This window comes from Myxine glutinosa, chromosome 1 (genome assembly GCF_964187855.1).
Source record: "Myxine glutinosa chromosome 1, kmMyxGlut1.1, whole genome shotgun sequence".
Lineage (NCBI taxonomy): Eukaryota > Metazoa > Chordata > Myxini > Myxiniformes > Myxinidae > Myxine > Myxine glutinosa.
In genome coordinates, this window is record NC_136261.1 from 81,428,489 (window position 1) to 81,500,577 (window position 72,089).

General features: G+C 46.9%; 1 protein-coding gene across 3 annotated transcripts; it reads left to right on the plus strand.

The window, feature by feature from the left end:
- The first annotated feature begins 33,117 nt into the window (after positions 1-33,117).
- LOC137411009 (uncharacterized) lies at positions 33,118-36,106 on the plus strand. Of its 3 annotated transcripts, none has more exons than XM_078773873.1 (4): positions 33,118-33,208; positions 33,415-33,588; positions 34,072-34,193; positions 34,422-36,106. In XM_078773873.1, exons 2-4 carry the CDS (start codon positions 33,562-33,564, stop codon positions 35,572-35,574), a joined length of 1,302 nt encoding a protein of 433 aa, XP_078629999.1. In that variant the 5' UTR covers positions 33,118-33,208; positions 33,415-33,561; the 3' UTR covers positions 35,575-36,106. The 3 variants fall into 3 exon arrangements, with proteins under 3 accessions (XP_078629999.1, XP_078630004.1, XP_078630008.1); XM_078773878.1 differs by having other exon boundaries at positions 34,075-34,193; XM_078773882.1 differs by lacking the exon at positions 33,415-33,588 and having other exon boundaries at positions 33,154-33,369; positions 34,075-34,193.
- Positions 36,107-72,089: the final 35,983 nt, after the last annotated feature.

Consider the following 72,089-nt stretch of genomic DNA (forward strand, 5'->3'; position numbering starts at 1 on the left):
GCATCCAATTTACCTTCTAACCCGATTTTCACCTCCTCTATCTGGTTCCCCATCCATTTGATTTCCCGGGCGGATTGCTCCCCTACTTCCCGCAATTTGTCGTCCATTGTGTTTTCTAACCCCCTTAACCCATTTTTCACCCCCTCTATCTGATTCTCCTGGGCAGCCATTCTATTTTCCACCCCTGTTAACCCATGTTTCACCCCCTCTATCTGATTCTCCTGGGCAGCCATTCTATTTTCCACCCCCGTTAACCCATGTTTCACCCCTTCTATCCCATTGTCTAACCCCTCAAATTTCTTGTCTAACCCCTCAAATTTCTTGTCTAACCCCTCAAATTTCTTGTCTAACCCCTCAAATTTCTTGTCTAACCCCTCGATTTGATTTCCTAGTCGCTCCCCCATTCTGTTTTCCAAACCTCCAATTTGGTTTCCCATACCCATCTGCACAGCTGCTTGCAGCTGCGCAATGAGGGACTACATGTCAATCCCTCCCACTTGTGCAGCGGGCGTGGCCGCCATAGCCATGTGCGAGGCGCCATTTTGCGCGCCCGCAACCTCGTACGCGAGGGCGCCATCTTGCGCGCCTGAAACCTCCTCAACCACCTCATTGCTCTCCTCTATTTCTTCCCTCTGATCCTGGGTTACTTCTAACCCCTCTTCTAGTTCCCCCACCGTCATCCGATCGCCTTGACTAGCCATGGCGCGATTTCAAAATTCAGGTTTTTCTTAAAACAAAACAAATTTCAGCAGCTCGTAATTTTGAGCGCGTTAAGTGCGCTTCGGGTCCGATCCCGCTCCGACACCAATTGTTACGGACCGCGGATAAGATGTTGTTTTGCCGAGCGGATGGCACCGCGGCCCTAACAGTTACCCCGACTAACCCGATTTCTGAACGTTGGCCGAATCGCGCCACAGATATTCAATCGGGAAAAGACTAAAGCGAAGGTTGTGAAGAAGAAGAAAGACAAAGGGTAAGGAATACAAATATAATTTATTTACTATACACAGGACCCAAAAAACCAAGGAGAAGGAAAGATAATAAAATAATATACAGAAGAAATTAGAGACACAGTGCAATGCTAGCTTACCTACAGTCTTAATTAACCCAGGACAGAACAAACAAAAGACAGACTCACGCGGGGAATGATGACAGGAATGGCAGGAGGTGGATGGCTGGAGGGGGAGGAAGGTTCAGCTGGACCCGCAGCCCGGTCGGGTCAGGGATTAGCAGCCGCCGCCCTTTCTCGATCGGCGCGTTTAGCAGCCGCCGTTCCTTCGCGGCTCCGCTCAAAACTGCCGTCAAGGCCCCGATGCTGCTGTGGCTGAAGCTGCTGTGGCTGCTGCTGCTGTGGTTGAAGCTGCTGTGGCTGAAGCTGCGGTGGCTGAAGCTGCTGTTTCAGGGATCCCTTACTCAACTCTTTCAACTCTACTCAACTCTCCTCTCCCTCTCTTGCTTAGTCCAACCACCCACTCGGCTCTTGCGCGCGCGCTTTTATAGCGCCTCAGGCGATCAAGCCTCTAGTGTCCAGGACACGCCCATCGGTCAGCTCGCCTCGGCCCTGATTGGTCGGCATGGCCCTCTGGCTCTGCCCTTGATGACGATGGGCGGGCACGCCCTTCTTCCCCGAGCTGAGCACATGCTTAATGGCGGCAATTGTAGTTGGCAGTAGAAGTTTTGGGCGTGGGAATGGGGAATGAAAGGGGATCTATCTATTTGAATTCGGTGCAATGGAGTATTAAGTTAATGGAAGACAAGGCCTTACCCGAATACACATAATAAGGATATAACTGTCAACAAGGGAGGAAATCTATGATTGGCTAACGTGTGGTGTTTATGAACTAAATACGGGACGCACTTTGACCTTTATACATAACTGGTGCAAGGAGGGCGATATTTTACAACAATTTACTATACAATAACAAAACACAATAAAAAAAACACAATCCTCATATCCACAACAATATATACAGTATATATATATATATATATATACATATATATCGTTGTGGATCTTGGGTTCGGCACTCCCCTTACCGAGCAGGGCTTAATCCCCTCGTCTATCACACTGGCCGCCCTAGTCCTGGAGCTATGACGTCACTTCTGGTGACGGCGCTGAATAGGGTAGTAGGCCAATTATTCCTATGACCTAATTACCAGCGCCTTCCGGTAAGCGAGCAAATGAGCCCCGCCCGAGCCGCGGCTGTAATGGACACGCCGAGCAAAGCGAGCCACGACTCAGGCCGTTAACAAAAGGACTAAACCCGACTATAGCCGTTGGCCAAATCGCGCCACAGGTACTCAATCGGGAAAGGATAAAAGCGATCGGGGGAAGAAGAAACCAAAGTAAAGGAATAACAGGTATTTATTAATTACTTACACGAAATGAAGAGGAAACGAAAGGCAAAGAATATACAGAAGGAGAAGAAGAAGCAGGTACACAGGGCAGCCTTAAAAAGTCTTGTATCATAACCCCAACAGAACAAACAGACTCACACAAATAGGGATTGGCAGGAAGGAATGGCTGGAAGGAGGAGAAGGTCCAGGCAGGTTGGCAGGGCAGGAAGGTCCGGGCAAATGCACAGCGTCGAGGTTGGCTCCAGTCCATGCTCCGGGCTTGAGGCGAAAAACCCCGCGGCAGCTGCACGTATATGTTCACGCGGGCTGACAACGTGAATAGATGGCGTAATGTCAGCGGACCCACTCTTCTGCCTCACGATCCTTCGCACTTATCTCTCCTCTCCTCTGATCGCCTTCTCACCTCATCCGCCGACGCACTCATGCCTCTCACTCATCTCTCGAAGCAGTCCCTCGCAGCCGCTTTTATTGTCCGTTGTTGTATCAAGCCGCCGGCTCCGATGACACGCCTACCGGTCGGCTCACTTCGGCCCTGGTTGGCCGGCAAGGGCTCGCTGGCTACACCTCTGATGGTGAGTTGCCGTGCCACACCTTGTTCCTGTGTCCCGCCCCCTTTTTCCTCGCCTTGAGACCGCATGTTCAATGGCGGTTTGGGGGCCAACAACCGAATCAAGGCAAGGGGCAGCTCTCTCTGCACTTTGAAGAGCGGGAGCGATGATTGGGGAAATTGAAGGGGCCTATATTATTTGATTAATGCAACGCAGATTCAACTATTGGGAACAGATCCTTAACTGAAACACATAATAATGAAATAACTACAGAGAGGTCCTATGGTGCTCTACGTGTTGTACATGGGCTAACTAGGGTGCGATCTTTAATAAAGCCAATTAATGGGGATATTTACAGGGGATCATTTATAAGGGAACATTTACTAAAATTTACAAAGTGAAGGTTCTAAAAACCGTAACACAGCACCCGTCTCTCCTCCAGGGCCGTCCCGGCCCGAAATAACTTTACTTAATGTGACACTCAGGTGTAATAACCCTCTACTATTAACCTTACCCTGAGTGTGGCAGTTTTAAAACAACTAAGTATGTCCCCCTGCTATGTTGCATCCTACCTAACAGATTCACACCCACAGACTAACCGAATTGCGGAATGGTCTTCAAACTATACATTTACGGTGGGGAGCATCATTTACAAGACACTAATTATGTACACTGCAAACCCAGGACCTGTCTTTTGGGAGACAAAAAGATGAACTTTTGAGAAGAGGAAGGATCATGCACTGCACTGCACCGATACACCATACTCACATGCCGGGGATGCACAATTGATATTGCAGTGCACCCCCGAGCACAAGAGAATTACAATTCACCAAAGCACCAAAGCACCAAAAGCACCATCCAGTGCTTATTTCACACATGTCATCACATTTCAATAAGAAACAAACTGATGACCTTGTCCTTGTCAGCTCCTGCTCTGCTGGCCGATGTTTCCTGATGTTGTCATTCTTGATGTTGACTCTTGTTTGCTTGCGGCCTATTTGAGGATAATAAAAGGCACACAACGCGTCCAATTTTATTAATTTATGGCCAACAGGGGCCATCTAAGGGTGGTCCACCTGTATGGCATAGGGGCCACCTCACCGTGGTCCGCAAGCAGACTTTTCTCTGGCCATCATGGCCGGTCCCAGCAGAGGGGCCATGCCCCAACACGTGGGGTCCATAAATGTGTGGTGCTTGGTCACAGAAATGTGTGGTCCATATGGTGGTGCTAGGCCACAAGTCGTGCAGTCCATAAGGTGGTGTACTGGTCCAGGCAGGCTGTGCAGCGACGGTTCAGGCACACAACTGCGGCTACATGCGCACTCCCCCCCGGACCCAAAAGAACAAGCCGTGAGTGGGGAAGGAAGGACACAGCAAGCATCGGGGCAAGGTCGCAAGGGTACACATTAATACGAGGCAATGCAAGGTGAGGTGCGCATGGGAGAGAGTGGAAAAAGTTCGTCCCTACTGTACATCACCCCCCCCCCCCCCCTGTCACCTACCCTACCCTTGCCCTGACCCCATATTTACAAAATTCTACATATTTACCAATTCCGTCTCTATTGTCCTGTCTTCCCCATATCTCCCCTAATACCAAATTCGTCCACAATCCCTCTAACCAAATTTGCCATCAAGCCCAATTTCTCATCAATTCCTCCTAAGGTGGAAGAGATGGAACAACAAGCACAATGTCACCCCCACGTCATGATGCGTCTCACCATTCCAAAACACTTGCACAAACCGGTGGTGTGGAGTCTTGTCACCCTGGTGAGTGGATGTAGATGGTGCGAAGAGATTTTCTCCTAACTACCTTCTAAATGACTTTAACGCACTTACTCTACCCGGGGTCTTTCCCTGCCAAACCATTGGCCATCTTACACTCTGTGGTTCTAGGAACCGAACTCCCATTGACCAAACTGTGGTGCTCACCAATTTGGGGTCTCACTCCCCCGATTCTTCACCCTGTGCCTTCGCACAAGTTCCGGGCTGGGTCGTGTGGTGCTCCCAGCAGGTCCGCTCACCTGCACACCTCCGCCACTGCAGTTGCCTCCGAGCTTACCTGCTCCTTACCCTAACCTATCTGGGGAAGGCCCTCTGGCTCCCTTAACCCCCACCCGGTGCCCTCTCTGGCACTGGGCTACTCGGGTCCACCCTCCGGATATTCGGGCCCCATTGAACAACTCTACTGGCTCCCAGAGCCCACCTGCGGCCTCACCTGGCCGACATACTAACAGTGGCGGAGTGCCCATTTAATCATTCGTACTAACAGGCCACACGCCCAGCCATTCCACTTTACTCATGCACCAATCACAACACTCCTTTACTACTACATGCACCACAGATGTCAATCTCCACCACAATTTACCTACTCCCTCTACCTACTTTTAAACTACCCTCCCCGGGTATTCGTGAAGGGGTCCATCTTCCCCATCCACTCCTTTCACACCAACCACTCCACTCCACGTATTCCACACTACTCACTCCACACCATCCATTCCATACTCCATTCCATCTATTCCATACTCCATTTATTCCATGGTCCATTTATTCCATACTCCATGCATTCCATACCAGCTATTCCACACAACCATTCTCCATTCACCTGTATTCCACTTGCACACCTGGTGCTCTCACACACCCGGTGGCACTAGCACCCGCCTTCCCTCCCAGGCTCATTCATTCAATGCAATACACCCAACTCAATGCACAATCACAATTACTCACATGTCCACAATGCTCTGCTCATTCAGTTTCACACACACACACACATCATTCATGAGCATTGCCTCATTTCATAACCAGCACTACCGTGCACTTTCATACCAATTCCGCATTTCATCACTCTCACTACAAACACAACTGCATCATCTGGCTACCTGGTTTCCCCTCCAACTTAGTGCATCCCCAGTCATCCCTTACACTATTGCACATACCACGTCGTTAACAACCATTCTAACCTCTCTACGTCCCCGACTACCTGTACAAAAAGTCACTACTTAAATCTAACGTTACCTATTGTCATTTTTCTCGAAATTCCTATCACTTTATCCTAACCATCCCAGGCTAATTTACACAGCCAAAACCTCATAAACTAATGCTCATGTGCCCTGGCTATGATGGGAGGGATGGCAGAATTGCCATCCCCCAACATCGGGCATCTCCCATTATCACTCCCCTCATCATCAATTTCCCCATCAAATTTGCCAATCATCCTCGCCAATCAAATTTACCAATCCAATTTGCCAATCATCAATTTCCTACCCCTATTCGTCCATTATTCTGAGCCTCGGTGCATCATTACATCATTAAAACTTGACTTCGCAAAGCCGAGCAATGAATTCGGGTGGTTTGGTCTCCTGCAGGTTGGGTCCGTCCGGCATTCGGTTCAGGGGAGGAGGTTTGGTTGGGCCAAGGTTGAAGGCACCATCCCTACGCAGGGCCTTTCGCTCCCATGCGCGATGGGCCAGCCTTGCCCGGGTGGAACGCCGCCACCACAAGGGGGCGCCGTTCCGACCCCTCCTACCTCCCCTCGAACCGGGCCGGTCGCCTTGCCCGGCAAAGTGCGGACTCGACCGTGCGGGGCGGGGCCCGGCCAGAATCGTGCATGATGCTCCGAACAGGAGCGACGTGACACCGATCCCCGCCGGCTCCCGCAATACACAAAGCCCGGCACGGACCTAGGGCTCGCGTCGGCTGAACGCTGTCCCGTTTAACGTCGATGCTCCCGGTACATGCTCACACCACTCGTTCCGTTAGTTGCTCATACATCCCATACTCTCGGTCAATTCCACCACCGCACTCTGTTACACACCACTCGCTGCCCGCACACTCCATAACACACCTTGGCGCACACTCGTCGTTCACACACTGCTCGTGTGCACTCTCCCCCGTTACGTACTCCGTAACCACCATGGGCATGCACTCTTCCGTTACATCCCCTGTAACACTCCCCATCACGCGCTCCACCACCAACTCAGGTGTGCCTCCTCACACACGCTCAACCATTCCAAGTGTGCAGCCTCGCACCCGCTCCTCATCCATCTCACTCTCCGTATCACTCTCATCACACATACACTCCGACGTGCATTCTCGCTAGCACTCAGTTTCACTCCCACACTTTGTAACACACTCACTCTTCGACGCACACTTTTTCCTCACACGCGTGCCATTTTCTCTCACACAGCGCACCACGGACCTCCCACAAACGCCCGCGGTACGCTGGGATCCCAAGCGCATGAAAATTCTTTTCGCGCCAAACATTCTCCCGCAAAATCTTTTTGCACCATATGCCACCTTACTCACCTTTGGGATCCTCATCTCCACACGCACCTGCAAATCTTTATAAGGATTAGCAAGTACGGCATCAGGATGTGAATTCAGACTTTGTATGCATTCCATCTATCCCTGCCGCGAGTGCTGTTCTAAGTCCGCGGTCTCTTCAATTTCAATTTCCACTACTATTTCTTTGCTTTTAATTGCTTTTTCCTCGACGGCCACCTGTTCTAATAAAATAAAATTCTCTACTTCGGTGGTCGCCGGCTTCCCCATACCCCGAGTCGCGATCTCTATACCCGTCCAGTTACCTGCGCCTTGCTCCAACTCGCTTCTCCCGCGCTCCTCTAGTCGAGCTACCCTGTCGTGTACAAATGTTCACCCCCCGCCCGACTCACGGTTAACCTTCCTTTCCAATTCTTTTGACTCATACGTGGCTTTGTCCCTCGCCAACCCCTCATTAATTGCTTTGGCTTGGCCATTCACGTCCTCCAATTCGCCCCCTAATTTGCCTTGTAGCCCCCCGATTCGGCTCCCATGTCATTTCTTAATTCACCAATTTGGCTTCCCAATTGCTCACCCATTCTATCCATTTTTGCATCCAGTTGGGTCAGGAATAATCTGAGGTCAAACCCGATTTGCACAGTGGCCCCAGCTGCCACCGCGGGCTCGGCCTCCGCGGCGCCACCATTTTGTGCTGCCGCGACTACGTGCGAGGCGCCGCCATCTTGTGCGCCTGCAACCCCCGCTACCGCACCTTCTTCAACCTCCTCCCCTATCTCCCCCATCTCCTCCCTGGGGTCCTGGGTCGCCTCTACCTCCTCATTCTCCCCTACCGGCACCCGATCGCCTTGATCATCCATGGCACGATTTTAATTTGGGATATTAAATAAAATTTCGGCCGCTCAAAAATTTTGACCAAATTTTTTTAGATATGAAAATTTTGTTCGGGTCCAATCCCACACTCCTGACACCAATTGTTGCGGATCTCGGGTTTGGCACTCCCCTTACTGAGGAGGGTTTAATCCCCTCGTCTATCACACTGGCCGTCGGAGTCCTGGAGCTATGACGTCACTTCCGGTCAGCGCTGAATAGGGTAGTAGGCCAATTATTCCTATGACCTAATTACCAGCGCCTTCCGGTAAGCGAGGAAATGAGCCCCGCCCGAGCCGCGGCTGTAATGGACACGCCGAGTGAAGCGAGCCACGACTCAGGCCGTTAACAAAAGGACTAAACCCGACTTTAGCGGTTGGCCAAATCGTGCCACAGGTACTCAATCGGGAAAGGACAAAAGCGATCGGGGGAAGAAGAAACCAAAGTAAAGGAATAACAGGTATTTATTAATTATTTACACGAAATGAAGAGGAAACGAAAGGCAAAGAATATACAGAAGGTGAAGAAGAAGCAGGTACACAGGGCAGGGCAGCCTTAAAACAGTCTTATATTATAACCTCAACAGAACAAACAGACTCACACGAATAGGGATTGGCAGGAAGGAAGGGCTGGAAGGAGGAGAAGGTCCAGGCAGGCTGGCAGGGCAGGAAGGTCCGGGCAAAAGCACAGCGTTGAGGTTGGCTCCAGTCCACCTTCCTGGCCACGCTCCAGGCTTGAGGCGAAAAACCCGGCGGCAGCTGCACGTATATGTTCACGCGGGCTGACAACGTGAATAGATGGCGTAATGTCAGCGGACCCACTCTTCTGCCTCACGATCCTTCGCACTTATCTCTCCTCTCCTCTGATCTCCTTCTCACCTCACCCGCCGACGCACTCATGCCTCTCACTCATCTCTCGAAGCAGTCCCTCACAGCCGCTTTTATTATCAGTTGTTGTATCAAGCCGCCGGCTCTGATGACACGCCTACCGGTCGGCTCACCTCGGCCCTGGTTGGCCGGCAAGGGCTCGCTGGCTCCACCTCTGATGGTGAGTTGACGTGCCACACCTTGTTCCTGTGTCCCGCCCCCTTTTTCCTCGGCTTGAGACCGCATGTTCAATGGCGGTTTGGGGGCCAACAACCGAATCAAGGCAAGGGGCAGCTATCTCTGCACTTTGAAGAGCGGGAGCGATGATTGGGGAAATTGAAGGGGCCTATCTTATTTGATTAATGCAACGCAGATTCAACTATTGGGAACAGATCCTTAACTGAAACACATAATAATGAAATAACTACAGAGAGGTCCTATGGTGCTCTACGTGTTGTACATGGACTAACTAGGGTGCGATCTTTAATAAAGCCAATTAATGGGGATTTTTACAGGGGATCATTTATAAGGGAACATTTACTAAAATTTACAAAGTGAAGGTTCTAAAAACCGTAACAATATATAGATATATATATATATATATCGAACAAACAGTTTCAAATGATCTTCGCCGCCATTAGATCATTTAAATTGCATCAGATATGCAGTGCATTCAGAAAGTATTCAGACCCCTTCACTTTTTTCACATTTTGTTATGTTGCAGCCGTATGCTGAAATCGTTTAAATTCATTTTTCCCCTCATGGAGTTTCCCCTTATGCTGAAACTCAAAGCCTGCTTGGAGTTTGCAAAAAAGCACCTAAAGGACTCTCAGACTGTGAGAAACAAGTTTCTGTGGGCTTTCTTGTGTCTTTCACTGAGGAGAGTCTTCCTTCTGGCCACTCTGCCATAAAGCCCAGATCGGTGGGGTGTTGCAGTGATGGTTGTCCTTCTGGTAGTTTCTCCCATCTCCACACAGGATCTCTAGAGCTCAGCCAGAGTGACAATCGGGTTCTTGGTCACCACTCTTACCAAGGCCCTTCTCCCCCGATTGCTTAGTTTGGCCGGGCGGCGAGCTCTAGGAAGAGTCCTGGTTGTTCCAAACTTCTTCCATTTAAGAATTATGGAGGCCATTGTGCTCTTGGGAACCTTCAATGCAGCGGAATTTTTTTTGTAGGCTTCCCCAGATCTGTGCCTCGACACAATCCTGTCTCTGAGCTCTGCAGGCAGTTCCTTCGACCTCATGGCTTGGTTTTTGCTCTGATATGCATTGTCTGCTGTGAGACCTTATATAGACAGGTGTGTGCCTTTCCAAGTCATGTCCAATCAATTGAATTTACCACAGGTGGACTCCAATCAAGGTGTAGACACATCTCAAAGATGATCAAGATAAATGGGAGGCACCTGAGCAAAATTTCAAGTGTCATAGCAAAGGGTCTGAATACTAATGTCAATGTGATATTTCAGTTTTTTCTTTTTAATAAATTTGCAAAACTTTCTAAAATCCTGTTTTCTCTTTGTCATTATGGGGTATTGAGTGTAGATTGATGAGGGAAAAAATGAATTTAAACGATTTCAGCATGAGGCTGCAACATAACAAAATGTGAAAAAAGTGAAGGGGTCTGAATACTTTCTGAATGCACTGTATATATCACTCTTCCCCAAGATCCATAACAATATCGTCGAATCTGTCATATATACGTTTTTGTCATATAACAATATCATATATATGTCGAACCTTTACGTTTTTCATTCAGTGTGAAATACAAACAAACCGATTGTTAAAATGTCCATGAAATATTTAAAGCATAAATGTTACGGATCTTATAACGACACAGTACGTATAGTCCTTAGGCTTCATACCTAATCTTTGGACCGCTTCGGACACATTCATCCTCGGATTCTTAATACAGTCGTGTATCGTTTCAGTAGTATCGTTTTCGTAATAATAATATTGTAAATATAACCATAATACTTTTATCCCAATGTCGTGAATGGAAAGTTAATGGATTGATGCGGTGTATGGTTCATGAATCAATGATAAGCGGTGTAATCACAGAAGTAAGGAATTAGCCTCGGGTTAATTTTTTTATAGTAATATCATTTTCGTAATAATGATAACATAACGTTAATATTACAGTAAATCTAATCGTAACACTAATCCCTTCATCGTGACTGCAAAGCTACTGGAGGTTAAAACATATCTATATATATAAAACACAGTTTGTGTGTGTGTGTGTGTGTGTGTGTGTGTGTGTGTGTGTGTGTAAGTGTGTAATGTTACCGGTAGACTCCTATACGGAGAGGCTCACGTACTTGATATTTGGCACAGACATGGCCATTGAGCCTGGGACGAACATGGCCGACCTAAAAATTGATTTCATAATATTTTTAAACCATATTTTTACCTCAGCGCATTTCAGCGAGGACTTTATGCACGGAATCTGACCGGTCGCAGAGCAGCGCGCTGATTCGCTCAGAGCGATCACGTGATGTTCCTTGCCGCCATTAACTCAGTTACATGTTCGCACGTATTTCAGAGCGAAAAGCAATTGCCTTTTTTCACATTTCAGTGAGGAACATTGCCATTCACACCACAGAGGTTTTTTTCCCTTTCATCTTTAGATCCATATTTTTTGCCATAACATAGCGCATTATGGCTCTCTCGAGCTCGAGTTAGCCAATCACCTGGGAGCATGAGGCCACGTTGGCCACGCCCACGACAGGACGCAGAGTTGCAATCGATCGCTCAGAGCGATCACGTGATGTTCCTTGCCGCGCGATTGCGTTTTTTCACATTTGAGCGACGAACATTGCCATTCACAGCACATAGGTTTTTTTTTCTTTCATCTTCAGAGCCATATTTTTTGCCATAACGTAGGCGCATTATGGCTCTCTCGAGCTCGAGTTAGCCAATCACCTGGGAGCATGAGGCCACGTTGGCCACGCCCACGACACGACGCAGAGTAGCAATCGTGCGTTTGCGTCGTTTCTTACCACGTGTAAACGTGGTATTTTGTCTACAAGTATTTTGAATTTGGTATTTTGGATTTGTCTATGAGTGAGTGACTGACTGGAAGACTGACTGTGATAAAGGCAATGGCACCGAAGAAAAGAAATTTGTCACGTTCAACCTCCCGAGCAAGCCCTCCCCCTCCCCTCCCCCCTCCCACTCCCCCCTGCCTTTCCCCCCTCCCCCTCCCCTCCCCCCACCCCCCCCTCTCCCCCCCTCCCCCTCCCCCCTCTTCTCCCGTCCCCCCCTCTTCTCCCCTCCCCCTCCTCCCCTCCCCCCCATTCCCCTCCCCTCCCATACCCCCTCCCCCCCCTCCCCCGCCCGGCAATGCCGGGTACTTCTGCTAGTCTTCTATATATTGTTACGGACCGCGGATAAGGTGTTGATTTGCCGAGCGGATGGCGACCGCGGCCCGAACTATTAACAATTACTAAGACCCGATTCCTTAAACGTGGGCCAAATCGTGCCACAGGTTTTCAATGGGGAAATCACTAAGCCGACACAGATGCTAAGAAGAAGACGAAGGTAGGAAGAACAAATATAATTTATTACTATTATTTACAAGACCAAAAAGAACCAAGGAGGAGGAAAGATAAGAAAATAATTTACAGAAGAAGAAGAAGCAGACACAGTGAAAATTCTAGCTTACCTATAGCAATCTTAATGAATACCCAGGGACAGAACAAACAAAGACAGACTCACACGAATGGGGAATGGAGGCAGGAGTGAATGGCTGGACCGGGAGGAAGGTTCAGCTCGGACCAGAGGACGGCCGGGCCGGGAGAGAGCAGCCGCTGCCCTTCCTCAACAGCAACGCTGCCGTCAACGCTCAAGCTGCGGCGGTCAAAGCTGCGATGGTTCAAGCTGCTGCGGTTCAAGCTGCTGTGGTTCAAAGCTGCTGTGGTTCATGCTGCTGTGGTTCAAAGCTCATGGGGCATCCCTCTCTCCTCTCCTGGATCACGCAGCTTGGTGTCTCTCTCTGAAGCTCCTTTTTGTGTAACTCTTAGAACTCAATGGTTCGCTCTCCGTGCTGCCGTGGGGACGTCGTGTGCTTTCTCAGGACTCCTCTCTCAAAGGCTTCCGCGTGCGCTTTTTATAACGCCGCGGGCGATCAAGCCGCCGGCCTCCAGAACACGCCCATCGGTGAGCTCGCCTTGGCCCTGATTGGTCGGCACGGGCTCTCTGGCTCCACCCTTGATGATGATGGGCGGGCACGCCCTTCTTCTCTGAGTGGGAGCACATGAGCAATGGTGGCGAATGCAGTTGGCAATAGAGGCTTTGTGAATGAAAATGAAAGGGGATCTATCTATTTGAATTCGGTGCAATGGAGTGTCAATTAATGGAAGACAAAGCCTTAGCCTAATACACAGAATAAGGAAATAACTACCAACAAGCAGGGAATCTATGATTGGCTAAACGTGATTGTATATGACCTAACTACGGGACGCCCTTTGACCTTTATACACAACTGGAGGACGGAGGGTGATATTTTACAATGTACTATACAATAAAAAAACACAATCCTCATATCCACAACACTGCACCCTCCTCCTCTTAGGCATGTCCCGGGCCTATTACCTTTACTTTTAGTGTGGCACGCAGGTGTAGTTCCCTCTACATGTAACCTGACCCTGAGTGTGACAGTTTTAAAACATAAATAAATATGTCCCGCTGCTCCATTGCACCCTATCTAACAGACTCACGCCCACAGCTAACCGAATTGCGGAATTGTCTTCAATCTATACATTTACGATGGGGGAGTATTATTTAGTTGACGCTACTTTTATTTACAATACGCAACCCAGGACCTGTGATCGTTCTTTTGGGGGGGGAGACAGCTTGCTCTGCATCGACGCACCATGAAGCATCCAACAACACACCAATACACCATCAAGCACCAATCGGTGCACAGTCACCACAGTTCTACAATAGAAATAAACACAACAAGCCCTTGGTGCTGGTTTTCCTCTTCGGCTCCCTCTGCTGGCCATGTTATCTTCCTGTTGTTGTCATCTTCTTTGCTGGCGGCCTATTTGCAATAAAATGAAAGTGCACAACCGTGTCCATTTTTATTTATTTATGGCCCACAGGGCCGACTATTATATTTCACCTGGGGGGCATAGGTGCCCTGTGACCCAGGTCCGCCAGCAAGATCTCGGGCCTTCATGGCCGGTTCCAGCAGAGGGGCCATGCCCCAACCCATGGGGTCCATCAGTAGTGCTCAGCCACAGACATGTGGTCCATAAGGTGGTGCCCCGATGCAGACAGCTGTGGTTGTGAGAGTTTCGGGCGCACAAAGGCGGACTCTCGCACGCTCCCCTCGGTGCCCAGTGGCGCACAGTCCTTGTGTGGGAGACAAGGGGGGGGGGGGAAGACAGGTGAGCGAGGGGTAAGGTCACAAGGGTACACATCAATAAAGGCAATGCAAGGCGAGGTGCGTATGGAGACCGAGCGGAGAAAAGCTCGTCCCTACTGTATGTCACCCCCCCCTGTCACCTACTCTACCCTTGCCCTTACCCCATATTTACAACAATTTACACATTTACAAATTCGTCACTAATGTCTCATCTTCCCCATATTTCGCCTACACCAAATTCGTCTTCACAATCCCTCTAATTCACAATTTGCCATCACCAATTCATCATCAATCCTCATAAGGAGGGAGAGATGGAACAACAGCACAATGTCACACCCATGTCATGATGCATCTCACATTCCAAAACATTTGCACAATAAAAATAAAAACATGGCATGGTGCGGAGTCCTGTCACCTCAGGTGAGTAGATGCAGATGGTGCAAGGAGATTCTTAATCCTAACTACCTTCTAAATGACTTTAACACACTTTACACTACCCGGGGTCTTTCCCTGCCAAACCATTGGCCAACTTACTCTATGCGGTTTTAAGAACCAAATTCCCATTGACCAAACTGTGGTGCTTCTCAATTTGGGGTCTCACTCCCCCGATTCATCTCCCGGTGCCCTTGCACAATTTCCGGGCTGAGTCGTGTAGCTCTCCCAGCAGGTCTACCCACCTGCACACCTCCACCACTGCAGTTGCCACCCGAGCTTACCTAGCTCCTCACCCTAGCCTAGCTAATTGGGGAAGGCCCCTCCTGGCTCTGTCACCCCTCGGTGCCCTCTCGCACTGGGCTACCCGGGTCCGTCCTCCGGATCCTCGGGCCCCATCCACAACTCTAACGGCTCCCAGAGCCCACCTGCGGCCTCACCTGGCCGACATCCTCACAGTGGTGGAGTGCCCAATCAACTACACATACTAACAGGCTACACGCCCAGCCATTTCCATGACACTAATGCACCCATCCAAACTCCATTCTTCCACACGCACCACAGATGCCAATATCCAACCACAATTTACCTGTACCCTCTACCTAACTCTTAGACTACCCTCCCCGGGTATTCATGATGGGGTCCATCCTCCTTTCCCCCATCCACACCTTTGCACCATCCACTCCACTCCACGGTTTCCATCATACTCACTCCACGACCATCCATTCCATACTCCATATATTCCACACTCCATGTATTCCACACAAACATTCTCCATTCACCTGTAGTTGTACACCTGTGCAATCACCTGGTGCCACCTGCACCCTCCTTCCTCCCTGGACCATTTGGTCAACACAGCACACATCACCATCACTCACTCATACACTGCTCCATACACCTGTTCAGTTGCACACCTGTGCAATCTCAATACAACTCACAATCACAATCATTTACTCATACCCTGCTCAATACACTTTCGATCCTCACACACACGGCATCATCTCATCTAACTACTCCCCTCTGGAACTTGCGCTTCCCAGTCGCCCCTTTAAACTATTGCACTCCCTCGTCATTATAATCCAAACTAATCTACCTGCGTCCCCACTACAGGTATCATGGTCACTACCTAACCTTAGCGTTACCTATTGTCAATCTCTAGGTCCCTACACACTATATCCTAACCCTCCAGGGCTAGTTTTCACTGCCGAACCCCATAACTCGTGCTCCTTTGCCCCCGCTGTGAGGGATGGCAGAGTTGCCATCCCACCACATCGGGTATCTCTCACTATAAATTTTGCTCTCCAAATTCCAACCAATCAAAAATTTTCTATCTCAAAATTTCGAATCCAAAAACACTATCACCATCATCACAGTCCGCTATATCCTAGCCTTGGTGCGTCATGACATCATTAAACTCGGCTTCGCAAAGCCGAGCAATGAATTCGGGTGGTTTGGTCTCCTGCAGGTTGAATCCGTCCGGCTTTCGGTTCAAGGGAGGTGGTTTGGTCGGGCCGAGATTCCACGCACCATCTCAGCGCGGTACCTTGCGGTCCCGGGCCCGATGACCGAGGCTCGCCCGGTCGGAACCCCGTCCCCACGAGGGGGCACCGTTCCGCTTCCTCCCACTCGCCCTTGAACCGAATCGGTCGCCTCGCCCAACAAGGCCCGGACTCGACCGTGCGGGGCGGGGCCAGGCCCGAATCGTGCGCGACGCTCCGAAGCGGGGCGACGCAGCATTGATCCACGCGAGGCTTCGCATCCAACAAAGCGCCCCGCGCACCGAGCGCCCGCGTCGGCTATCCGTCGCCCTAAACGCTAACCCGTTCAATGTCGATGCTTCACTTGCATATGCGACCCGTTTCACACTCACAAAACCTGGCGTCCCAACGCCGTCCGTACATTCCACACACTCCGTCCATTCCACCAACGCACTCCCTGTTACACACCACACCTCCCGCGCACCTTCTTGCGCACACTCGCCGTTCGCACATTTCGGTCCACACCTCTCCTCCGTTACGTCCTCCGTAACACTAACCATGGGCATGCACTCTTGCATCCACCCACTACCGCGCTCCGATGTGCTCCCTCGCACTCACGCCACAACCAACTCAGGTGTGCTTTCTCGCACATGCTCACCGTTCATCCCATACGTGCATCCTCGCACCTGCTCCACCACCACCTTACTCTCCGTGTCACACTCACCCTCGCACGTACACTCCGTCGTGCATTCCCGCTCACACTCCATCCACCCCGACGTGCATTCTCGCTCGCACTCGGTTTCACACTCGCGCTTCGTAACACGATCACTCCTTGACGCACACTTTTTTTTCACACGCGCGCCATTTCCACTCACACAGGACCCTTTACCAACGCCCGGGTGCCATATCGATCCCAATCGCGCGACAATTTTCTTCGCGCCAAACATCCTTCTACAAAATCACCCGGCACCATATACAGCCCGGCTCACCTTCGGGGTTCTTCTTCCTCCCTGCACCAACACCTGCAAATCTTTATAAGGATTAATGAGCACAGCATCGTGATGTGAGCACGGACCTTGAGCAATTTCCATTCCTTCCACCAGTTGTTGCTCTTCTAAATCCCCGGTCTCTGCAATTTCAATTCCCACTACTTTTTCTTTATTCACCTCAACGACCGCTGGTTTTAATAAAATTTTCTCTCCTACCTCAGCGGTCGCCGGCTGCCCCAAACCCCGGGTCGCGATCTCTATACCCGTCATTTTACCTGTGCTTTGCTCTACCTCGACTGTCGGCGCCCATAAATTTTCATCTTCCAATTCAACCTTCCCCGGTGCTCCCGACATTTTTTTATCCAATTTGACGGTCGTCGGCTTTTCCACATCTCGCGTCTTGTCCCTTATAGCCCTGGTCAACTTGGCTACCCTTTGCTCCACCTCGCTCAATCTGCGCTCCTCCACCCGCGTTACCTCGTCGTGCACCGATGTGCCTCTCCCACCTCCCATGCCGTCTACGATCTCCCCCATTTTTTTTATGCTGTCATTTATTCGCTCCCGATATCCCTCCGGGTTGTCCGTTGCTTCCTTCCTCCTTTTTTTCATGTCGATTCCCTGGGTAGCCATCATTGCATCCAATCCCTTACTGTCACCCTTCATAGATGCCATCAAATGCATCATAAATAGGCAAAAGTCCATTGGCACCGCGGGCTCGGCTGTCTCCGTCACGTACGGGAGGCCGCCATTTCGTGCGCCTGTAACCCCCACGACCGCACCTTCTTTGTTCTCCTCCTCCATTTCTCCCCTCTGGTCCTGGGTTACCCCTAACCCCTCTTCTATTTCCCCCACCGGAATCCGATCATCTTGACCATCCATGGCACGATTTTCAAATTTAAGATTTTAAATAAAACAAAATTTTGGGCCACTCGTAATTTTGAGCGCGCTATTCGCGCTTCAGGTCCGAATCTCACTCCTAGACACCAATTGTTACGGACCGCGGATAAGGTGTTGATTTGCCGAGCGGATGGCGACCGCGGCCCGAACTATTAACAATTATTACTAAGACCCGATTCCTTAAACGTGGGCCACATCGTGCCACAGGTTTTCAATGGGGAAATCACTAAGACGACACGGATGCTAAGAAGAAGACGAAGGTAGGTAGGAAGAACAAATATAATTTATTACTATTATTTACAAGACCAAAAATAACCAAGGAGGAGGAAAGATAAGAAAATAATTTACAGAAGAAGAAGAAGCGGACACCGTGAAAATTCTAGCTTACCTATAGCAATCTTAATTAATACCCAGGGACAGAACAAACAAAGACAGACTCACACGAATGGGGAATGGGGGCAGGAGTGAATGGCTGGACCGGGAGGAAGGTTCAGCTCGGACCAGAGGACGGCCGGGCCGGGAGGGAGCAGCCGCCGCCCTTCCTCAACAGCAACGCTGCCGTCAACGCTCAAGCTGCAGCTGTCAAATCTGTGATGGTTCAAGCTGCTGCGGTTCAAGCTGCTGTGGTTCAAAGCTGCTGTGGTTCAAGCTGCTGTGGTTCAAAGCTCATGGGGCATCCCTATCTCCTCTCCTGGATCACGCAGCTTGGTGTCTCTCTCTGAAGCTCCTTTTTGTGTAACTCTTAGAACTCAATGGTTTGCTCTCCGTGCTGCCGTGGGGACGTCGTGTGCTTTCTCAGGACTCCTCTCTCAAAGGCTTCCGCGCGCGCTTTTTATAACACCGCGGGCGATCAAGCCGCCGGCCTCCAGAACACGCCCATCGGTGAGCTCGCCTCGGCCCTGATTGGTCGGCACGGGCTCTCTGGCTCCACCCTTGATGACGATAGCCGGCACGCCCTTCTTCTCCGAGTGGGAGCACATGGGCAATGGCGGCGAATGCAGTTGGCAATAGAGGCTTTGTGAATGAAAATGAAAGGGGATCTATCTATTTGAATTCGGTGCAATGGAGTGTCAATTAATGGAAGACAAAGCCTTAGCCTAATACACAGAATAAGGAAATAACTACCAACAAGCAGGGAATCTATGATTGGCTAAACGTGATTGTATATGACCTAACTATGGGACGCCCTTTGACCTTTATACTCAACTGGAGGACAGAGGGTGATATTTTACAATGTACTATACAATAAAAAAACACAATCCTCATATCCACAACAATATTAAAGTAGCGGCAGTTTTGTGTCCGGCCATCACGCTACGTCATTACGTATATCTTCAACTAAAGTATCAAACAAGCCTGGCTACGCCACTGTTAGACTTTCGGTCTTGTTGGGGGGAGGCTAAGATGATGAAGCTCTTACGGAACTGGATTATCTGGTGGACCATGTCGGGGAGGGGAGGGCGGGATCACTATCAAGCGATATTCCCATTTCGGCATTGCTCATACTATTCTAATCCCTGAGGTTGCAAGCCCCCTCCAGTGTTGCCTCGGTGTGCACCACCACCTTCACCTCACGCATGTGTTGACACTATCCGTGTTGATCCTGACACCATCCGACCGATATGAGCGCGAAGTTCACCTCCCTCCATCATGACTCCTGACCTGTTTTTGACCCTAAAATCATCGGTTACAATGGTGCTGTCAGGAACATTCGTGCCATCATCAATATGGGCCCAAGTCATCCCCCACACCTAAAGGGTCGTCTCCCCCAGTATGATTGATCACACTGCGTCGACCTGCAGGCCAAGTTTGATGAGTTGGAAGCTGTCGGCGTGTTCGTTAAACTGGAAAACGTCAATAACTCCGACATCCACGGATTTTAGCCGCTACAGCAAACTGCAACCATCATTAATGCCTTGCGTGGAGACCACTCTCCGTACCATTGCGGGTTGGTCCGATATCACCATATCCCACTTTTCTAAAGACTTTTTTCAAATACCATTTGTAATGCATTCTATAAAATATTGTGGTGTTGTCACCCCTTTCCGTGGGATTCGTGTTTATGCCCGGTCTGCCATGGGCTGCACTGGAGGAGCTGATGTGTCACATTCTTTGAGATTTCCTCGAGGCTGGCTCTTTTTGCCAAATTGGCAGATGACTCATTCTGCAATGCAGATTCACCTCAGGAACTATTGAAAGTTTGGTCCACTGTGCTTCATATCCTGGTTAGATGCAACCTCCAGCTCCACTACGATCTGCCCAAAATCCACTGCTATCCTCGGACAGTTATTGTCTTCGGGTCATTTGAGTGCCAGTCCTCACCAAGTTGCTACTCTAAGCTCCTGCCATCCACCTACCACTGTGAAAGGCCTTCGGTCCTTTATTAGCACTTACAAGGTCCTTGCACGCGTTTTGCAGAATGTGGCTGCCTTGTTGTCCCTTTTGGACGATGCTTGTGCCGGCCGGGTAGCCCTTCAGTCACATCGCCCAATAACCTTACCCAAAGTGCCAGACCAGTGATTGATTGTTACTGAAGGATCTACCACGTGCGCCGGCAATGGCACCACATTTTACATGGTATGCAACAGAAAACCTCTGCTCGCTGCTTTCCTCATTGCTAAAATGAAGAAGCACCAGGTGTCCTGGCTTCCCTGTGAAGTTGAAGCCCGAAGTATAACTACGTCTGTCAAACACTTCTCCCCATACATCATCCTATTTAGCCACCCGCCTATGTTTTTACCGACAGCAATCCCTATGTTGACGCTTAGCACAAGCTATGCCGGGGTGAATTTTCAGCTTGTCCTCAACTCAACATACTGTAGCGGTTACCGCTGGATGCACACAATCGCCTTGCACCGGCCAGAACACGGCCAGACGCGCCTCTCCCGGGCATGCCCGGACTCACTGTTCCCGGGCACGCCCGAACCTCCCGGGCACGCCCGGTCTCGTCTTTCCCGGGCATGCCCGCTCTCGCCTTTCCAGGGCTCGCCCAGAGCGTCCGGGCATGCCGCTATGGCCTTTCCAGGGCTCGCCCAGAGCGTCCGGGCATGCCCGCTATCGCCTTTCCAGGGCTCGCCCAGAGCTTCCGGGCATGCCCGCTATCGCCTTTCCAGGGCTCGCCCAGAGCGTCCGGGCATGCCCGCTCTCGCCTTTCCAGTGCTCGTCCAGAGCGCCCGGGCACGCCCAGCCTCGACTTGCCAGGCCGCAGCCAAACACGCCCGGGCAGGTCCAGACTCGCCTTTCCAAGGCTCGCCCTTGACACCCGGGCATGCCCGGTATAGCTTTTGCTGGGCAAACTTCCCGACATAAATGTGTATATATATTGCTGCCCGATAAACGGGCTTTTGGTCAGAATACCTGAGCTGTTTTGTTTCAATAAAGCAACTCGGACGAATTCCGTCTTTGGTCGCGTCAATTCTTTCGACTCGCGTTGGAGCGCCGCTCCTTCACTGGTGACCTACCGACATGGACACGGCAGTGACTCTTAAACTGCCTACCTTCTGGGAGGCTCACGCGGCTGTTTGGTTCACCCAGGCGGACTCCCAGTTCGCCCTGCGAGGCATCACCGCGGACGACCCCCGCTTCCACCACGTCGTGGCAGCGCTCGGTTCCGCCACCGCGGCCCGCGCCCTGAGCCTCCTCGAACACCGCCGGCTGCCGACAAGTATGACGCGCTGAAGACGCTCCTCCTCGACGCTTTCGCCCTCTCACCGGCGGCACGCGCACGGCGCCTGCTCGACCTGCCCGAGCCCGGCGACACGCGCCCGTCCGAGCGCATGGACTATATGCTCTCGTTGCTCGGTGAGCACTCTCCGGATTTTCTGTTCCGCGAGTTGTTCCTTCGCCAGCTGCCTCACCCGGTATGCCTCGCCCTGGCTGGCACGTCGATCACCGATCCCCGCGCCCTCGCCAGGGAAGCCGATAAGATCTCCTCGGTGGGCCAACACATCGGCGCGGCTACCTGGAGCCTGCCGCTGTCCGAGGCGACGCCCACGATGCCCGAGCACCCTGCGCGGTTGGAGGCCGAACTGCCGGTGAAACTGGCGGCCGCCATGCCGCACCGACCGCTTCCGACACGACGGCCGGGGCCTCCACCTGACCAGGCGTGGTGTTATTACCACGCCAGGTTCGGACACAAGGCTCGGACGTGCCGACCGCCGTGCACTTTCGGCAAGTCGGGAAACGGCCGGGCCGGCGTTCATTCCCAGCCATGAGCGCCGGCCACTCGGGCAACTTGCTTTTTATTCGGGACAAAGCGTCCGGGCGGCGTTTCCTTTGTGACACCGGCGCCCAACTGAGCGTCATACCCGCCTCCGAGCAGGACAGGCGGGACGCCGTTTGCGGCCCCTCTTTGGTCGCTGCTAATGGCTCGGCCATACGCACTTTCGGCCCATGCAACGTCACCCTCTGCTTCGGCAGCCAGCGCTTTCAGTGGACCTTTGTGACCGCCTGCGTCCCCATGGCTTTGCTGGGCGCCGACTTCCTCTGCGCGCACGGGCTGCTGGTCGACGTCAAACGTCGTCGCCTTGTCAACGCTGAGACCTTCAGCTCCCTGGCGTGCACGATGAGCAGCTCCGCACCGACCAAACTGGCGTGCGCCCTCCCGACGGCGAACGAGTTCGCTCGCCTGCTCGCGGAATTCCCGGCCCTCACACGGCCGACGTTTTCGGCCGTCGCAGTGCGGCATGGGATCGAGCACCACATACCCACTACGGGCCCGCCGGTCTACGCCAGGGCCCGCCGCCCCGACCCGGCCAAGCTCGCCATGGCAAAGGCCGAGTTCGACGCGTTGGAGCACCTCGGCATCGTGCGGCGCTCCAATAGCGCGTGGGCCTCACCACTGCACATCGTGCCAAAGCCGGGGGGCGGATGGCGCCCGTGTGGCAACTACCGCCGCCTCAACGACGCTACCACCCCCGACAGGTACCCGATCCCGCACATCCAGGACTTTTCCGCCTGTTTGGCAGGACGGGTCATATTTTCCAAAATTGACCTGATACGGGGATACCACCAGGTACCTGTCCGGGTGGCCGACGTCCCGAAGACGGCCGTCATCACGCCGTTCGGCCTGTTAGAATTTTTGAGGATGCCGTTTGGCCTCAAGAACGCGGCCCAGGCGTTCCAGCGCTTAATGGACGGCGTGCTGCACGACCTGCCATTTCTTTTCGTCTATCTGGACGACATCCTCGTCGCCAGCACGTCCCGTGCCGAGCACCTCCTCCACCTCCGAACACTGTTCGGTCGCCTCAGCGAGCACGGCTTAATTGTCAACCCGGCCAAATGCCACTTCGGCACGACGACCGTTGACTTTTTGGGCCACCGCATCACCAAGACCGGGGCCGTGCCGCTGCCGACCAAGGTCGAGGCCATCACCACGTTCCCGCGTCCCCGTTCCATCAAGGCCCTACAAGAGTTCCTCGGCATGGTGAATTTTTATCACCGATTCGTGCCACGCGCTGCTCAGCTCATGCGGACCCTTTACGAGGCCCTCCGGGGCAAGCCGGCCAAGCATGACATCGTTTGGTCCGCGGCCATGGACGCGGCCTTCGCAATCGCAAAACGGGCCCTCGCCGACGCAACGCTGCTGGCTCACCCGGTGCTCAACGCGCCCATCGCCCTCACTACGGACGCCTCCAACTACGCGGTGGGCGCCGTCCATGAACAATGGGTGGACGGGGTTTGGCAGCCACTCGCTTTTTTCAGCCGGCAGCTCCGGCCGAACGAGTTAAAATACAGCACGTTCGACCGCGAGCTGCTCGGTCTATTCCTGGCCGTTCGCCATTTCCGACACCTCCTGGAGGGCCGCCCGTTCACGGCTTTCGTCGACCACAAGCCATTGGTCTACGCAATGGCCAAAGTCACGGAGCCGTGGTCGGCCCGCCAGCAGCGCCACCTCTCCGCCGTGTCGGAATTCACCACGGACATCCGGCACGTCGCTGGCAAAGACAACGCTGTGGCCGACTGTCTTTCTCGGGCCAGCGTGAACGCGGTCCACCTTGGCGTAGACTTCGCGCTCATGGCGGCCGACCAGACCACCGACACCTCGGTGCAGGCCCTCCGTACGGCGGACACGGGCCTCTGCCTGGCCGACATCCCCTTCGCTGGCACCGTCCTGCTCTGTGACGTCTCCCAGGGCCAGCCTCGCCCCATCGTGCCCGTTTCCTGGCAGCGCCGCATCTTCGCCTCCATCCACGGCCTTTCTCACCCGGGCCGGAAAGCTTCTCAGAAGCTGGTGTCAGCGCGTTTCGTCTGGCACGGCCTTCGACGGAACATCCGCGACTGGGCCAACGCCTGCACGGCCTGCCAGCGGGCCAAGGTCCACCGCCACACCCAGGCCCCGCTGGCACCTTTCACCGTGCCTGCACGGCGTTTCGACCACGTCCACGTGGACCTGTTGGGTCCTCTGCCCCCATCGCGGGGGTTCACCCACCTGCTCACCATGGTGGACAGGACAACCAGGTGGCCGGAGGCCGTGCCCCTCACCTCCACCACCACCGCCGACATGGCGCAGGCGTTCATCGCCACCTGGGTCGCGCGCTTCGGCGCACCAGCGGACATCTCGTCCGACCGCGGCCCACAGTTCACGTCCGAACTTTGGGGCACGGTCGCCCGCTCGTTGGGGGTCACGCTGCACCGCACCACGGCCTACCACCCCCAAGCCAATGGGTTGTGCGAGCGGTTTCACCGCTCCATGAAGGCCGCACTCATGGCCGGCCTTCAGGACGATGGTTGGACCGACCGGCTGCCGTGGGTCCTTTTGGGCCTCCGCACGGCCCCCAAGGAGGACCTCCGGGCGTCCGCCGCCGAGCTCGTCTACGGCCAGCCGCTCCGCGTCCCGGGCGAGTTCGTGCCCGATGCTACCAGTCCCTGGTCCGCCGCACACCAGCGCTCGGACCTCCAGGAGGCTGCCCGCCGATTTGCCCCCGTGCCAACGTCCCGCCACGGTGGCCCTCAGTCCTACGTCCCCCCGGCGCTTCGCACAGCGGAGTACGTCTTTGTGCGTCATGACGCGCACCGGGGGCCACTCCGGCCGCCGTACGACGGGCCCTTCCGGGTCCTGTGACGGGGCGACAAGTCTTTGTCGTCGACGTTGGCGGCCGGTCGGACCGGATCTCTGTGGACCACCTCAAACCGGCGCACATGGACGTCGACCGACCACCACGGTTGGCCCTTCCTCCACGGCGAGGTCGCCCCCCGTCCACAGTTCCCCCCGCTCGACCACCCACCACCACGTCGGACCCCTCCCACGACCCTCCAGGGGTCGCTTCGGCCGGGTCATCCGGACCCCCCTTAAATTGACCCTGCCGGTGCAGGTCGATTCTGGAGGGGCGTGTGTAGCGGTTACCGCTGGATGCACACAATCGCCTTGCACCGGCCAGAACACGGCCAGACGCGCCTGTCCCGGGCATGCCCCCCGGACTCACTGTTCCCGGGCACGCCCGAACCTCCCGGGCACGCCCGGTCTCGTCTTTCCCGGGCTTGCCCGCTCTCGCCTTTCCAGGGCTCGCCCAGAGCGTCCGGGCATGCCCGCTATCGCCTTTCCAGGGCTCGCCCAGAGCGTCCGGGCATGCCCGCTATCGCCTTTCCAGGGCTCGCCCAGAGCGTCCGGGCATGCCCGCTATCGCCTTTCCAGGGGTCGCCCAGAGAGTCCGGGCATGCCCGCTCTCGCCTTTCCAGTGCTCGTCCAGAGCGCCCGGGCACGCCCAGCCTCGACTTGCCAGGCCGCAGCCAAACACGCCCGGGCAGGTCCAGACTCGCCTTTCCAAGGCTCGCCCTTGACACCCGGGCATGCCCGGTATAGCTTTTGCCGGGCAAACTTCCCGACATAAATGTGTATATATATTGCTGCCCGATAAACGGGCTTTTGGTCAGAATACCTGAGCTGTTTTGTTTCAATAAAGCAACTCGGACGAATTCCGTCTTTGGTCGCGTCAATTCTTTCGACTCGCGTTGGAGCGCCGCTCCTTCAATACTACCTTTCTTTCAACTGTGAGCCGCTACTGTGTGACCATCACGCATCAAGCCTGTTCAGCCAATCTGCCGTCCGATTTTGCCAGCCGGAATTCTCTCATGTGCGTTTTGCCACAGTTTTGGGTATGCTCCTTTGTGTCTCGACTGGAGGATGCTACTATATTCAGATCGTCACAGATAGTGAGATGTTTACCTTACATCAACTACTCGGTGTGGCTCTCTACCCAATTGGAATGCCCCGATCTCCGATGGACTCATTCCCATCTCCAACAGGGCACTGTAGACCATTCAAGAAGGTCACAAATGTTAAGGATGATAAGCAGTACCTCAGTGTCGTCTCCATTTTCAGGGACAATTTACTTATTGTACGTCGCAGTGACCTGTTATCGCCATGCCCTAAATGCATCATCACCCCACGTTAAGCTGTTGAAGGACTACTGTCGGCCATCAACATCTGCTTTCAGCATCCCACACGACATAAATTTAAATACATGTTCATGAGGTATGTTTATGCCTTAGACAACGACCATTATGTTGATAAGGGCAGCGGAGTTGTCACCTCTGCGCCTCACTGCAACGTCTACCTGCACTTATCGTTAAGCAGTGTACAGCTCCTTCTCCCCCCTCCCCCCTCCCACTCTATTGGTGTTTCATTCGCTACCAACCCAATGAAAAGTCAAAGGCAACTCATACTGGTCATCCGTGAGATCGTAAAGTCGAACACTGTCGCTTGTATCGTCGACGATGAAAGTGGAGACACCTGGGTTCGGGCCATGACTTAGCTCTCCTTGCATATCCATCAGATTGAGGGCCCTGTTGGATTCAGATTGAGTGCCCTGCTAGATTCAGATTGAGTGCCCTATTCGATTCAGATTGAGTGCCCTGTTGGATTCAGATTGAGTGCCCTGTTCGATTCAGATTGAGTGCCCTGTTGGATTCAGATTGAGTGCCTGTTGGATTCAGATTGAGTGCCCTGTTGGAGTCAGATTGAGTGCCCTGTTGGATTCAGATTGAGGACCCTGTTGGATTCAGATTGAGGACCCTGTTGGATTCAGAGTGAGGGCCCTGTTGGATTCAGATTGAGGGCCCTGTTGGATTCAGATTGAGGACCCTGTTGGATTCAGATTGAGGACCCTGCTGGATTCAGATTGAGGACCCTGTTGGATTCAGATTGAGGACCCTGTTGGATTCAGATTGAGGACCCTGTTGGATTCAGATTGAGGGACCTGTTGGATTCAGATTGAGGACCCTGAATAAAATTCAACAATGGGAGGACACAGATGAAACGATTTTTATGTAACATGGTGCTCCTCCGCATTTTCCCATTGAAGCTACTAATTGGTTGCATCCAACGAGGACCTACAGACTGCCTATCCAGGAGTGCTGATTTAACTCTGTGTGATTATTAGTCCACTACCGGTGTACACCGGAAGGGGACTATAGGTTTGCACGCCGTCCCTCCGTCCGTCAGTCTGTCAGTCCGTCAGTCCATCAGTCCGTCAGTCCGTCACGCAAAGAACAGTTTTCCGGACTTTTTTTCTAAAGGCTTAAAGCTAATGATTTCAAACTTGGCACATGGTTTCCTCATGATAAGGTACAGATCAAGTTCGAACTTCACGACGTTTCGATCATTTTTAACAAAGTTATGGCACTTTGAACTTTGGGAATTCTGATAATTCTGATTATCCTTAACTCAGTGCCATTTTAAGTTTTAATTTCCTTTAAAAACCAATTTCTCTGCAATAATAGGACCGATTGAGATCAAATTTTCACCATACGAGGGACTCGGTCTGTAGAATATTTTATTGGTAATTATGACGTCACAGGTCACGTGGTTCGGCCGCCATATTGTTTTTCGTGAAAACACGAAAACCCCTTTTTCTCTGCAACGGCTGAACAGATCAAGGCCAAACTTTGCAGGCAGAATCGCATACCCATGACGAATAAAAATGTCAGCGAGCCTGACGTCATGCGTCACATGGTTTCAGTGTTATGACGTTTTTAAGCATGACCCTTTAAAACCGAGCTGCTCCCTCATTTTTGATCCAATCGAGGGGAAACTTCACAGATCTGTTCAGCGTGCCAGTCTACTAAAATGTCCTTTTGGAATTTGCGATAGGACACGTGGTTTGGCAGATATCGTTAATTGAACGAAAATATTTTTTAAAATGGATAGCTCTTGTTTATTTTAGAGTTCTCCTCAAGCCGCACCACGCGCCCTCAGCCTCGTCTGCGAACGTCAACAGCGCGACACAGCGTGTGCTTTCCGGAGGGGCGGAGCCAAGCCGAGCAACATATATATATTGTTGTGGTTTTTAGAACCCTCCACTTTGTAAATATCTGTAATATTCCCTTATAAATAATCCCCTGTAAATACTCCCATTTTTGGTGTAAAGGTCAAAGGTCGCACCCTAGTTCGGCCACGAGCAACACATAGCACACCATTGGCTTCTCCTTTAGTTATTTCATTAGTATGTGTTTCAGGTAAGGATCTGTTCCCAATAGTTGAAATCTGCGTTGTCTTAATTAAATAAGAGTAGATCTCCTTGTCAATTCATATTGCGGCGTAGCCTTCCTCCAAATTGTGTTCCTGGGCTTGCCAGTAGCGTTCGCTGCCTGGCTCAGCCGCCATTGAACATGAGGTCAGGCTTGGAGAAGAAGGGGGTGGGGCGGCAAGAACGAGGTGTGGCCACGTCAACTCACCACCAGGGCGTGGCCGGTAAGCCCCCACCAGCCAATCAGGGCTGAGGTGAGCTCGTTAATAGGCATGGCTCTATGAAGCGTGGCTTGATTTCTAAGCGGGTTATAAAAGCGCAAGCGCCAAGCCCTCTCAGGAGATGCGCGAGGGGAGGCCATTGATGACGGACTGTGCCGGGGGATGCTGATTGTGAATGAACTGCACGGGGAGCGCTCGATTGAATGTCACGTTGTTGGAGCGACCTGCGCGAGGGTACCCTCTGAGACGAACGTTGGGAGAGAGAGTTGGCACGAAGATTACGTATGTGGCATCCCAGTCCCCCGCATAATTATAAGGTCCGGTCGCGCGCCAACGACACCAGCTGCCTGCCATTATTCGCGGCGGACCCGGAGCCTGGAACCATCTGCTCTGACCCTTCTCTTCCTTCCCACCACCACCACCCCATTCGTGTAAGTGTGTTTGTATTGTCCTGGGCGTGTGATAATATAAGACTGTATAAGGTTGCCCTATGTCCTTTTATTTCCTTCTTTTGTATATTCTTGCCTTTCGTTTCCTCTTTTAGTGTAGTCAATAAATCATATTTGTTCTTTCCTTACCTTTTGGTTTCCTTTCATCTGATCGCGTTTGTCTTTTCCCCATTGAGTATCGGTGGCACGATTAGAACCGCTCAGAATCGGGTTAGTCTTTCTGCTAACGGCTCGAGCTTCGGATTGCTAAACCGCTCGGCAAAATTCCATCTTGTCCGTGGCTCGGGCAGAAGTAGCGCCCTGCTTTGCGGCAAGGTTGGCGAAGGTATCTGGGAACCCATTGACCAGTTACCCTGGTCCATCTCAACCCCGCAAAGGAGCGCGATATCTTCCAGGACTCGGACGGCCAGCTTAATAGACGAGGGGATTAAAGCCCCCTTGGTAAGGGGAGCGCCGTAATCTGAGATCCGCAACAATATATATACATCGATCATTGATTGTGAACCAGAAAATATAATAAATTACTGATATTTAGCGGCTCGAAAGGTTCTTTATCAACAACTTATTTTCTCGTGCTTCTGCTGACCTGTCTGCAAGGTGTATAAATCGAAGTCCCGAGTGCGAATCACAGGTGAGCCCGTCCTGAGGTAATTAGCGATTGGGAACGATTCAGAACCTGTGGATAAATAACCCTTTGGTAATTTCCCCAACAGTTTTCCGGACGACAGACTGCCGGTAGGGGACATGTATTGCAGCGCAATCCTCAGAATGCTTGTTTTTCTGGGGATGGGGGCATGGGCTAAATAAAAAGTGTATGCTTATGCCAGGAAACCCGCTAATTTGGACGAAATAGAAAGTTCTATCCGCCATGTTTTTGCCGATTTGCCAGAGGAGTTTCTTGGCCTTTCAGTAGAACATGTTGTCGAGCGATTGACAAAACATAGGGGCAATACCTCTGGCGCTCACCTGCTAGAATAAACAGTATACTGCACTGACGAAAGGTATTTTAAACCAATTTCAATGATTTATAGAAGACAGCGCGTCATATACAATCATACTAACATATTCATAAGACTTTAAACAAACAAACAAAAAACTATTTTGGGTGGCAACACCCCCTCCCCTAACCCCATATACCTCCAAAAACCCATCCTAAGACCCCCCCCCCCATAGACCCCTAAAAGGGTAGATTTTTTTTTAATGCCGTGAACAAACTTTGGTACATCACGGGTGGTGAAGGTTGTGGTCAAGTTTCATCAAAATCGTGTGTAGTTTCTGAGAAGAAAGCAAATACCTATTTTGGGGGGCAACCCCTCCTCCCCCAACCCCATATACCTCCTAAGACCCCAATTTTTTTTAATGCCCTGGACAAACATTGGTACATCACGGGTGGTGAAGGTTGTGTTCAAGTTTCATCGAAATCGTGTGTGCAGTTTCTGAGAAGAAAGCAAATACATATTTTGGGGGTCAACCCCCCCGTAAGTGCCCAAAGGGGCAAGGTTTTTTTTAATGCCATGAATATACTTTGGTACATCACAGGTGGTGAAGGTTGTGGTCAAGTTTCATCAAAATCGTGTGTGTAGTTTCTGAGAAGAAAGCAAATACCTATTTTGGGGGGCAACCCCTCCTCCCCCAACCCCACATACCTCCTAAGACCCCAATTTTTTTAATGCCCCGAACAAACATTGGTACATCACGGGTGGTGAAGGTTGTGGTCAAGTTTCATCGAAATCGTGTGTGCAGTTTCTGACAACAAAGCAAATACCTATTTTGGGGGTCAACCCCTCCTCCCCCAACCCCATATCCCTCCTAAGACCCCAATTTTTTTTAATGCCCTGAACAAACTTTGGTACATCACGGGTGGTGAAGGTTGTGGTCAGGTTTCATTGAAATAGTGTGTAGTTTCTGAGAAGAAAGCACTATTTTGGGGGGCAACCCCTCCTCCCCCAACCCCATATACCTCCTAAGACCCCAATTTTTTTAATGCCATGAACAAACATTGGTACATCACCTGTGGTGAAGGTTGTGGTCAGGTTTCATTGAAATAGTGTGTAGTTTCTGAGAAGAAAGCAAATTCCTATTTTGGGGGATCAAACCTGAAACCACTTTGAACCCCGGTAAAACCCCCTTAGACAACGATGTTTTTAATGCCATGAACAAACTTTAGTCACTTCACAACAAATATAATTTGTGCCAAATTTGGTCGCAATTCCATCAGCGGTTTCGGAGAAGAGGTTTCAAGTGTTTACGGAAGGACTGACGGACGGACGACGCGCCATCGCATAAGCTCCCCTGAACTTCGTTCCAGGTGAGCTAAAATCTAAAAATGTGCTGAGACCGCAGGAGTTTCTGTTAAAAGTTTGACGGCCTCTTCTTTTTTCGTAAATACGTCGCTGGGGGTTTGGAACCATTTTTTTTCTGGGAGAGCCTGTGCCGCTGATGCAGTGCCCCCTGTAGGTCAGAGAAGGAATTTGTAATTTGTTCAGAGTGCCGGTTATAGGTCGCCTCCTGTTCGCGAAGGACATTGTGGGATCTTTAACGTCCACCAACCGATGTCGGCAGATGGGACGCCCGGTTTATTAAGGTCCATCCAAGGGACGGCCCACACGAGGCCTCGTGACGCATATGAAACACCAGGAGCAGGACGACAGTTTACAACTGGCGATTGAGACTCAAAACCAGGCTAGATTGCGCAGGTGCATACATCTAAGGCCTGCGCCTAGGCTATCCTGTAGGCCCAATCTCTAGGCCGATGCACTACATTGAATTGATGCCGTGTTGATACGGTGCAGGTATGATGCCGCTGGGCCAATGGCCTCCTCCTACGTCAGTTCCTTGTGTCCGATGTCCACAACCACTGATCAGATCAGCGTCGCCGGAAATGTTTCAATACATGTATCTACATAATTATATGCAACTAGGGCATGCCCGTACTATATCTATATCTAAAATTATATCCCCCCCCTCTATTTACATGAAATGGTTCGGTCCAAAGCGAACGGCTTGCGAGTGGTGACAATCCCCCCCCTCTATTTACATGAAATGGTTCGGTCCAAAGCGAACGGCTTCCGGAGTTTGGTAAAGAAATCGCCATCGCGTACACAAACGCGCAGGAAAGCGAATGAATCGCAAATTCGTTTTTATTAGTTTTAAAACATCGTTTAACGCCAACATAGCGCCAACATAGTTTGCAAACGTGAAATAAATGAATACGCTGTCAAATGTGCCATCCGAGGCAGAGTGTGCCCGCCACGTTCGGCACACGCGATCGTTCGCTGCTCTCTGATTGGTTGAATCGTTTTTTGGACATAGCTCGGTAAGTAATTGTCCGATTAATATGAAACCTTGAAAAGGCACATCCTCGGGTCCCCAGCAATATACCTGGCAAGTTAAAAGTATATCGGACCCGTGGTTGTCGAGAAACAGCGGTCACAGACAAACGTACAAACGTACAAACGTACAAACGTACAGACAGAGATTACTGGAATTATTATATGCAATACACATGACCACACACATACAGCGTTATATACAAATTGGACGTACATTAGACATTTGACCGTGCCATGTAGATTCCTATCTATTATTTCACGAACATAATAAAATAAAATCAATCATTCAATCAAGCAACATAAATTGCATTCTGAAAATGTTATAATGATGGAATAATTATTTAAGCACTTCTAATATATAACGACTCGAGCATAGGCGGTGTATAAACGCACTTCCGCTCGTGTTTAGTCAAAGTTTTACACGTTTACACCCTCTATCCCTTTATCTGTTTAACGTATAATTTTATCGGGTTGTTTATACTGTAAAGAAATAGAATCAGTTCTGACGTAAAGGTAAATGTTTTTTTTGATTTGATTTAACCCGCAGCGGATTCATTCCGCTTTAAGCCTTTAACCCAGAAGTTTATGAGGATTGAGAGCCATGTGGCGTGCTTTGGGGTTCCGGCCGGCTGGTGGACTCCAGTCTTTAGTTTCTAAACGGTAGGTTCGCATCACGACTGAGTGTGGGTACCCATTATTGAGGCGCTTGTCAATTTACCCAATGCCCGATCGGCTCAAGTTATCGGTGAATTCGAAAGAACATTGAGTTCATTCTTTGCGAAGGACACATCTACGCCCTTCGCTCATTCATATACTATACGGTATTCCACACTGACACTGCCTTCACGATGTCTTCTCTGACTCAGGGTCGGATTTCCGACACGATTATCTGATGGGTACTTCGCATACAGGACGTTGCAGTGGTATGCCGTCTATAGAGTGCAAGTCAACTGTTTAAAAACCTTTCTCCCAAACTCCCATGAGCCTCCGACCCCAAACATCCGGATTTGAAAATGGCTGCCGGGAGGGAGAAAACTGGGGTAGGCGACAATTGTTGAAATACTGTCATATTTTGAAAAGTAGCATGAAAACAATTAATACCAGCATAAACTAGAATAATTTCCGGTTCTGTTAGTGTAATTTTTGCCGGTGGATGGGAATGGTCAGCAGGAGAAACCCGCGGTACAAAATCGGGTTTCGCTCGCCGTGGGTGCCATGTTGATTTATGTGTTCCGACAGTGGTCATTCTAATCCATTGAAATCTCGCACAAGCGCAAGCCATCCGCTCCCTTTCTTTGTTTAATCATAAAAATATGTTCGTTATTGAAACTTTTGATGACTTTGGGGTCCATTATTTGGCCGATTTTCAAACTTGATTAATATCAAGAAAGATCACGTGACCACTTGTTGGTAAACAAGACCATGTGCTTTGGACCACGTGCTACTACATAGCCGTTCAACACACACCTACAGTGTAGACTATATGGCATGCATTTTATTCATTTTGTCATCTTTAATACCAGCAGGTCACTTCCCTGTTATGTCTGGCTTTAGCCAGAGTGCAGCCAGCACAGCAGACCAATAGTGTCATGTGTCAACTGATCCACCAGCGGAAGTCTAGTACCCAATTCTGGGAGGACCTCAGGTTTGTACATTGAGTATGAATTGTTGAACACTATTCAGTCTGTTGTCACAAGACTCATCTTTGGCAAGAACTAGGAAGGTTAATAATCACAATTGATAACAAAATAAGTGACTACAATTTTGCTGTTCCAGTTGTCACCAGATTGCATGGTATTTTAACCCTGATTCCCAGATACAAAATGTCAAGTGTATGGAATAACCCCTACTCAGACTAATAATATAATTTCAGACAAGGAATTTGCTCGTCACGTCACCTCGTCACGTCAGAACTGCTCCCAGAGAGCCTGCAGGCATCAATCAGCAGGCTGGCGGCACAGCGTTCCACACTCTTCAAACAGCGGAAGAGGAAGGGTGGCCAGCACAAACTGGAGGTGTTCATGTCAACAGAGTTTGTGCTTCCACAGCGTCTCACTGTCAAGCGCAAAGTCTCCAACACAGCATCGTCTGTTCGGCCTCCTGCTTCCAAGTGTGCAAAATTTGAAGAAACTGTTGAACACCTCAACTACCAGGGTCTACTGTCAGACTTCAACATTGTCAGATCTAGGCTGGATCAAAAGGAAAGGGAGGTGGTGGATCTGTCAAAAAAGAATCAGACTTTGATGACATCAAATGACAACCTGCAACGTCAAAACAAAGAACTGAAGCAAAAAGTCTCAAAATGGTGTCCAAAGCGAATGAACAATCAACTCTCCAGGAAAGCCAAGAGTAGTTCAATGTGGAGAAGAAAGTATGAAGAAGTGAGGAAGGAACTGGCAAGACTAAAAGAACTTGGAGCAGGGGACACACTTGAGCAGCTCAAGCAGGAGAAGGAAGCAGCACGCAAAGAAAAAGCCAAAATGAAGAACAATGAGAGGAAAAGGAAACTGAGGAGACATAACTTACTAAAGAAAGTGAAAGAAGCCAAGCAGCAAGTGGCCGACAGTGCACATCTCCGAGAGACTGTAAAGACACTCCATGAAGAAATGCACAAAGCTAGAGACAGTGAACTGTACCTGCAAACAGAGGTGGCTGCTATAGAGGAGAAGACTGCTGAGGAATGCTCTGCACCAGTGCTGATCAAGACCAGGGATGGCAAGACCTTTACCAAACAGATGCGGAGCGCTGTGTACAAGTGTATCGCCTGCCAGGTGCCAGTGGAGCGGGTGTCGTCTGTCTTGGAGCATACCGTCAGGACTCTCACACCTCATCAGCTCGATGATCTGCCTAGTGTCTCCACGGTCTGCCGCTCCGTTCGGGAGATGGGTATTCTGAGTGACCTACAAGTTGGGAGCACCTTGGTGTCGTGCAAGAACAGTACCTTGGCGTGGGATGCCACAAGTCTCGATGGCAAGCATCATTGCTACAGCAGTGTGTGTGGGGTTACGGACCAACCATCAGTTTGACTTTGGAAACATGAATTTCAGGTGTAGCTTCAGGTTTGCCTATGACCTTGACAAAACCAGGTCAAGGTCATATTAACATAATCTTTGATCTGTTGATTATTGACAGTATATGGACATAGCAATAGACTGTACAATCCTGTATTATACCTGTTATACTGTGTAGTTCTGAAATTGTGCCGTTTGGAGCAAAATAGTGACATTTTTGCATGCTTGACCTTGAAAAATATAGGTCAAGGTCACTGATAATTAAACCTTGGCAACTAAAAACATTGTACATTAGACTTTAATAACCTAAACATGCTAAATACTTCATAAGGTACATGTAGCTGTGAATATTATGAACAAAGATGTATAGTTTCCAATATTTCGGCAATATCGCTATTGCGTAACTCGGGTTTGACCTTGAGAAATCCAGGTCAAGGTCGTACACAAGGTCAATGATTTTATTACCAAAATGCTCCTTACAAATTTTCGAAAATGCTGATATATGGTTTTACATGGTTGTCTTCATTAATAAATGCAGCAGATTGAACTCTATGTCTATTTTTTTAATTTATTATGTAATCATCCTTGAATTTGGACACAATCAATTACATCACTAATGTATTAGACAATAGGTACACTTAACGAGCTATATTCGAGTCTTAAAAGTTGAATATCTCGGAGACTAATTGAGATTTTTAAAAAATTTCAAAAGTTATGAGTTCATAAGCTCCCATAGACATAAATAATAACTTAAAGCAAGCATTTCCACAACTTTGAAATTTTAGTGGTAGTGCCTAGTGGTATGCCGTCTATAGAGTGCACGTTAAGCTGCCTGTCCTGTCTGCTCGCGGTTGGTGCACGCACGGTGTCTTGTGTGAACAGTAGGCGAGTTATCTCCGGCACCCTCAACAAATTGCAAATTACTGCCATCTTCACCCATCCAAAGCCTTGATATTTTCTACCCCCGTTAATACACCCCGAATCCACCTTTTCCAAAACCAAATTCCGTTTTCTTTCCTGAAAGACCTAGTAGTGTCCATTTGTTTTATACCGTATATGCCCCTATCTCCCTTCTCCCTTCTCCCTTCTCCCAGCCCTCTCCCTTCCACAGATCTACCAATGTCCCTTCTCTCCACTGTTGTGCTTGTGTGCTTCCCTCTCTCCCTCTCTTGTTTCCCGCTCCCTTTATTATATGTTTCCTGTGTATTTCTATTTATGGTGTGCTCTGTGTTATCTCTTGCAAGAGCCTCGACTTTGTATACAAAAAATAATAATTCTTCGCTATAATGTCAAGCCTCCATTTTCCGACACGATTTCTACTACATGGGGTTCTGGAAGGGCCACAATATTTCTTACTGGATCTTGCTGGATCTAGGGTCAGGGACTCGAAGAGATGCTTGTTTGTCCCTCGTTACTCCACTGGATCCTCATTGATAATGAACCACCTTTAGAGGCCATTTTTCCCCGCAGAGCAGGGGTTGGCCTTTTTTGGGCACCGTGGTCCCCTTTTTGAAGCAATGTTTTATGGCCGGATGCCCTTCCTGCCGCCAACCCTGTTGGTCGCCTCTTTCGACACACAGGGAATTACCAGTGAATTGGTACTCGATTTGCTGACCTCAGAAGGATGACAGGCTGGGTCAACTCCCTTGGCGTTAATTCAGCGATCTTCCCGGGATTCGATCCTAGGATCCCAAGCCAGCACCCTAACCACTAAGCCAATACCAGGGGTTGCTCGTGAAGCCCTTTCCAATTGTTTATGCTCCTGACAGAGAAAGTATTTTGCCTGATTTTTCAGTCTGCGATGCTTCTTCACTTTCTTATAATATATATATATATATATATATATATATATATATATATATATATATATATATATATATATATGAAAACATTACAAGTTGGGTGTTACGGCAAGCCCTGAATGCCAGTGACAGTCATTTGTTACGATTCAATATGACTCCCACACGTGGGAGTCATCGCGAGAGCTTGCAAGGTGTGAAAATAGCTTTTAAATGTCTCACTTCAGTTTATATAAAGTCTTTAGTCCGCTAGGTGTCATGGTTTTGGAGTTATGGAGGAGCGACAGAGACACACACACACACTGACTGACATATTTACATTTATTATATGTATAGATAGATAGGTACTCTGCTAGCTTGCTTCCACACCTATGGGACCTTCTTCATTAGCTGAGTGAAAACGACTTGAAGTGGTTTTGCAGATTTCCTGGTGACATTCTTTTAGTACGCTTGTGTGCATGCCACCTGGACCTGGAGATTTGTTGAAATCTAATTGGACGAGAAGTTTGTCCACCTCGGTCTGTAAATTCAATCTCAGTTGGAGCAGCCTCTACTGCGCTCCTTTCATTGGCATTTCTGTTCCATCCTCTATTATGTATGCACTTCCAAAAAATGTGTTCAGAACATCCGCTTTTTCCTGGTTGTTCCTTGCCCAGAGTCTGTCTGATTTCTGCGAACCAGGAATGCCAGCTTTAGTCTTTATTTCGCTTTTACACAGCTCCCAAAGCTTTTTGGATTTTCTTTAACCTCCTCTGCTATCCTGTTCTTCAAGTCAGATTTGGCTTGCTTTATGGTTGATGTTGCTTTATTTTCATATTATTATTCCATCAAAACTCATTTCCCTCATTTTCTCATAGTCACCATGGTAGTGGCTCCTACTTGATGGATTCTCAACCAGTTTCTCCTCTAATTTAGTTGAGATGTGGAATTATATTGTCACACGATCCATCTTTCCTGATGTCAGCGATAATGTCTTCCTCATCCGACGATATTAAGGCCAATAAACTAGTTTCCTGACCGACCTGATACCTTGTCGGAGTTTGTACATGCTAATGCATAAACAAGTCGTTCATACTGTCAAAGGACTGGCCTTCATCTCATTTACAATGACATGGTTAAGTTGCCATTCAATATCTTTGTAGTTTATAATCACCGACCACAACAACATTGCAATTTCTGTTTTTGCATGCTTCCCGCAATAGGGTACGTGACTTAGAGTTGTTCGCAGCACTACTTGATGGCCTTCTGCATATACATCCAAATAGTAGTCCAGTCTCTCCTGCTACTATTATCACAACTCTCACAGTATTTCCTTCTTTACGCCATTTTTCTTTGTAAAATATTTATAAGATATATTTTTACACGTCTTTATTAGATGATTTTGTTTTTAAATAGATTTTTGGACTGCTTTGTTATATTACTAGTAAAAAGCAAATTAAAAAATGACAGGTTGGATCAGTTTATTCGATGGTGCAGCCTAGTGACCGACTGTGCCAAAGTCTGAAGCCTCAGCCGAGTGTCAGGTGAGCTTATGTCTTCTTTATTTGTTAGACACCATTTGGATGTAAATGAACACTCGTTTTCCTCTGTGCGTGTTGCACATCACGTGCTGTGAATTTCACCTACCTGCGCCTTGTATGTATTGTTATTTTAAAAAACGCTTCTGTACACCGCCCTTGAGGCTCGGTTTGCAAGCCACCGTCTACATTTCCAATAGAAGAGACATAATTACTCTTTTATGGAAATGTTTGTCGAGTTTGTTTTATCCTCAAAAATAGATCATGGTGAGCACACATTCGTGTTAAAAGATTGGCCTTTAAAACCTACCCTTATGAAGGGGAACAGACATCTGTACAAACACACTGAAGGCAATATAATTCAAGGGATGAATTCCCAAGGCGAAAGGGCAGGCTGGAGTGCAACAAGAGAGAGACCAAAATAAGGAATGATGTCTCAGCATGAGGCACACACCTTTATTCTCCAGCTCTGCTCTGCAGCAAGTCTCAGCTCTTAGTCCACCAATGAAGGCCCAGGGGGGTTTCCACCCCAGGCACAGCGGACCATTTACTATCCTGGGAGACCAAACAAATCTTGATGGTAGCGGTTCAAGACCCGCCTCCCACATGCTGACTGACAGCTAATTCCCTTTATTGGAGGGAGGGAAAATATGCACAGCACCCCTTCCACTCATGTGGACAAGACATGTTAACTTGTCTATTCTACGATAGCCTAGGCTCTTCCCTCTGGAGAACCACATCAATGACAACTTCACCACATAAATGAGCCACATAGTTCAAAATGCCAACTTTCAGGGATTGCAATCTGCTTGCTCATTGAAGGACAGATCGTGCTACCTTCTCCACAGCACCTGCAATTGGTTCCTCCTCTAAATACTTCAAAATGCCAACTTTCAGGGATTGCAATCTGCTTGCTCATTGAAGGACAGATCTTGCTACCATCTCCACAGCACCTGAAATTGATTCCTCCTCTAAAATACTTACACAAAAGCCTATTTTCTCTCATGCATTCCACCTGCGGCTATTCTATGCATCCTCTAGGCCAGTGGCTCCCAAACATTTTGTCATTACGCCATGGCAGATCGTCCTAGTTTTATTGCCCGTGTCACCCACCACAAGTGAATAACACACAACACGCACCGAGATAGGGGAGTCCAGTAAGGACCCCTCCCCCGTTTCGGGTTGCCACTCTCTCCATCCAGTCACATCACCCGCTGCTTGCCAAGCCACAAGGCGACCGACCTTCGCCATCCAATCTGGAAGGTGAAGACCTTCGATGAGGCCCTCCCAGACCGCTATGACCAAGTCGAGCGGCGGGAGGTCCATAGCCTGGGTCAGGTCGGCAGATAACAACTGCCTGGGACCCGACAGTGGGTGCGGCAACAACGACTTCACCGCACCATCATGATCACCCTTAGCAACTGCACTAGTGCAGGGTCCCGCCTCGATGCCGGCAAGCATGCAGGAATGCTACCAGGGCACCGGGGGACCTCGGAACCAGGCGTTCTTTCCAGCCACACTTCAGAAGCGAGATCACCTTGACCTGAGGTGGTTCAGAGAAGTCAAGGGCATAGTACAGCTGATCGTTTAGCTGATCCGTTGACCCATTTCCAGGCAGTGGCGCACATCTCCTTGAGGTGTATGGCGACAGGACCTTTTCCGGTTAGGACAGATGTTTTGACAACTTATGTCATTCCTTCAAGTCATAGTGGTGGCACTACTGCAGATAAGGCAGAATGTCTAACCTCTGTGTTTTCCTGCATCTCTGATGTACCCAACCCATCCCACTCTTTTCCCATCTTACTACCCTCATGCCCACTGTCTACTGGATTCTGTATCCTCACCTGAGAACATTCTGTCCAACCTTACCCGACTTATTTAACGGGCCCCAATGGCATCAGTGTTCATGTTCTAAAATCTTGCTCTGCATTTTTTGTTTCCCTTTGTCTGCCCTAATTAATCTGTCCTGCTTTGGCCACCTCCCAATGGCCTGGACGTCAGCAAGCATCACCCCCGTCTACAAAAATAATGCAAAAAGTGATCCCATCCAATATAGACGAGTGAGCTTACTTCCATTTGCAAGTGTATGTTCTGGGATCGATCTTTGCTCTTGATGTCAAGTCTTTGCTGATTTAAATTGGCCTTCGTCTTTTGTGTGGGTTCAAATAGCCTGATATCTGACCATTGGTTTGGATTATATTTTTGGTTGTTCTACTCTGGACATGTTGCTGTTCTTCTCTCAGCTTCTCTCAGTTGCTGTTGGTTGAAGGCCCCAATCTCAATCAAGAGGGCAGGACTCTCTCTATCGTTGGACATATATTGAGCATTCAACAGTCTTGCATCTTGATTTGCTTGCCAAGCTCTCTGCATGTGGCATAGAAGGCCACCTTCATTCGTGGATTTCTGACTTCATCCACCCACACCGGCAACATGTTTCCATCAATGGAAACCTCTCTTCCCCTTTCTCAGTGGAGGTTGCATTTTCCTCAGGCAGTGTGTTTGGCCCAATCTTGTTCCTCATTACATAAACGACCTCTTCAATGCTCTGGAAAACCCCCTTCCTTTTTCAGACACCTCCACATTGTGTGGTACAGTATCCCATCCCACTGCTAGGCAGAGTCGAGGTGCATCAAAATCTGCTGGTCTGATAAATGGAGCATGTCCTTCAATCCTGGAAAATCTCACTGTCTCATCCTGTCATTTTTGGAGCATTGTCAAATTAACCCACCTATCTATATAATATTCAAGGCCAGCCAATGGAAGAGCTCTTGAACCTTTAGGCCTCACCATCAGCCAAGACATCTCCTGGGCCAACCCTATAGCAAAGCTGGTCTCGATAGCAACTGCAGACTGGGAATCCTCCGTCGATCCAAGTATTTCCTTGGAAAATCAGTTACTCAGTTTACAAAGCCTTTGTCCGCAGCTCAATGGAATACTGCTCTCCCCTAAGGGGCTGTCGCCTCATCATCACATATGTCTCTTCTGGCTTCTGTGGAATTTGAAGCTCTTCACATTATTGGAATCTCCAGTGATATGGCTAAAGTAAAAGGTCTGACGTTCTCACATTGCAAGTGGGTCGGTGGTCTCTGTTTTTACAGCCTCTTCGGTGTTCCCTCTGTTCTCAGTCTGCTGACCCTACCCAGCAACTTTAAGATGCATGCGTTCTTCCAGTAAAAACACTTCTGGTTAACCTCCCAAATGCAGGCTGACTGCTAGCCTAAACTCATTTGTTCCTCACTTCTCCCGTCTCTGGAATCACTTTCGGGAAGCCGTTCTTCAATGAGCCTGGCTCTTGTGGAGGGAGAGAAAATATAGAATTTATCTAAATATACACAAAGAATTAAGTTAAGCACCCCCCCCGTTTTTTTACAACCTCGCACATTACAAGTTTGTTGTCGTCAAAACAGTGTAATATACCCATGATATTGCTATATTTTCTGGAGAAGTGATATTATGGTCACATAAAAACATAACAATCATGCCGTTTTCAATATTTTATTCTGAATAATTTAAGGTGAAATTTTTTGGGAATTTTAGGCATATTTTCACCTCAATTTAAGTATGGAGCTATAGGTCCATCACGGACAGTGTGGATGACGTTTATGTTTTCTAACGTACAGTCATTGTTCTGAGAAGACCTCTAGCGATCTTTGCGTCAATAACGTGTGTAGGACCCACGTGATCGGATCACTGACTCAACCAATCACTTTTTTTCACTTTGATCACTCAATTTCATCAATGGATAATTGCTAATGTCATACCAATCATTATTTGATCTCACATACCTTAGAATATATGCCAATGTATACATATACACAAAGAATATATATTAGGGGGTGCTTACCTTAATTCGTTGTGTAGGGGTGCTTAACTTAATTCTTTGTGTATACAAATGTTGGTTCAGGCCTCAAACTAGATACTGCCCCTTACCCCCAAAACATAATACCATGTAAATAACAGGTCTTATTCTTTAAATGGGAGTTGTAAGAGCTTGTGCTGACGACAAATCAACAATAAAAAAAAAAAAAGGAATTGCATTTTATTGTTGACTAATGAAAATATATATATTTATTATATTTCTTTTTGTTGGTTTTTTGTCCTGTGATGATTATCTTGCGTCCATAATGCAACCTTTTTGTTCCTCTTGAACTCTCAGTCTTCCTACTTGCTTCTTTGATTTCCTACGATCGGTGAACCCTAAATGGGCAACTCCTTCCTTCCGAGCCAACTCAAACCGCACATCAATTGTGAAGCACAAGCGCCCGGTGTACCCTCGCCTCTATCCACTACGACTTGTCCGGTCTGATGGCTCCACAATCACTGTTAGATACCCCGAGCCCAAACGCATTGTGATGGTACGTTTTGGGTGTCAGTCAACCGAGGTACTTGTTGATTTCGATATTGAAATGTTTTCTGCACTAGAAGTTATTGCATGAAATAATTTCTTTTTTCAAATGAATTTTATTATCGGGCTCGCTTTTATAGACGCATAAAGCATGGAAAGAAGCTTGTATTCCCCCGAGTTTGAATTTTGTGAAATGCACGCATCAGGTGATTAATTAATTCCTGGGAGTGTAGCATTCGGAAAGGTTTTTGTGTGGTACGCAGATGCCTGTTGACATCCTAGCTCTGCCGGAGGAGGAACGAAGAGCAAGGCTGCGGAAACGCGCAAAGAAAGATGAGTGGGTCGAGGAGGAAGTGCAAGAGACTTCTATGTTGAAAGAGTACAGTAAATTTTTGAAGCCATCCTAGAATATGTGGACTTGTTAGCTTTGGTAAATATCTGCAAGCTTTAAATTCTGTACAGCACTCGGCATTAGGCCCATTTGTAGTAATGCTGTTCTCACTTTTATTAATAGTGGTTATCGCTGTAATACATGTGGTAAAATGACTTATTTGAGGCAATTCTTCTTTTGGACTGTTATCTTCTGTAAGCCGTTGAGCAACTTCTGCATTTTAGTTAAAACCCACTGCCATGATGATGATGATGATGATGATGATGATGATGATGATGATGATGATGATGATGATAAATGTCCTGTGTTTTGTGCTTCCTTAAAACACCTTTCCCACCCCTCATTTCCTACTTTTCTTCCCTTGCACCCACAATCCCATATGTGACCCAATAGTAGATTATTATTAATTATTTTGTATGCAGTCTATGGCTGCTGTGAGCGTGGCTGTGCCACTGATGCAGTGCCCCCCTGTTTCCCGTAAGCTGGTACTCATTTTGCCGACCTCAGAAGGATAACAGGCTGAATCAACCCACCTGGTATTATTTTAACAGCACGACAGGGGGTTCAAACTCAAGACCCTAATATCTTAACGCAGCCAACACCAGGCTTACTAGTAAATGGCCATGTTTTCTTTTTTAAATAAATGGCTGCTAGTTTGCAGTCAGGCTAGTACTGTATTATTCATATCCGTTGACTTTTCTTCTTTTTTGTTGGTAAAAGGGGGGAGTGGACTGACGTTTACATGGAGTGTTCATGATACATGAATGACAAAGTATTTACATGTAACAGGAGACATCTATATGCACATTCCTGGTAGTCAATATCTGATGACCTTTTGTCAACCAAACTCTTGATTGCACAACAAGATGTCGTCTTGATCCAAGCCACATCAATGATCATCAATGACCACAGTTTTCTTGGCGAAGTGCAAGTAAAAAATAACTGGAGATGTCAAGGTTTATCCAATTATTATTGCTCTGACATGGTTTGACAAGATGGTCATGTGCCAAGGTAACTTGTGACCAGGCAGGGACAAAGCATGCAAGTTGTCCATGTCGCATTTTGGTGTTGTTTGCATTTTAATGACTAGTGAGGTACCCGTGCTACACACGGGTGGGAGGCCATAAGCAAACAGACAATGCAGAAACAGCGAATGCTGAAGCATGAAACCAATACATTCCACATTTCTGTAGCACCTTCAGTTGCACGTCAGACATGGACAGCAAGTTCGTGAAGGACTTCCATGAAAAACGTACCCGTTCGCAAACAAACAGGTGCGTGTGTTCCATTCCCAGTCAATGGGGAATCTGCATATGGTGATCCGCGAATTTCACGTTTAGAACGTAAAACGGTCACTGCATTTCGTCATTCACTTGAACTGGATATCCATTTTTTTTCATTCCAAACAGCATAACTCCAATCACAAATACACATTAATATAACAAACTTTTAACAACATTCGTGACATAAACAAATGTTTAAATCCTGATGTGAAGTTCCGTACAGGTTGGGTGAATACAATTACGAATTCAAAATTGTAGTTTTATTCACTCGATTCCAATCATCCATTGATACTTTAACAAAACGATTGACACGATTAACGATTAAACATTACGATTGAATGACGGTTGTATTGGGATACTATCAAACCCGCGCATTGCCGTAATCTGTCCACTTCTGCATTTACGGCCAGTTTGTAATTCTCATCAAAATCTAAACAGTATTTGTAGAATTTCAATAAAAGCCACATCTTTGTTCATATCGGTAAATATTATTCCATCGTGTTTGGAAAAACTGTAAAATTGGGAAAAAATTGGAAAAACAATATCGCCTATTTTACTCCAAGGGGTCCCAGGAATACCCACCCAAAATATCGTTGCGATCGGTTCAGCCGTTTTTGCGGTACCTTCGAACGGACAGACGGACATTTGGTGAATTATAGTAAGATTGCATTGTAAATGGTGTCCCCTACATGAACTCCACGCCGATGGTGATCCCGTCAATCCCACACTGCTCCATGACGTGAGACAACTTGCAAGATTCTGTAAAAGCATTTGGCATTCTTTGAATCTCACCGTCTGTAAATCGTGATACACAAAAACGGTGGCAATGTTTTGTGAGATGCAGTTGGCTGAATGCGTGCCATGGTTACCTCCCTAATATGGAGAGCTTAAATGCCGAGTTGGCCAAGGCAAATTAAAAGTCGCCATCATTTTACCCTGCGTTATCTATATACAGTGGCCTCCAAAAGTATTCAGCCCTTTTTTTACCTTTTTTTTTGTATACTGAATCGAGGCTCGTGAAAGAGCTAACATTTAATTCACAAACAAATCAACCAGACAAACAAAATATATAAAAAGAAGGAGCGGAAGACAAGATGGGGAGAGAAGTGGAAGCACACAAACATAACATTTCAGAGCAGGGAGATGTGTGGGAGGGAGAGGGCTTGGGGGGAGGAGGCGTGGGAAGGGGGGGGGGGGGGCGTGGGAGAAGTATAAAACACAAGGACACCAAGGACTTCCAGGACAGAAGTTGGTATTTCAAAAAAGTGGATTTGGGGTGAAACTAGCGGAGGTAGAAAATATCAAGGTTTTGGATGGGGGAAGATAAGAGATGGTGGTGAACAGCTGTTTTAAAGACCTGGAGGGTGGAGTGGGATTGTAGAGAGTGAGGGAGTTTGTTCCAGAGGTGGGAGAAAAGAGGAATGAAGGAGTGAAGGTGAGCAGAGAGTCTTGATTTTAGCAGTTTAACCATAAGAGGGTTGCAGGCAGATCTTGTGTGACCTGTAGGAATATTTGGGGGACAGAGCCCAGAGAGAGCTGGGGGGGGCAAGGCCAGAGAGGAGTCGGTAGAAGACGGGAAGACCACCAACCTGCCTGCGGTGAGTGAGTGAAAGGCCCTTGGAGTTAGCTTCATCGTGGGAGATTCCAATGATTCTGAACGCTTTGGTTTCAACAGCGTGAAGACGAGCTAGGTGTGAGGCAGGAACACCAGCCCAGAGGGGAGAGCAGTATTCCATTGAGCTGCGGATGAAAGCCTTGTATGTGGTGAGGAGCTCAGGTGTGCCAAGGAAGGACTTCGCACGACGGAGGATGCCCAGTCGGCGACTGGCTTTGGAGGCTAGATTTGAAATGTGGTTTTCCCAGGAAAGATCATGGCAGATAGTGAGAACCAAAAGCTTGAGTGACAGAACTTCTTGGAGAGGATTATTCAGAAAGTGGATGGGAGGGTTGTCCAGTCGGTCTTTTCGGAGAGACATCGTAAGAGTGTGAGATTTGTCAGGATTGAAAGACATGTTCCACTTGTTTGCCCAGTCTGTAATTTTGTCCAGGTCTGCAGAGAGTGAGGAGGCAGCAGACTGCCGATCTGAGGGAAGAGGAATGGAGCGACAGAGAGTAGAGTCATCAGCAAAGAGATAGAGAGGATTTTCAAGAGAGTCAGAGAGATCATTGATGAAGACCAGAAAAAGCACAGGGCCCAGAACACTGCCTTGGGGAACTCCAGCCTGAACAGGAAGAGGAGATGAGAGAAACCCATTCAGGGCCACACCTTGACTACGACTAGAGAGGAAGTCCGCCAGCCATGCGTAGAGATTTCCATGGATACCAAAGGAGGAGAGTTTGGTGAGCAGAGCGGGGTGCCAGACCGTATCGAAGGCACGTGATATGTCAAGGGAGACAGCTCTAATTTCCTGTTTGGCATTGAGGACCTCTATCCATTGTTTAGAAAGCAGAAGCAGCATGTCCAGAGTAGAGTGACCAGGTCTGAAACCAAATTGATGATCAGAGATCAAGCCATTGGAGAAGAGGAAATATTTCATATCTGAAGCAATGATGGATTCCATGACTTTGCTGATAATTGGGAGAAGGCTGATTGGTCTGTAGTTGCTAGGACCTGTTTTTGCACCTTTTTTGTGCAAAGCGGTGATGTTGGCTGATTTCCAAGCAGATGGCAGATGACCTTGAGCAAAAGAGAGGGTGAAGAGAACAGAGAGAGGGAGTGAAAGAGCGGAAGAACAGGATTGTAGGACCCGTGGGCTGATGCCTTCAGGTCCAGTTGCAGAATCAGAGTCGAGGGTTGACAGAAACTTTTCCATCTTGTCAGGAGGAATGGACACAGAGTCCAGGAGCAGCTGGGTACGACTGGGTATGGTGGGTACAGAGAGGGATGGGTTTGGGACACAAGATTTAGAGGCAAACACAGAGTTGAGGCATTCAGCTTTTTCACGTGCGGAGTCAGCCGTTTGAGGTGAGGGAGGGGATGGAGGGGGAGCAAACACCAGAAACAGATTTGACCAGATGCCACCAGGATTTGGAAGAGGGAGACAGATAAGAGAGTTCGGTCTTGAGAACGGAGAGATATTGATTCCTGGCTCTCCTGAGGATGGACACACACTTGTTTCGGGCTTTGTGAAAGGAAATGAGATTTCCTTCCGTTGGATATGCTTTCCAGGAGACGAAAGCAAGTTGTTTATGGGCAACAGCCTCACCACAAGAATCCGTGTACCATGGACAGGAGGAAGGGTATGACAACTGAAGACGAGATGGGATAAATCTGTGCATGAGAGAGAGCAATTTACTTTGGAAGAATTCCCAGGATGAGTTGATGTCAGAGGCGGTAGAGATGGGAGACCAGTCCAGATGATTGATGGCTGCTTGAAGACTGTGCCAGTTGGCCTGAGTGAAATGCCAGACTCGGCGACGCTGAGGAGGCTCTCTGAGAATGGTCAGAGAGATGTCCACTTCAACAAACACATGATCAGATGAGTCGATTGGAGCAGAAGAAGAGCAGCAGACATTTTCAGGGAAGTTAGTCATAACCAAGTCCAGAAGAGAAGATGCTCCGTTGACTGAGATCCGGGTCGGGAAATTGACAGATTGTGTCAGTCCCAGTGAGTCGCAGAAGTCCTTTGCTGAAGAGCCATGGCTGGTGAGAGAGGTACCCACACCCAGCCAACTGGCATGGTGACAATTGAAATCACCACATATGAGGAAGAGAGAGTTGGGATGGGTAGATAGAAGTTGGTCCATATTATCAGACAGCGAGATGTAGATGGAGTCATCACTGTTTGGTGGACGATACAACACACATATGAACAAAAGGTGGGAGCGAAGGGGAAGCCGTAGCCAAAGGTATTCCTGGGGGTGAGGTGGAGAGAGGGCAGTGCAGGGCGAGTGAGGAAGAGTTTTTTTAAATAAAGATAGCAACCCCACCTCCAGGACGAGGCTGATGTCTGTCATACCGGAGGAGGGAGTAACCTGGGAGAGATAACATGGAATCAGAGACATCATGAAGGAGGAAAGTTTCTGTTAAGCAGATCATGTCTGGTTTGTCAGAAGCAACCTGTATGGAGAGATCAGTCAAGTTTGAGGGAAGGCCCCGGATGTTTGAGGTCCATACCGTTAATGAAGAGGAATGGGGAGCATCGGAAAAAGAACAGGGGGGGGGGGGTAGGGTAAGATGTGGAAGAGGAGGAAGAGGTAGTGAGAGCTGTTGAAGGTGTGTCAGAGATTTCAGAATAGCTTGGAGAAAGGGAAGAATGGGGCGGACAAAAGGTTTGATGGTGATTGGGTGAGGCACAGTGAGGTGTTATATGAGGAGGAGGAAGAGTGAGGCAGAAGGTTGGGGGAGATGAAGGTGAAAGTTGGAAGGGGGAAGAAGCGGGGAGGACGCTTTGAGGAGGAGGGGTGAGGGGAGTCTAGGAGGGGAGGAGCGATGGAGAGTCTCGGAGGGGAGGGGTGTGGGGGGAGTTTAGGAGGGAAGGGGCAAGGGGGGAGATTTGAAAGGGATGGGTGATGGGGAAGATTTGGAGGGGAGGGGCAAGGGGGAATATTTGAAAGAGATGGGTGATGGGGAAGATTTGGAGGGGAGGGGCAAGGGGGTAGATTTGGATGGGAGGGGTGATGGGGAAGTTTTGGAGGGAAGCGGTGATGGGAAAGATTTGGAGGGGAGTGGCAAGGGGGAAGATTTGAAAGGGATGGGTGATGGGGACGATTTGGAGGGGAGGGGCAAGGGGGAATATTTGAAGGAGATGGGTGATGGGGAAGATTTGGAGGGGAGGGTTGAGATTGTTTGTTGAGGGGTGAGATTGTGATGGGGAAGTTTTGGAGGGAAGGGGTGATGGGGAAGATTTGGAGGGGAGGGGCAAGGGGGTAGATTTGGATGGGAGGGGTGATGGGGAAGTTTTGGAGGGAAGCGGTGATGGGAAAGATTTGGAGGGGAGTGGCAAGGGGGAAGATTTGAAAGGGATGGGTGATGGGGACGATTTGGAGGGGAGGGGCAAGGGGGAATATTTGAAGGAGATGGGTGATGGGGAAGATTTGGAGGGGAGGGGTGACATTGTTTGTTGAGGGGTGAGATTGTGATGGGGAAGTTTTGGAGGGAAGGGGTGATGGGGAAGATTTGGAGGGGAGGGGTGAGATTGGATTTTGAAAAGTGTACGATTAATGGGAAACGAACATTTATTGCAAAATGAGTTTCTTGAGACCTTCGAGTCAAAAATACGTTTGAGGACGCTGAAGGAGGGGTGGAGTGCAGGAGAGTTTTGGGAATGTAGAAAAAAGGAACTGTAAGAGATGGAATTTTTTTTTTGGAATGAATAGATTTGGTGAGCAAGTTGAAAGCATCCTTTTATAGAAAAAGAAAAAGGTGTTATAATATACGACAGAATACAGTTCTTCAGGAGAAAGTTTAAACATTTTTAACAACGTGATCACGTGATCACGAACAACGTGGTCAAAGAACGAACGAACAAATAAGAACAACGAATAAGAGCAGAGAAGGAAATATATATATATATTTTTTGAGTTGAGATTTGAAACAAGGAAGTATGGGGTGAAGACTAGGACAAAAAACAGAGAACGAAAGTAATTGCAGCGCAATCGACGAACCGCTGAGAGAAAAACAAAGCCTCAGTGTCGGACACGGAAGCCTACTCGGCCTCAGAATACGCGACACGAATTAACCGACGATTTTGTATACAGGTATGAAAAATTAACACCGAGAATCTTACTAAAGACACCCTATAAGTACACACCGAAAGATAGATACAGTTTCGACAAAAACACAATTGTGGAAAAATTACTTAATTTCGAAAACGTGAGCGCATGGACAACTTCGAAAGAACGCGACCTCCAATCTTGTGCATGCGCAAAACCCCTTACCAATAATGCCACATTCAGATGAATTACGAATTATGTGGAACATTTATTGTGTAGAACACTCAAGAACATTTATTTTCTTCTTATTCAGCCACTCCAGTGTGACTTTAACTTTGTCCTTCAAATCATTGCCCTACTGAAATGTGAATCTCCTACCCAGTTTTAGATTCAGGGCTGAATCAAGCTGGTTTTCATCAAGGATTCTCCTGTACTTTGCACCGTACATTGTCACTTCTATTCTGACAAACTTGCCAGTCCTTGCTGGTAAAAAGCAGCCCTATAACATGATGCTGCTGCAACCACCATTCACCATGCTTGACAGCAGGGATGGGATGGTGTTGACTGGGTGCTGTGCAGTATTAGGGTTGCTCCAGATTTAACGCTTTTAATTTAGACCAAAAGGTTCCTTTTTTTTTCTCGCCTGTCCACAACACCTTTCTCCACATACCTGCAGTATCATTAAGTTGCATTTCGCAAACTCCATATGAGCTTTTGGATGCGTCTTTTTCAGTAATGGCTTCTTTCTTGCCACCGGTCCATAGAGGCCAGCTTTATGAAGTACCTGGATATTGTTGATTGATGAACACTGACCCATATCTTAGCCATAGAGCGTTGGAGATCTTTCAGTCATTGTTGGACTTGCAGTGATATCCCGAACCAGTTTTTTGAGCTGAGTGCTGAGTTTGGATGGGTGACCTGATCTTGGTAAAGTGTGGGTGGCATGATACGTCTTCCACTTCATAATGATAGATTTCACCGTACTCAATGGATAATAAGTGACTGAAATCTTCTTGTAACCCTCTCCTGAATGGTGCTTCTCCACCGCTTTATGTCTGACTTCTGTGGAAAGCTTCTTGGTCTTTGTTGGCCTTGTTGGTTGACCAATTGAGTTTCACCTTTAAACTCCTTAAATAAGTGGGGGAAGGGGTGGGGGCTTAATCTTTAAGTTAAACCACTGCATGTTTCTTCTGACAGACATCCATGGGAGCAGCCATGTTTGATGACAGCTACAGCAACACCACATGTGAGAAGACAGTGTAATTATATTATGACGTGGGAAGGACTCTGTACAAGTAACAATGCTGTAGAATAAATATACTGTCATAAAACATTATGGGGCATTACTTTTGTAGTGACCCTCGTAGAAGAAAGCACATCATTGATGATAAACTAGGCAATTCATATGTAAGGTGGCAAGATGGGGTGGAGGCAGAGAAACTCTTGATGGAAATGTTAGAATTCCCTATGTAGTTTGATAAGGCCTCTTCTCCTCGCGACGTGCTTTCTCTGAGCAGGAGTTCCAGTGTGACACCGGCCAGAATGAGGTCCTAGTAGGCATGCTGCCATTGGCGGCCTACAAGATGGCGTACTATTGGTTTGGGTGGTGCCGGTGACACCACCCGCCCACGTGATGTCACCATGGCAGTGGCCAACGGGTGGTCCCGGGCATGAATACAGAACACTTGAAGGCACAAGGTGTAGTCATGGCGAGAGCTGATAAAAGGCCTTGAACGAAAGCCGATTGTGGAGAGTTGAGAATCGGGGAGAGGCTCGAGAGTTGGCAAGGTATTCGGAGTTAGCATTTGGGATCAGTAATAACTGAGCCATTATCACAGTTGAGACTGTTTGTGATCCTGAGCCCTGCTTGTTGCAAACTGCTGCCTCATGCCCCTCATGGAGAGCTTTGCCATGCTGCCTGCAACAAGAACAATGTCCTTTTTGAATTACTTGCCTGCTTGCTTTGCATTTGTTCGGTGTGAGTGATTGAATACTTGTGGTGTCTTAGGTTGTGGCACACATCTGTAATTGTGTTATTTATTTACCATTCATTGTCGGTCTATCTTTCATCCAGGATTCTTTGTTTATGTTGTCTTGTCATAATAAAACTTTGTTTTTCCTTAAGAACACATGTCCGCCTCATTCCTGCCTCTTGTGCATGTGAACCATTTCAGTATTTTGGTAATCCCTAGGTGGAAACCTAAATTTGGGTAACCTTTTTGTCAAGACCTCTCATCTCTCTCTGTCCTTCTCCTTGAGATCTGGCGAATACAGATTCCTTGCGGAGAAGGAACTGCACTTCCCACTCGAGCGCTGGCTTCCATTAATTCGGCTATCCATGCAGCACATTGCTTCGGCGTGGTGGGGCCACATTAGCGAATGTATGTTTCATCCACGTGACAATATTACTGCATGCTTGTTAATTTGACAATGTACCACTTTGTTTGATTTGCAGAAATGAGAGACCTTGTATGATCTGCAGATATTTTCCCAATATCAAATTGTCTAATGGATATGAATTTATTTTGACCATTTTGGTTCCTGAAATTGATTTATTTAGGGTATTTTAAGGTTTATGTATACGTAAAATTCTAGAAGAGCAAAAGTTACAGTGAGATTGATGAAATTTCATCTCTTTCTCAAGTTTAATCATATCAAGAATGTAATCCCCCACAACGCAGGTACTTATTTTATCGATGCAAATCATAGCACTATAACTGAACATCCATGGCTTGGCTTGATATGCCCATGGCAATTGGTATGCAACATGAAGCACCTGAGGTAGTTGATGGCCAATAAATGTTTTGAAAAGCTGCCATTTTTTTGAAAGAATGCTCTGGTTGCAAAGAAATCCACTTTAAATGTCAACAGTTACTACAATGGTTAGAGAATCTGCTTGTTTACTGAGTGACAGATGAATGGTCACTGCTGATGATTGGGCATGGTGGGGAGATGGGGACCTTGCCAGGTTCAAGCCTTTGGATGTACTCGTTACATGTGAGCCACAATCATTTATTAACTTGAACCCTTCATTAAGATCATGGATTTAAATACTTCCAGAGATAAGCTTGGAAATTGAGCTGTGCTAAGTTCAGTCCTCCATCTCCTTTCATCAATTTCTTGACTTGTCATGACTTCTCCCTCCCTTTTGCATACATAATTTATGAATGGTCCCTTAGTATTTTTTGGGTGATCTCACTTCATCTTTAACATACATTATTTTCATCTTCTCAAGCTTTGAGATCCCCTTTTGTTTTATTTTACCTCATTCTTAAAATTGAATATTCCAATATATGCATCGAAAATTGACATGTTACAGTCTCCATCTAAATCTCTGAACCCACATCTAAATCTCTGAACCCAGATTCCAATTGTATACCATAAGTATTTGTCCGTAGTCTACAAATGTTATTGTATAATTTAAATAAAAGCCATACTGATGTCTACTCATGTTTTTGTTCGGGTTAGGGTTATGTGCAAGGACCTCCATGAGCCTTTTGATCAGGGGTTCCCAAACCCAGGGTCGTCGTGACCTTGACTTGAAAATCCTCCAACAATCCCAGTTCTTGAGGGGTGTTTTCCATGTCAAACACGCTTTCTCCGACAATTTTTTTTATCATCGGTATATATTTTTAAATAAATAACTAAATAGATAACTAAATAATAATAAATAATAAATAATATAATAAATAAATAACCAACCAAATAAATAAATAGCTGTATGTGATGCATTTTGCACTTAATTGGATGATTAGAAAAGAAAGCACATGCCTTAACATAATCAAATTATATATATATATATATATATATATATATATATAGTGTGTGTGTGTGTGTGTGTGTGTGTGTGTGTGTGTGTGTGTGTGTGTGTGTGTGTGTGTGTGTGTGTGTGTGTGTACCTGAACATTTCTGAGTGTTTGACCTTGCTGTTAGCTCGGTGAAAGTTTGGACATGGTGTTGATGAAGTTTTAATTTTGAAATGAGATTTTTTTTTGTTGCAATCTTTGGTATATTTCATTGCCTATGCATGTCAGTGAGCACCGCACCACATGCCAACACTGTTGCCAATGGGCTAAAACCATCCAGACTTATCACATCATGGTGCCACCGTCCATAGCGTGATGGGTATGGCCCCATTGAGCTGGGTCAGCCCAAATGTCCTTGATCCATAAATCTAAAAGGACAGCTCTTCATGGATCACCAGCGTAGCGTAGCCATAGTTGCTGACTTAGGGCCACTTTCGCTTGGTTATTTTTTGTCTCCGAAATTGATGGCAGAAACTTCATGACCTCCAGTGTTTTTGTACCTGGTGTTGAAAAGTGAAAACATTTCATTCCAGGAAAGGTTTCCACATATAAGGACTTAGATTTCATGAAAGGTTGAAGATGACTGATTACAGTTATAATTTCTACAGTTTTGGAAAAGAGCCTTAAAATTGTAATGAAAAAAATATAGGATTTATCCACGAAGGATTGTTGGTTCTAAACACCTATTGAGGAGCATGCTTCACTTCCCTGCCTCAAAAAGTTATTTTTTTCTTTTTTTACGAAAGTACAAAGTGATTTATGTGTATCTACTCCAGCTGGAGCCCAGTGCCTGAAGATAGAGGTCCTTGTAGATCTTGTGAAGGGACTCCTTGAATGCCATGTGTTGGGATCTGAAGATAGAGGTCCTTGTCGATCTTGTGAAGGGACTCCTTGAATGCCATGTGTTGGGATCTGAAGATAGAGGTCCTTGTAGATCTTGTGAAGGGACTCCTTGAATGCCATGTGTTGGGATCTGAAGATAGAGGTCCTTGTCGATCTTGTGAAGGGACTCCTTGAATGCCATGTGTTGGGATCTGTCAATGTTGTTTATTGAATATTCTGACTGTGAACAGCCTTCTTCGATGCCCCAACCGGGAGGCCTATGTGAGTTGAAACGATGAGTGAAATTGCTCAACAGTGATTCATTGCTTGTTCAGATTTGTGTGGGTATTGTTAGTCGTTGTCTTATAGATGTGTCCTGAAAGCTGAAGTTGTTTATCAAGAAGTTGTTTATGAAGAAAAAGAGCATTTTTTTTTTAAAATTGGACCATGGGTCCTGAGGTTCCCCTGAGGTGGATCAGGAGCAACAGACAATGATGTAAAAATTATCTAAATTTTGTTCATGTGCAGAATCTGGTCAGGTGATTAGTTGAATGGAATTCTCTCAATGCTGATTACAGCGATACAACTTTACAGGTCATGCATTACATGTTTACAGGTAAAGTTTTTACCTGTTTACAGGTCATGTTTTTACAGGTGATCGGGTATTTTTTTTTACATCTTTACAGGTTACAGGCCATGTTTACAGGTCATGCTTTGCATGTTTACAGGTCATGCTTTACATGTTTACAGGTCATGCTTTACATGTTTACAGGTCATGGTTTAGATGTTTACAGGTCATGCTTTTCATGTTTACAGGTCATGCTTTACATGTTTACAGGTCATGCTTTACATGTTTACAGGTCATGCTTTACATGTTTACAGGTCATGCTTTACATGTTTACAGGTCATGCTTTACATGTTTACAGGTCTTGCTTTACATGTTTACAGGTCATGCTTTACATGTTTACAGGTCATGCTTTACATGTTTACAGGTCATGCTTTACATGTTTACAGATCATGCTTTACATGTTTACAGGTCATGCTTTACATGTTTACAGGTCATGCTTTACATGTTTACAGGTCATGCTTTACATGTTTACAGGTCATGCTTTACATGTTTACAGGTCATGCTTTACATGTTTACAGGTCATGCTTTACATGTTTACAGGTCATGCTTTACATGTTTACAGGTCATGCTTTGCATGTTTACAGGTCATGCTTTACATGTTTACAGGTCATGCTTTACATGTTTACAGGTCATGCTTTAGATGTTTACAGGTCATGCTTTAGATGTTTACAGGTCATGCTTTAGCTGTTTACAGGTCATGCTTTACATGTTTACAGGTCATGCTTTACATGTTTACAGGTCATGCTTTAGATGTTTACAGGTCATGCTTTACATGTTTACAGGTCATGCTTTACATGTTTACAGGTCATGCTTTACATGTTTGCAGGTCATGCTTTACATGTTTACAGGTCATGCTTTACATGTTTACAGGTCATGCTTTACATGTTTACAGGTCATGCTTTACATATTTACAGGTCATGTTTTTACAGGTTACAGGGTCTTTAAAAAAAATATCTTTACAGGTCATGCTTTACATGTTTACAGGTCATGCTTTACATGTTTACAGGTCATGCTTTACATGTTTACAGGTCATGCTTTACATGTTTACAGGTCATGCTTTATATGTTTGCAGGTCATGTTTTTACAGGTTACAGGGTCTTTTTTATATCTTTGCAGGTCATGTTTACAGGTTATAGGTCATGTTTTTGGCTGATGGCATGGCTGTGCTGCGGATGCATCACCCCCTGTAGGTTAGAGCAGGAATCTATAGCATTTTAGGCCTCATTCCAACCCCTTAATGAGCGCAGATTTTGATGCAGTCAATACACCTTCATTAGGCATCAGATATGCAGCTTGTAGCCAAGTTTCATCGAAATCGTGTTTGGTTCAAGCTATAATGACTGAAGTGTTTACAGACACTCATTCACTGACTTACCTATGGACACTGCTCGATCGCATAAGCTCACAGGACTAAAGTCCGGGTGAGCTAAAAATGATCCGAAGTGGAGTGGTTTTTATGTATTGAGATGTTATCACTTGTCGTAAAGAAAAACATGAATCTTTTACTTGATCAGCAAGTACAAACCACTGTGGAGGGAGATAATACTTGTGATGATGGAATCTGAGTGACGGCTCCTCAATATCCTCAATGTTGCTTCCCTCTATAGAACAAGCATCGGAGGAGAGGTGTAAACACACTTTGTCTTTTTTGTTGGCATGCCCCCCCTCTATCCCTGGGGTTCATAACCTGGGGTATCCATACCCCTTGGGGGTATGTGGACCAAAATCTGGGGGTATGGGACTCGTAATAAATTATAATAATAAATTGTAATAAATTCAATGAAATATCAACTTTAAATATATAATAATAAATATGTATCTCTGTGAAACAGGTTTCTCTGCATTATTGAACCTGAAATCAAAGTGGAGAAATCGACTTGATGTGTCTGATGATATGCGAGTGGCGTTGTCACGTACTGTGCCCCGATTCCGTATTCTGAATGCACGAAAACAGCAGCAATAATCTCACTACATTAGTAAAACGGCTTGCATAAAACTTGCATGTTTTAGTTTAGTTTAGTTTGTTTTGTTTCTTTGTTGACAAGCAAATAAATAAATAGGGATAAAATCCTTATGATTTTCTTTCATGTTCTGTTCCTAATTATCCATATGTAAAACTAAGCTATTGAGATATTTTGAGGTCACACTGGAACCTAATGGGACTGGTAATCAGGCGCGGATCCCCGAACTTGGCCCATTTTGTGGGTAATAAGTTGCCAATTTTCATCCAAAAAAATAGGCAATTAAAGTAAAAACACCCCTCAGAATGCACCACAGAGCACCTAGAAATCAAAAATATTATAGGGGGACATGCCCCCAGTCCCCCCTAGCTATGCGCACCTTCAGTGCACCTTGGTCAGTCAACAGTCTGGTGAAGGGGCTATGGGGACATCGTGGGCAATCCGTTGGGGGTCTTGACAGGTAAAAAGGTTAAGAACCCCTGCGTCTATCCACTTTTGTGGTTGTAATATGTATGTGGAATCAAAGTAGGCCAAAGAATAACTGTGGTATTTCATTTATTGCACAAGTAATTGCATGAGGTTTGGAAGGCACAGGCTTGGATATATCTTGCATTTGTAAGTTGTATTGCAGGTTCTCATTCTCCACAAGCTCAGCGATGTAACTTAGCGAGGGTAAAAAGATAACAAAATACCATCACATTCCCAGCTTTGGTTACTTGCAAGCAGTTGTTGCATCCGGATACAGCTGGTAGAGGGAATGATAACAGACAGTGACATCATACATGAGGACAAACAAACCAACACAACCAACAAACTTCTAATTTAATTAATGATTCAAATCATTCAATATTTGATAAACTCAGATTCCATAATTTCATTGTAGCTACAGGGAGTGGAGATATACGGGAGTGGAGAATGTTTGCTCTGCCAATATAGATACTCCAAAATGGTTGGAAAAAGTATTTTCCATGATGCAATTTTTTGGTCCTTTTGGGAAATTCTGCAGTTTTCTGTTTTATTTGCAATTTCACATCAATTCCTTCAGGATAGACCTATTCTCAAAAGCTCAATGAAAATCGATAACTTCCCTTGATTATAACTATCAATTTCATTCCTCCAAAAATGTTGTAATTATCCAGGAATATGAAGATTTAATGTGATTTCTACCAAAAAAAAAAATTCAACAAAAAAGTAACTTCTGTTTGCTTACCCCGCATATCTTTACCACCCATAGATCCTTCTCCTGTGCGATGCACTCCAAGATTGTCCCTTGCATCGTGTAATTCCTATTTTTACACACTTTTATTTAACTTCATCTGAACTTTGTTTTTGTCCCGTTTCAAATCTTTGAGCCATTCGTTTTCTCGGTTCCATACGTCCTAAAGAGCTGAAATTTGGCCTATGGTCCTCTTTTCTGGTACATTTTTGTCTATCAAAATTTAATTAAAAAAGAATTTTTTAATTAAAAAAAAGGTTTAAAAGGAAAAAAGAAAAGAAAAATAAATGTGTGTAGCCATAAAACATGTTTTTTCGTTTACTTGTTATTATCCTTACCTAACCCCAGTACCTCAAATTTATGTTAAACTGAATCTGCCAATCTTTTGCCCAATCTATGCAAGTACAATATCTACACTTTCCTAAAGTGATCGCTCCCTCCCCTTCCCACTCACCTATCTGATATCTTACCTCAAAGCTTTGTGTCATCCGCAAATTTAGAAAGCTGACTCTTAACCCCACTAGACAGAGAGTTGATGTAAATTATGGATAATAATGGTCCCTGAGGTTACCCCACTACTTGCATCCTCCCATCGAGACATCCTCCACTCAGACACTCTTTGCTTCCCATCATGCATCCAGTTTCAAATTCAGTAGTTTATCTCCACAAGCCCTCACTTTGGCTAACCTCCTATCCAACAGCAGCACAGCATCCTCACATTCGGCCATGACTATCACAGAAAACATATTGTCAGAGAAACAACAAGCTAACAACCTCATAGTCCATTATGCAAACAGAAGTCACATAGGACTCAGAAAAGAACCAACTGTGGCGGCTTCCTACAGACACAGACGCATCACATTACTTGCACATTTCCAAAGTTAAAGAATGCCCAAAACTTACTCACAAACCTTCAAATCCCACTCTCGCACACCAAGCATGGATTCAAACCAAACCAAACCACTCCATTACCACCCTCCTCACAAACCTCACCCAGAACATGCACACAAAAACATCAAAACGCACTCTTCTCACTTAGATGAGCAAATAATTCGACGCCCTCCCAAAACTCTGTCGAAACAACAAAATACTGCACAACAATACCAAACGCAGGCTTTCCAACTACCTATCACGCAGATAGTCATACACTACATGACCAAAAGTTTTTGGACACCCCTTTTAATTAGTGGATTCGGCTATTTCAGCCACACCCATTGCTGACAGGTATATATAATCAAGCACACAGCCATGCAATCTCCATAGACAAACATTGGCAGTACTGAAGAGCTCGGTGACTTTCAACGTGGCACCGTCATAGGATGGCACCTTTCCAACAAGTCGGTTCGTCAAATGTCTGCCCTGCTAGAGCTACCCCGGTCAACTGCAAGTGCTGTTATTGTGAAGTGGAAACGTCGAGGAGCAACAACAGCTCAGCCACGAAGTGGTAGGCCACACAAGCTCACAGAACGGGAATGCCGAGTGCTGAAGCGCGTAGGGCGTAAAAATCGTCTATCCTCAGTTGCAACACTCACTACCTAATTCCAAACTGCCTCTGGAAGCAACGTCGGCACAATAACTGTTCGTCGGGAACTTGATGAAATGGGTTTCCATGGCTGAGCAGCCGCACACAAGCCTAACATCATCATGCGCAATGACAAGCATTGGCTGGTGTAAAGCGCACCGCCATTGTACGCTGGAGCAGTGGAAACGTGTTCTCTGGAGTGATGAATCACACTTCACCATCTGGCAATCGGACGGACGAAACTGGGTTTGGCAGATGCCAGGAGAACGCTGCCTGCCCGAATGCATAGTGCCAACTGTAAAGTTTTGGGGCGGAGGAATAATGATCTGGGGCTGTTTTTCATGGTTCGGCCTAGGCCCCTTAGTTCCAGTGAAGGGAAATATTATCGCTACAGCATACAATGATATTCTAGACGATTGCGTGCTTCCAACTTTGTGGCAACAGTTTGGGGAAGGCCCTTTCCTGTTTCAGCATGACAATGCCCCCGTGCACAAAACGAGGTCCATACAGAAATGATTTGTCGAGATCGGTGTGGAAGAACTTGACTGGCCTGCACAGGGCCCTTACCTCAACCCCATCAAACACCTTTGGGATGAATTGGAACGCCAACTACGAACCAGGCCTAATCACCCAACATCAGTGCCCTACCTCACTAATGCTATTGTGGCTGAATGGGAGCAAATCCCCACAGCAATGTTCCAACATCTAGTAGAAAGCCTTCCCAGAAGAGTGGAGGCTGCAAAGTGGGGTAGGGAGGGGGGACCAACTCCATATTAATGCCCATGATTTTGGAGTAAGATGTGTGATGTTCGGGTGTCCACATACTTTTGGTCATGTAGTGTATGTAACATTTAATAGTCACCGACTGGGCATGATCCCTCGTGGAAAGGCCTTCCTTGGCACACCTGAACTCTTATCCATCTGCAAGGCCATTTTTCCACAGCTTGATGGAGTACTGCTCTCGACTCTGGGCTTGTGCCCCTAACTCACATCTTGCTCAGCTTGACACCATGGAAACCAATACTTTCAAGCCGAGTCTTTGGGCATATCACTTTCACATCACAGGCAGGTTGGTGGCCTCCTTTCTGGTCTTGCACCTTTTTGCCTTTCTGTGCTCTGTCTCCCCTGTACTGTATTTCTGCAGAGTGCACGTGGTCTGCCTGCAACCCCATCTGGTGAAGCTGTTTGTTTGTTTCCCCACTCTCTTCATACTGTTTTTTTTTCTGTTATGTCCTGGTTAATTCTTTATTCTAACTCCTCCGTGAGCTTCGCTATTGTAAAAAAAGAAAAAAGAAAAAAGGTTTGTATGTTCATATATTGGTGAGATACACATTGGAGAGTTGCATAGGGTTTTTTGCAAAGTATGTCAGGCTGACCTATTTAAGACTTGATCTGACTTTTGACCTACTTTCATGTAGCAGTAAACCTTGATTATGTGCGTACCTGATTTATGTGGCCAAAATACTTGACATTAAAGTTTTCACAGAGCATTTTGTTCAATAACCTTGGTTATGTGGCTGCTGACACCAAGACCCCGATATTCCTTGTTCCGTCAATCCGTGGTAGCAGTTGGGTAAACTCCAAACCTTAGTTTATTCCAAATTCAAATTAAAAGCAGGAACTCAAAATTCTGGCATGGTACGATACACAACAAATAAACTCCTGATTGCATGATGTCCTTGTCTGCCTCCCTCCAGCCCTTTCCCCTCCAAATCCATCCTAACCCATCTCACCACTCAAACCACTTATACTAACCACTTATACTTGCTAGACAACTCTACATCTGGCAGGAAAATCTTGGTGATGTTTGGATCAGGTTGAAGTCAAACCACAACATTTTCTTAAACTTATGTCCTTTTTATTTTAATCCATTTTTAGAATAAAGATCTGAGCTCAACAAACATTTCGCTCCACATCGAATCATGGGCATACAGGTGTTAATGTCACACTGCACCAATACACTGCCTAACGGGGATCTTCTACAATAATAACATGACAGCTCCTGCGCCACACCATATTCTCAGAGAGCTTTGACTGTGCATGCACATTTACCCCAAATTTGCTGTGTAAAATTATTTTCACATGAGGAAGATCAACGGCACAATAAAAACTTTCAATTATCTATCTATAATTCCAGTAATCTCTGTGTGTATGTATGTATGTATGTATGTATGTATGTATGTATGTATGTCTGTGACCGCTGTTTCTCGACAACCACGGGTCCGATATACTTTAAACTTGCCAGGTATATTGCTGGGGACCCGAGGATGTGCCTTTTCAAGGTTTCATATTAATCGGACAAGTAGTTACCGAGCTATGTCCAAAAAACGATTCAACCAATCAGAGAGCAGCGAGCTATCACGTGTGCCGAACGTGGCGAACAGACTCTGCCTTGGACGGCACATTTGAGAGCGTATTCATTTATTTCACGTTGGAAAACTATGTTGCCGTTAAACTATGTTTTAAAACTAAATAAAACTAATTTGCGATTCATCGTAACTGCGATTTGCGACCTTCCGGACAGTGAAGACTTCACTTCCGGCAGCCAATCACAGAACGCGTTGTTGCGAGCCGAGCCGAGCGCGTGCGCCATTACGGTTCGTAATTCGATTTCTTCCGGAGAAAATAATAATTTCTCGATTTCTTATGCGCATTATTTCTCCCAGAGCGAAGGGCGGAAGCGAAGAGCGTTGTTTTTTTTGTTTACGGGCGTACGGGCGTACGGGCGGGGTAGAGCGTACGGGCAGCGTTTTTTTTTTTTTTTTTGGCAAGGAACGGGCACCCACGTACGGGCATGCCCTAGTTAGTCAAATTGTTATAAGAATACAGGGTGGGCAAATAATATATTCTCGGTTTTGAACTCCTGAAATTCTGTGAAGAAGTAACATCGAACAAAATATTTACAGGACATACTGTGGGTACATATTTCAAGTTTTTGTGATAAAAAAATTTGTGATATTCAGAAGTGTACAAAATTAGTTATGAATTTCCACTTGATTTCCATCATTTTCAAGCAGTGTGTGCATCCTTTTGAGATACTCCAAGACCACTTTTGTCACATTTCGACCATAATTTCTCCAAAAGCTGCTTTAATCTGCTCTTTCAGTTAATGAATGTTCCCTGGTTGAGTTGCGTAAACCTTGCCCTTGGGAAAGCCCTACAAGAACAAATCACACAGGGTGAGGTCTGGTGAATGAGGGGCCAGAGCATATTGTTGTTCATATTGTTGCAGTTCTGTGTTTTTGCAATAAAGGTTAATTTCCCCTCATAGTCACACTACAACATGTAGCCTCGTTTAAGCTCAGTTATTTCATAGTAAATGTAAGAGTAGTCGTTTTCCTGTGTTAGTTTTGCGTTGAGTAGAATAATGAGAGTTAGGTCTCCTTCCAATGCTTTATGCCACCTGATGCTTTGAGTTTTGGCGCAAATCACCACGAGGCCGGCCTGACAAGTCGATCCAGGCCGAAGGAAGGCGGGACAGTGGGAGTGACTGGTAAGCACAAGCTGCCAATCAGGGCTTGAGGGGAGTGGCTTAGCACTGTGGAAAAAGGTGTGGTTTGGAACATTCGAGGCAGGCCAGGGCGGAACCATATAACCCTGTGCCCAAAAGCCCCCACCTCAGTTATGGGGAGAGGCGCTTACGAGTTCTGAGGAGAAGTGCGCTGAACAAGTGAGTTTTTGAGGAGGACCTGCGCTGAGTGATGAGCTTGAGTTATCAGTTCGAAGCACTGTGTTGAATTGAGTTACAAGTTAAATGTTCGCTTGAGCTTGAGGCAGATCCTCTGTTGAGTTACGAGGGTGAAAGCGTGCCGTTATATAAATCGCGCTGTGAGGGACCGCCGCGCCGGGCGCGAGATGCGCATATCTTTCAGCCTGCCTTTGTTCGAGATAAGTGCCGCAAGGATCCCTCCCGTCTGCCTGCCTGCCTTCGTCAAGGGATGTGCTGTGACCGCAAGAGGGCCATGCCGGGTGAGCTGTTCCTGAACGACAAAGCCGGCGCGTTCAGCGCATGAACATTTCCTTCCTTCATTCCCCCTGTGAGTGTGAACGGGCCCGTTGTTTGGGAAATAAGCTAAGACTGATTACGTGCCTGCTCTGTGTCTCTTCGCCTTGTAAAGCTGTAAATAAACCTGTGTTCTTCCTTCTATTTGATCGTTCCCGTCATTTCCATCCATTGACTAAGCTTGGTACGAATTATATCGCTCTAATCGGGTTCCAATAATAAGGTAACTGCACCGACCACATGGTACGCCATCCGTTTGGACGTACTCAAATTACGCTTGGTTCGTGCGAGACTTGATCCCCGCTTCCGCGGCGGCGTAGGTACTTAGGTACGTGTGAGAATTGTCCCGAAACCCTGTCCTGCGTCCGACCGGAAGTGGCGACAAGTCTCACGGTTGCGACGACGCAAGGAGAACAAGGGGCTTAATCTCCCCTTGGTAAGGGAACGGGGATCACGGCAAAACCGTAACAATATTATTGTTTACATTGCATCTTTACTATAATTCACAAAATTACTCTGGAAATTACTCTACTCTGGACATGTTGCCTCTGCTTTCTCAACAATGGATGGAGGTCCTCAATGCCAAACAGGAAATTAGAGCAGTCTCCCTTGACATATCACGTGCCTTCGATACGGTCTGGCACCCCGCTCTGCTCACCAAACTCTCCTCTTTTGGTATCCATGGAAATCTCCACGCATGGCTGGCGGACTTCCTCTCTAGTCGTAGTCAACGTGTGGCCCTGAATGGGTTTCTCTCATCTCCTCTTCCTGTTCAGGCTGGAGTTCCACAAGGCAGTGTTCTGGGCCTGTGCTTTTTCTGGTCTTCATCAATGATCTCTCTGACTCTCTTGAAAATCCTCTGTATCTCTTTGCTGATGACTCTACTCTCTGTCGCTCCATTCTTCATCCCTCAGATCGGCAGTCTGCAGCCTCCTCACTCTCTGCAGACCTGGACAAAATCACAGACTGGGCAAACAAGTGGAACATGTCTTTCAATCCTGACAAATCTCACACTCTTACGATGTCTCTCCGAAAAGACCGACGGGACAACCCTCCCATCCACTTTCTGAATAATCCTCTCCAAGAAGTTCTGTCCCTCAAGCTTTTGGGTCTCACTATCTGCCATGATCTTTCCTGGGAAAACCACATTTCAAATCTGGCCTCCAAAGCCAGTCGCCGACTGGGCATCCTCCGTCGTGCGAAGTCCTTCCTTGGCACACCTGAACTCCTCACCACATACAAGGCTTTCATCCGCAGCTCAATGGAATACTGCTCTCCCCTCTGGGCTGGTGGTCCTGCCTCACACCTAGCTCGTCTTCACGCTGTTGAAACCAAAGCATTCAGAATCATTGGAATCTCCCGCAATGAAGCTAACTCCAAGGGCCTCTCACTCACTCACCGCAGGCAGGTTGGTGGTCTTTCCATCTTCTACCGACTCCTCTCTGGCCTTGCCCCCCCCCCCCAGCTCTCTCTGGGCTCTGTCCCGCAAATATTCCTACAGGTCGCCGCAAGATCTGCCTGCAACCCTCTTATGGTCAAACTGCCAAAATCAAGACTCTCTGCTCACCTTCACTCCTTCATTCCTCTTTTCTCCCGCCTCTGGAACAAACTCCCTCACTCTCTTCAATCCCACTCCACCCTCCAGGTCTTTAAAACAGCTGTTCACCACCATCTCTTATCTTCCCCCATCCAAAACCTTGATCTTTTCTACCACCGCTAATTTCACCCCAATTCCACTTTTTTGAAATACCAACTTCTGTCCTGGAAGTCCTTGGTGTCCTTGTGTTTTATACTTCTCCCTCCCCCCCCCCCTTCCCATGCCTCCTCCCCCCAAGCCCTCTCCCTTCCACACATCTCCCTGCTCTCAAATGCTGTGTTTGCGTGCTTCACCTTCTCTCCCCATCTTGTTTTCCGCTCCCTCTTTTTATATATTTTGTTTGTCTGGTTGATTTGTTTGTGAAGTAAATGTTAGCTCTTTCACGAGCCTCGATTCAGTATACAAAAAAAAAAAAAAAAAAAATGTCTGTCTGTCCGTTCAAAGGTACCGCAAAAACGGCTCAACCGATTGCAACGATATTTTGGGTGGGTATTCCTGGGACCCCTGGGAGTAAAATAGGCTATATTGTTTTTCCAATTTTTTCCAATTTTCCAATTTTCTAGTTTTTCCAAACTCGATGGAATAATATTTACCGATATGAACAGTGATGTGGCTTTTATTGTAATTCTACAAATACTGTTTAGATTTTGATGAGAATTACGAACCTGTAGCCAATCCGGAAGTGGACAGATGACGGCAATGCGCGGGTTTGATAATATCCAAATTCAATCGTAATGTTAAATTGTTAAATGTGTTAATCGTTTTGTGAAAGTATCAATTGATGATTGGAATCGAATGAATACAATTATGATTTTGAATTCGTAATTGTATTCACCCAACTGTACGGTATTTCACATCAGGATTTAAATATTTGTTTATGTCACGAATGTTGTTAAAAGTTTATTTTTTATATTAATGCTATTTCATTTGTGATTAGAGTTATGCTGTTTGGAATGAAAAAAGAGATATCGAGTTCAAGTGAATGATCGAAATGCCGTGACGGTTTCTACTTTCTAAACGTGAATTCGCGGATCGCCATTTGCAGATTCGCCATTGACTGGGTATGGAACAAACGTACCCGTTTCTTTGCCAATGGGTACATTTTTCATGGAAGTCCTTCACGAACGTGTCTGACGTGCGACCGAAGGTGCTACAGGAATGTGTAATTTATTGGTTTCATGCTTTAGCATTCGCCGTTTCTGCATTGTCTGTTTGCTTCTGGCCTCCCACCAGTGCGTAGCACGGGTACCTCATTAGTTTAACTAATTTTCCCCTCTTGTCTCCCACTCCCTTTGTAACATGTTCTCTGTGTTAGCTCTTGCACGATATTCGACTTCGTATATAAAAAAACGGTTTTAAGTAAGTTTTATGACTTTGCTTATTTATGACCAAGCACCCAGCATACTCTCTTCTATCTTTTTCATCTTCTAAAAATATATAGTGATCCTGCTCCCACCATCTTGCAACATCTGTGTCCCTTTTACGCATGCAAATAAATTATTTTCTATAACTGCTTGAACGCTAGTCTTTGACAAATATTCTGCTAAAAAAAACAAACAAACAGACAACAGAATTCATCACTTTCGGCCATACATTGTGTGTTCATGTGGCGAGTGTGTTTTTGGTAAGTTTCCTCAGATAGGTCACTTGTTGCATATTTACATTAACTGCGCCCACCTCTGGTGGCCTAGGTTACGTTTACACCCCTGTCTGTCTGTTTGTCTGTCTGTTTGTCTGTCTGTCTGTGAACAGGATATCTCAAAAGGTTGTGGGCATATTCAGACGTAATTTGGTGGAGAGGTTGGGTATGTAACGAGGACAAAATGATGAGATTTTGGTGAAGATCAGGATCCGGATTCAAATCTGAGAATTTTAAAGTGATTCTTCAGCATTGGGTGATGGGGCTAAAACCAATATATAACACGATATCTCAAAAAGTTATGGATGGATTCGGATGAAACTTGGTGGACATGTTGGGTATGCGAGTAGGACGAAACAATCCGATTTTGGTGAAGATCCGAATCCAGATACGAGAATGTTTTCATCTTTCGAGAGTGATTCTTCACCATTGAGTGATCGGACCAAAAACGATAGCACGATATTTAAAAATTTCAAAATAAACAGATTCGAAGGATATAGATGTATATCTAGTGGCCATTATGAGGGTTTTTGTCATACTCCCCTCACCTGCCCATACGTGGAACTCAAAGATTTGATCACTGGATTCGAAAATCTTCAAATAGGTTTATCTTTTTCAGGTTGAAAAAAAATACACCGTAAATTGAGAGATCTCACAGAGCTTCTCATTTTAACATATATAAGTTATTACCCTACTCAATGCAAAGTGGACGGATTATGACAAAAATTGGTGGATGAGTTGCTTAGGTGACAAGAAGCGATCAGATTTTGGTTCAGATGCGCACCCAAATCTGGCTTATCAGTGGATGGATACACAACATAAACTGTTCAGCCTGGTGGAATTGTGTGCTCTACCGAGTGCAGTTCGAGTTCACACCGTTATTTTTTCGTTGCATTTCTTGATGAGGAGTGCAAATTAGGGTAGACATTTGCTTGCTGTGATTCCAGTTTAACTAATCTCTGCAGTTGACGAGTTTGTAGCACGAACCAGGTGACTTTAAATTGATGTCATCCAGTTCACACTTTGTCTCAGTTTGCGCAATTGCTTCTGGGTTGGCCTTTTTATTATTCCCATGTAAGTGTATAATTCATGATGATGGGAGACCCCATGTTCAAATCCCACATGTTGATATTTTCGTCACCTACTAATAGACAAGACAGATTTATGGAAAAAGGCCATGTATAAGCTTCAAAGTGCATCTTTGGGTAAAATTTGGGAACCTCACTTTTTAACATAATTAGGGTATGCTGAATTCGATTAACCCGGTTCCCAAGCCGAATTTTGAGTTTTTGAGTTTTGACTTTCCCACTTCCCACGTGCACAATGTGAACGTCTTCAAAGAGCACCATAAACTGCTGAAGAACTTGGGCATTGGTGAACTCACAGAGGAGACGATCAAATCTGCAGAAGCGTTCGTCTGCAGAATATATAATGTGTACAGAACAACCTCTGTTGATTCAGCACGACATATGTTGTTCTCCAAGACTGGTAAACCAGAAGCAATATAACCGACAAGTGATGCTCTTCATTTCCATTTGATGCGAGTACACTATCAAGCCCTGGTATGGAGAAATGCCCATTGTGCTATACCTGACATTCATGCACCTGTGGAAATGGGATGGAAACGTGGTCATTCAGGACTAGAGCCTATTCTGATGTCACTGAGTCCAATCCCAAAAGTTGCCTCGAGATGATTTTTTGTGCATGCCAGAAGCAATGCAAATGAAACTCAACGAGAAACTCGACGCTGCAAATGTCGCTATTCAGAGTTGAGGTGCACATCAATGTGTGCCCGTCAGCAACAGAGTGATGATCACACCCCTTGTATGAATTTGATGTAGTTTGGCAAAACAACATGTGTGACATTCCTGAATGTTTGTGCTTCATGGCCATGTATACTTAATTTTAGAATAAATGGTTGTATGAAACATTCTTATTCAAACCATTTCCCATTTTATAGTGTCCAATTTCAATATCAGTTTGAATGTCTCTTTCAATATGTCACCAACCATAATATAGACTATATGGATTTATGAAAAAAAAGGCCATGTATAAGCTTCTAGGTGCATTTTGGGGTAAAATTTGTAAAGTTAAAGTAAAAGAGCTGCATCGATATACATGATATATAAATGCTTGTTCAAAGAAATTGTCCAAAACTGGCAATTTGGCGGCCATTTTGTTTATGCTAATTAGAAGGTCAAAAACTCAAAATTCGGCTGGGGAACTGGGTTAATCGAATTCAGCATACCCTAATTATGTTAAAAAGTGAGGTTTCCAACTTTTGCCCAAAAATGCACCTAACATTCACATTTCACAGTAATCCGTCTGGTCTAAAATGGCACTGTAATTTGGGTTAACAGTACATTGATGTCTTCTAATATTTTTGTCCTACAATCTTCATTTTAACATGAGTAAAGGATATTTAAAATGCTGTCGGACCCTGCTATTCACGGTTCCGCTATTCGCGGGTTCCACTACTCGTGGGGTTCCGCTACTCATGGGATTCCGCTATTCATGGGTGATAACATGCGACCTGTTTCTCTATTCGTGGAAAAGTATTCTGTAAATTCACGGTTATTTTTCTATTCGCGGCCGTGTTCCACGAAATTGCGGGGGGGGGGGGGGGGGGGTTTCCCTATTTGCGGCTGTGTTTCACAAATTTGTGGGGATTTTTTCCCTATTCGCAGCCGTGTTCCACATTCGTGGTTTTTCAGGGGCGCAAAAAATTTTTCACTGGCCGTTAGCTTCACATACGGTATTCATAAAACCTTCGTGGATTATCATCGACATTCGCAGGACTTGCCTCGCCGTTCGTGGATTTTTCCTCGCCATTCACTGATTTTTTCCTCTCTATTCGCGGTTTGGTCCTCTCTATTCGCGGATTTTCTTGACTCGGTAACCTATCCCCCATTTTCCATTGAAACAATGACCCACTATTCGTGGGTTTTGCTATTCGCGGATTTACCAGGAACATATCCCCACGCGAATAGCGAGGTCCGAGGGTATATCTAAATGAGAAAAATGCCTAAACAAATTTGATAACGTTATAGACATGTGTATGGTTTTTGAATATGGTTTCATATCATTGCAAAATTGTTTTATGATTGTGTTTAAATTATTTACCTGTGAGCTGATGAGCCGAAAGGTGCTGGATTGCTGTTTGATTCTGTTTCATCAACGTCATGAATCAGAGATGTTGTTGAATATGGGACTATGGGGGATTGGGTGAACATCCTGTGAAAAACGAGTAAAATGAAGAGTGATGCAATCGGAAACCTTGTCATTGGTTTGAGAAAGTGGCCACCACGTCATCAATAAAAGGAGATAGGTGGCCAGATTGAGGGGTGAGTGGAGGGTAGTGAAGGAGGGAGGAGAAAAATAAAATAGTTTGTAGAAGAGGGAGAGATTGGAGGCAGAACATGTTGGATGGGAGAGGGAATTGGTTTAAAATGTCTTGGCGTTGCTTACACTAAACTCCGACATCTTTTTTCATCAGAACCTTTGTTTCTGCTGGCCCATGGCAGGTGTAATTCTTTGAGATGGATACAAAAACTAATTTTGTTGTTTCTGTAGATCTCCAGTGTCTTGTCAGCTGAGGGATGTACGGCGGTACTAGTTGAGATCCAAAGAAAGTTGCTCATGTAAAGTATCAACAGTTGTACAGCTGAACATTTTCTCATGCAAAGGTTGAATTATTAGGGTACCACATGCCTTACAGGTTGTGGTACATTATTGATTTTGTTATGTTTATTCTTATTATTCTTCCGCCATAATTTTTTGGGTTTTTTTTCCCTTTTAAAATTCATTTTCTCTGCAACCGTTGGTCTAGATGACAAACTTTTCATCATAGGAGTGCCTCATCCTGTGGAATTTTTAAATGATAATTATGACGTCATATGTCACGTGGTACGGGCGCCATCTTGTTTTGATTAAAATTGTTTCTCTTTAAAAGATTGTTGAAAAAAATTATTAAAATTGTTTCAGATGCAAAAGTACTTCACATCCTATTGTGTTGGCGGTTGGCAGGGGGCAGAGTGGTGGGGCATTGGTGGAGGGAGAGGAGTGGGGTTTGGGAGTGGTGAGGACATGGTTATGTGGGGGGCAGAGGTGGTGGGGATTGTGGGTGGTTGGGCAGAGGTGGTGGGGATTGTGGGTGGTCGGGCACAGGCGGTGGCGATTGTGGGTGGTCGGGCAGAGATGGTGGGGATTTTGGGTGGTCGGGCAGAGGTGGTGGGGATTTTGTGTGGTCGGGCAGAGGTGGTGGGGATTTTGTGTGGTCGGGCAGAGGTGGTGGGGATTTTGGGTGGTCGGGCAGAGGTGTTGGGGATTGTGGGTGGTCGGGCAGA

Bases quoted from the DNA above. Each gene is read 5' to 3' on its own strand.
- LOC137411009 (XM_078773873.1), top strand. From the start codon at position 33,562: ATGGCTGCCGGGAGGGAGAAAACTGGG. The intron at 33,589-34,071 runs GTAGGCGACAAT...CTTTAATACCAG, and splicing joins CCGGGAGGGAGAAAACTGGG to CAGGTCACTTCCCTGTTATG. The intron at 34,194-34,421 runs GTTTGTACATTG...ATATAATTTCAG, and splicing joins CAATTCTGGGAGGACCTCAG to ACAAGGAATTTGCTCGTCAC.